A 72,089-nucleotide genomic window follows, 5' to 3' on the forward strand; every position below is an offset into this window, starting at 1 on the left:
TGTATTCACCACCATCCTAATATGGCTGGCGGTGTCTGATAGACACTGCCAGCCATGTTAGAGCTTTTCCGCCGCGGTCGGAAGGCGACCGCGGCGGAAAAGCTGCGGACGGAATTCCAGACCCACCAGCCATCCTAATTTGGCGGTTGGTCTTTGGAGGCTCCGCAGCGGTTTTTCCGCATCCTCCGGGCCGGCGGTGGCTTCCGCCGGCCCAGAGGATGCGGAAAAACCGCAATCATAATCGGCCCCTTAATGCAGAGTGGCAGGATCAACCAATAGCTTTTATCAGCAGAAGGTTGACCCCAGAGAGAAATGTTCGTCAGCTATCAAGAGTGAGACCTTTGATGTGGTCTGGGCCCTGAAGAAGTTGAGGCCATACTTGTTTGGCACTCACTTCATTGTTCAGACAGACCATAAGCTCCTCATATGGCTTGAAGGGTGAAAACCCCAAACTTTTGCGGTGGTCCATTTCCCTACAATTTGGACTATAGAGTGGAACATAGACCTGGGAGTAACCATGCCAATGCAGAAGGACTTTCCAGATATTTCCACTGAGAAAATGAAGACTCAACTGGGCAAGGTTAGTCTCATCTCCTTACATTGGGGGGGGGGGGGGGGGGTAGGAAAGTAGGATCTGCTTTTATGGTTGCCCCTACTTTGTGCCTGGTGCTAAGCTGTATTTGACTAGTTTAACTGGAATCCTGATAATCAGGACCCCAGTATATCTGCTTTCTCCCTTAAATTGTTTTGTTCAGTACTTAGGTACACCCCTTATTGGACACTGGGGTACCCTTATAAGTCCCTAGTATATGGTACCCATGTACCTAGGGCATAGGCACCCCAGAGGTCACCCATGGGTTGCAGCATGTATTATGCCACCCATGAGAGACCATTCAAAATGGAACTACAGGCCTGGCCATTGCTGCCTGTGTAAGCTGGTGCTAGCACCACTTACTAAAGCTAGAGGTTTACTATATCTAGGGTCACTACACTTAAAACCTATAAGTCACCCCTATTGCCTTTGCAATCCTGAAGGCAGGGTGCTTGGTTCTAAGTGAGAGGGTGCCCCGTATGAGCAGGACACCCCTGCAGCCTACAGAGTCCATTTTCCTGGGTTGTCAGTGAAGCAGCCATATATACCATATAGCGGGGTATCGCTTAATTACATGATGACCATCTCAAAACTGGCTGCAACAAATCATATCATGTTTGGTATCAAACATGTTGGAATCATACCCTCACACCATAAACGGTGTGGGAGGTATGATTCTAAGCACTGAAAGAGCCCTCCGTTAGGCTCTCCATGTCCCCGCTACCAGACTTCCAGACCCGGACAGAACAAAATGGTTGCTGCCGACCAGAGACATGATTCTGCCCTCCTGCTGCTGAGGCAGGCTCGAGCAGGGGAAGGCAGAACAATAGGAATCCTGTCACAGGAAGGTGTGACCACCTCCCAGACAGGATTTAGTGTATGGGGCAGGGTGGGTGCGCTTGCCAGCGCCATTCAGTCTGCATGTGAGGTACATTTGGTGTTGCCATGCATAGTCCAGTTCAAACCAGTCCTGGGAGCCATTGGCTCCCGCTCTGGCGTGAATCTGGACAAAGGACATGGGAGTAACCTCCCCAGTGTCAAGACCCTCCCCTAGGAGGGCTCCCTGAATCTTCCAAACCTTTTCCCTACGTACTTAAGGAATTACCTGGGCGTAGGTCCCTAGATTTGTCGTGGGATAAGATTCAGATCAGACACCACTTCTACTTCTGCCGTCTGGGCACTCTGGAGTTCGCTGGACTTCGTCTGGCCCTGACTTTATCTCCCTTCCAGTCTTCTGCATCATCTGTGCCTGTACATCATACCGGAACCTTCCAAGGCCTGTGAAGCATCAAAGACATTTGAAGGAATCTCACTTGGAGTGAAGGAGTCACTCCACATCGCCAGGCACTGCAACTAAGTCAACCGGTCTGAGGCTCCTGAACTCCTACGGACTCCAAACGGCTCTGCAACACAGGTGGTGGTTATCCACAGCTCCTGAGTCCTGCCCTGCCCTCTCACAAAGTTTGAGGCCAGTATCCCTCGTGGGGGTTGCAATAATGTACCCCTGTGCACTGCATCAACTTGCAGTTGCAAAGGCTTGTTGACTTCTCTCCAAGAAGATCTTCGGGCTCCAAGTACCCCCAACCTCGGGCATCTCCTGTGACCAGAATCTTCAGCCACATGTGCATTGTGGCCTGCTTCGTTTGATGAGCTGGTTGGGGTCCTCTCGCGACTCCAGTGCCTCCGGCATGTGTGTCCATTTGAGGGTCACCTTTGCTTCTCTTCAGCTCCACTGATTGCTCGAGGCCTGCCCTGACTCCCCTGCCTTTGGTGAGTCCCCTGGTCCTTGCTGGTCCCAACATTGCACCTTCTTCCACTTTTGCGTAGGTTGTACTTACCAAGGGTTGTTTATGCTCCCCCAAACACCGACCCATCTGCAATCGACATCCGATGTGGGACAGCTCATGTACGGCTCCTGGACTTCATCCGCGTTGCCTGGTCCTCACAGCTGCAGAGTCAAGGTCCTTGTCAACTCTCCTGCAACACCCGACATCGGAGGCCATTCGTCTTCCAAGTCTCCTGGTCCCTCCTGAGTGACATAGACTCTGTCCCCTCTGGTGCAGGTACTTCTAGTCTAGAATCCACCTTCAGATTCCACTGGACGCTTTCTCCTCTTCCAGCAGCAACACTTTCCTGAAGTCCTCCATTAGAAACAATAGCAGTTTCCGACAACACTTCACACGTATGCACTTGGCTTTTCTAGTGTAGGTAACATGGGTACAAGGATATCCGGAGTTGGGGTGGCTCTCCAACCTTCTGTTGTCCACTGGGTTTTTCAGGGTTCACTGAGACGGGTCCTTAATCTTTAAAAATCCAACCGCAATTTACACGTAGACTTGTACGGAGCACCCGGTTGTGTTCCCACACTGCACAGGCTCCATGTGGGGTCCCTATCTACTTACCTTGGGTGGTTCTGTGGGTCCCCAGCACTTCCACGTCCTCTCGACACTGTCTTGATCTGAGTCATGGTTCTTATACCACTTTCTCATTATATGGTTTGCTCCCCCCTGGGGTCCACTGTGTATTACGTGCTATGTACTGTGTTTCTTTGCTCAAGTATTGTGTGCATTGTGTTTATCTCTGTGTTGGAGCTATTTGAACATACTAGAGAGTATTATGTAATAAATACATATTGTTATATATACTTGATGTGGTTCTTATCACGTAATCTATAATAAGATTACATTTTGGTATAACAAGCTGCTTTACACTCCTTCTGGACTAAGCCTGAAGGCTGCTCTCCACAGCTACCACTTAGAGAGCTTTCTAAGGTTGTTTAAGACTTCTTAAATCACATAAGGATTGCCTGGACTGGTGCAAGGTGTCCACTTACTTAAGTATACATTATATACCAGGCCAGCTTCTCTCATGGTGCTGGTAGTTTTTCTTTCGAGTCCAAAGTGTCTCCTTTGGTTGTGGAATGATTTGCCAGCTTGTCTGTAAATTCATGAGTAATAGCATGAGCTCCTTCTAGGCAATTTGGATTATGAAATTTGGTGAGAATTTTATAGAATTCTTAAAAGAAAAGAAGCAAATAAGGTGCCCTTCACCACTAACTTTAGCAACACATTTCCTTTCAAGATATCTAGCGTTAAACATGTACAAAATATGATAAAAGCCTCTTCATATTTCATAAAAGTGTATTTTATTAACATGCAAAGGCCTTTCACCTTAGTGCATCGAGTTATATCTGTGCATAATTTTTTTTTTCACATGTGTTCATTTTAAAAAATGAACGTAGAAAGGTTCCTGCCTCCTCCCACTCTCACAATGCCAATAGTGAACTAAGAAGTGAGTCAGTAAGTCATCAGGATCACACAAACTCCTCTGAATGGCATGGGTTGTTATTATACATGGAAAATATTATAGTTTATTAAATCAGACACAGGAGAAGGTTTTGTAGTACGCACATCCACATCTCAAGTATTTCAAGGTGCTCTTATATGTGAGAATGAAGAAAAAGGAGGCACGTGAAATAAAACAATTGCCTAGGATCACAAAATTTGGTCAAGTGGGGAAGCTGGGATTGATCCCAGGTTTTCTGGTTTTACATTGTGCAATTTTATGTTGTTCCAATTCAGTAATCAAGTTGCTTCTTTTTACACTTGACTCTCTCAAGGTAGTGATACCAAGCAAAGAAGGCTTACCTCAAGATGCGGTAGAGGGACAGCCAATCAGATACTAAATAACACCGTATTGTCAAACCTGTGACTCTTCTAGGGGCTTAATTTAGAGGTCAGTATGGAATGAAACCCTTAAAATAACTCAATGGCTCACTGACCACACCATGTACATGCTTTGCTTCCCCTAAGTCCACCTTACCCCGTTCCTCGCAAAGACCCTCTCCCACCCTGCTGGCATCAATGCGGCCCTCGGGCACACCACAGACCATACTTTGTGGCCTTTAGGAAAATGTTTGCTAGTACTTATGTGCTAGGAGCTGTGCAGTCAGAGAGTCCTGGCAGGTAGGGAGAGGTCATGGCATCATGGGGTGGGTGAGAAATTTAATCTAACTGCGTGCAGAACCAGTTTCCCACCTCTGTCTGAAGCAGGTAAAGCACCAACACTTCCTGGAGGTGTCCATTCGTTCACAGAGCTCCCCGTGGGAACCTCCTGGCCGGGCTAACAAGGGACCCAGTGACCAGCAGGTGGAGGCGAGCGCCAGGTCTGAAGACAGAGGACAGGGAGAGGGAAGGAGTCGAGAGAGAGGTTGGTACCTTACTCCTCACCTAGAATATCAGTACTACAATTCCTACAGCTCTGCCGGTGCACCTCTATCCCGAGTTACAGCTCCCCCTGTTATTCTAACACTAGGGCAGCACAGCCAGACACCTCTGCTACAGCGCCGGAGTCCTGGGCTTGCTTCCCCTGAAACTGTATGCCAGGAGTTTGACTTATGCTTGTTTGTGTATGAGGAGCCAGTGGTGCTCCTTCAGGTGTAGTGTGATGTGAGTGCAGCTTGGGAGGTTGAGAGTGATTCTGGCTGCCAAGTTCTGAACAGTCTACAGCCTTTTGTGAGTTTTTTGGTGATCCTGGCACAGTGGATGTTCCCGTAGTATAGCTTGCTTGTGACCAGGGCGTGTATGACTGTTTTCCTGGTGCTGTTTGGGAGCCATTTGAAAATCCTCCTCATCATCTTCGGTGTTGATTCGGGCGGTCATGTTGAGTTTGTTGTTGATGAGGATCCCAAAGTTCTGGGAGAGAGTGCTGGGGGGGGGAAACATCACTTACAACGCAACTTTTACCACGCAATGCTTTTACATCGCAGCTTTTACAACGCAAACCATTACAACACATTGCGCTGGGGGGCTCTCTAGGATAGGGAATATATTTAATTTACTATCCAACACCTTCCCTACTATCCACGGGGACTGGAGTTGGAATAGTAAATTAAATAATTCACTATCCAGCGCCCCAAAGCACTATGCCTTGTAATGGTATGCGTTGTAAAACTCGCGTTGTAAAAGCATGCGTTGTAATGTCGTACATCCGCTGGGGGGTCATTGTTGGTCCCAGCTCTGTAGTCCCAAGGCAGAATGCTCTCCACGTAGATTACAATTTGGGTCTTGTGAGTATTCAGCTTTAGGCAGTCGGTCTTCATCCAGTGAGCGGTTTCAGTCACGCAGGCATTGAACTTGATCCGAGTCCTGGGAGTCTTGTCCGTGAGGGACAGAATGAGTTGGGTTTTGCTGGCGTAGGAGAGGATTGATGTCATGAGATCGGATTATGCTGTTTAGAGGGATTATGTATGCATTGAAGAAAGTCGATCTGAGGAACGATCCTTGTGTAATTGTGCATTTCCATAGATGTAAACCCCCTTGGTGTGCACGGCTTTGTATGTTCCCAAACACCAGAAGAATAGACAGAGCACCTTTTGTTCCGGCTAGGCTTGCCCTACACGAACACCAAACAAACATTAGTGTGACCCTATAGAGCTGTAACAAGGTATCAGAACGCGAACCTATCGCACTCGCTGCCATTCCTGTAATAAGATTCCTGCGCATAATTACAGTTACGTTGATGCACCTGAATCCTAACCTGCAATTCGGGAACCGGGGAAAATAAAGCTCCCTCCACCCTCCTTCAAGCAGCAGGTGTGTGAGGTTAATTAGCTACTGCTGTGAACGAATGCGTTCATGCACCTAGCCTTAAGGCCTCATGGATATATATCTCACTGCTAGGGGTGGGCGTAACTCGCATAATTCAGTGTAGTGTAATCACGTGGAATTACCAGATAATTATAGGAGATTACTCTTAATTACGCAAGAAGACTAATTCTGCAATTAGCGCTATTTCTTAAAGGAAAAAAGCCTCCTTCACATCCAAAATGTGCACGAGAATGCATTTAGTGCAAAAAAATATCACTAAATGCAACAGAACATGAATAGCGAGTGTGAGCGGCTGCTCGCGCTTCCTAAATGTTCTCTCCTGGTAGGCCTTTGACCCCTAAATAACTCATAATGAAGTGAGCAGGAGTATTTGTGTAATTGTTACTAATTCAGAATCAAAGAGTACCCTAGAATAATCAAAAGTACTCCGATTACTCTGGCGTAGTCGAAATTCCACCCAGGCCACTTTCTGCTGGAGTCATAGGTGGGGGGTACTTGGCAGGGAGGTGTGAGGGTGGCATGAGGGATGGAGCAGGAGGAGGGCGGGTGACCGGTGAGATGCTGCCCTCATCTGACCACTAATTCTTTTCTTCAACTGCAGGAAACCACTGTGGGGGAGAGGGTATCTACTGACCTATCCCATCAATATCCCCCACCTTCCTACACACCACACAGCAGCAGAGCAGGAGGGGTGTGGGGGGGGTGAGTACATAAAACAGGCTAAGTAAAACTGGAGGGAGAGGGAAAGGAGAAAACTGGTGAGAGAACGTAGAAGAAGAGATGGCTTAAAAACAAGAACTGAGTAGTCCTGGGTGGAATTTTAATTACGGCAGAGCAATTGGAGTATTACTAGGGGTGGGCGGAATTTGCGTAGTTGCGCTACGCAAAGCTCAGCGAAACGGTAAAAATCTCCGCGAGCACGCAAAAGTTCAGCGGACACGCGGAATTGCTTGTTCCGCCCGTTCGCAATTTTTGTTTCCTGTTCGCGAACACTGTGTGCATGCTTGGGGAGAAATATCTTGCGAACACGCTTTTTGAAAGCGCGAACAAGCAAAAAATTCCGCAAAGTCGCAGATCGCGGAATTTTTGGCAATTCCGCATTCTCCACGGAACGCAAAATTACCCAAATTCCACAGGTGGAACGGAATTTACCGCCCAGGCCTAGTAATTACACATTACTCTCGTGATTTGAAATAGCAAAAATGATGCAATTACTCCAGCTTGAGTAAATAAGAGTAATTTGGGTCAAAGGTCCTACCACAGGAGCACAGGAACAACAAACAAAGAGCGGCTGCTGACTACTTCTGTTCATGTCCTATAGCATTTAGCGATATTTTCTCAGGCATCCTCGCGCCCATTTTGGATGCGCGGAAGGAAGCATTTTGTTCTAAGAAAACAGCACCAAATGCTAGATTACACTTCTCACACAATTACGCAAAATTATGAATAATAGTGGTGATTACGCTAGAGAAAATTATGCCAGTAACACAAACCTCTAGAAATCATCAGGATGTGGTGCTGAGCGTGAGGAAGAGGAGGAATGGGGGAGAGAGAGAACTGAGACCGAAGGGGAGTGAAACAAAAGAGCGAGGAAGAGAGTGATGAGTGAATGTGAACAGTAAAAAAAAGAGAGAGCGAATGGAAGAGATAAATCAGAAACAAGGAGAGGGGTGGCATATTGAGCGAATTAGAGAGATAACTAGAGAGAAAGATAAAAAAAAGGGAAAGTAACACAGAGCGGTGAATGAGCGGCAAGAAGACAGGGCAGAGGGACAGAAGCAGAAAGAGGTAGCCATAGATAAAAGAAATTAAGAGAGATACAAGACAGAGAGAGAGATAAATACGAGAGGCAAGGAGAGAGGAGAGAGAGAGGTAGAGATAGTGATAAAGAGATACAAGACAGACAGAGATATAAATAAGAGGGAAGAGAGGTAGAGATAGTGATAAAGAGATACAATACATACAGAGAGAGATATAAATAAGAGGTGAGAGAGGTAGCGATAGTGATACAGAGAGATACAAGACAGGCAGTGAGAGATATAAATAAGAGGTGAGAGAATATGTGATATAACAACGCAATCAAAATGATTGCGGTATGTTAAATCGCAGTTTTTACAACGCAAGTCGTTACAACGACTTGCGCTGGAGGGCGCTGGACTTAGAAGTAGTAAGATTTACTATTCCAACACCAGTCTGCGTACAGTAGGGAAGGTGTTGGAATAGTTAATCTCACTAGTCCTTAGGTTATAGGGCCATCCAGCGCAACAATTTGCGTTGTAACGGCTGCGTTGGAACTGCATCACGGTTACTCACCGGAATGTAAAGGATGTTTCCCAGAGATAGTGATAAAGATATACAAGACAGAGACAGATATAAATACGAGAGGCAAGGGGAGACGAGAAAGGTAGAGATAGTGCTAAAGAGAGATACAAGACAAACAGAGAGAGGTAGAGATGGTGATAAAGAGAGATACAAGACTGACAGAGAGATATAAATAAGAGAGGCGAGTGAGGTAGAGATATTGATAAATTGTAATTGTATTGTATTGTGTTGTAATTTCATTTATATAGCGCTTACTTCCCCTGATGAAGCCTCGAAGAGCTTTTTCGGCGAGTAGCACGCTACTCCAGTACCCATAGAGGATTAGTTTTGAATTAGTATAGTGAAACATGCAAGTACATTTTAAGTGGTGGATAGGTTAGTCAGTTATTTGGATTTGGAATGATAGAGGAGGAAAAAGGTTTGTATTTATATAGCCCTTGTTGATGCATGCTATTTGGGAAGCCCATAAAGGATGAGTGGTGAATTAATATGGCGAAATATGAAGTAATTTCAGTGGTGGATATTAGTCAGTTATTTGAAGGGGTGGGCGGACATCTCCGTTCCGCCCATGGAATGTGCGGAGATTTGCCCCTTCCGCCTTGCGCAAAGAAGGCGGAGAAACGAGGTAAATCTCCGCACATTCGGGGGCGGAACGGAAGTTTGCCGCCCGCCTCCTGCCCACCATATTAAATGATAATTAAAAGCCTAAAATTTAATTTAAATAAAACTGACCTTATTGCGGGCGCGTCCTTGCCCATCGCGGCTTCATCTGGGAATTGCGCATGCGCAGGAGCCTGCGCATGTGCATTCCTCGCCAGGAATGCGCATGCACCGGCTCCCGCGCCTGCGCACTTCCAAGAAGAAGGCGTGATTGGCCCGCAATAAGGTAAGTTTTATCTAAATTTAATTTTAGGCTTTTAATTATCATTTAATACGGCGGGAGGCGGGTGGCATCAGACAGGCATCAGGCGGGCATCGAATAACGGAAATTTGCAGAGAGGCACGGTGATTGGTTCAATCCCCGTGCCTCTCCGCGAAAGTCCCTTACGCGACTTCCACCCACCCCTAGTTATTTGAAGTGAGAAGGATAGCGGAGGGAAAAAAGGGGAAGAAAGGTTTGCATTCATATAGCACTTGTTACCCCTGATGGGTGTTGAAGTGCTATTCTGGCGAGTAGCAGGCCACTCCGGAACCCATAAAGGATTAGTGTTGAAAATTTGTATAATAAAATATGAAGTAATTTGAGTAGTTGATATGTTATTCAGTTATTTGGGTAGAGAAGGGTAGGTGGCGGGATAGAAGAGGGCAAGAGGTTTGTGTTTATATAGCGCTGGCTACCCCTGATGGGGTTTTGAAGCGCAAGTAGCAAGCTACTCTGGAACCCATCAGGATTAGTGTTGAATTAGTATGGTGAAACATGAGAGTAATTTTAGTGGTGGATATGTTAGTCAGTTATTTGGATTGAGAAGGGTTGGGGAGGGGTAGAAAAGGAAAAAGGTTTGCATTTATATAGCGCTTGTAACCCTGATGGGGTGTTGAGGCGCTTTATTGGCGAGAAGCACGCTACTCTGGAACCCAATAAAGGATTAGTGGTGAATTAATATAGTTGAATATGGAATTTGAGAAGTGAACATGTTAGTCTGTTAATTTTGATTGAAAAGTATAGTGAGACGATATCCATGCACGTGAAACAATCCAAAGTAGAAATATGTGTGTACCTTGGTAATTACAAAGCCATACATTTAATGTCAGTACTTGGCGTTCTTTTACTTTTCCCTTTCTTATGCATTACAGCAATGGCCATTACAAATTCTAGCATGGTACTAAACAGCACTTCCTTGCATATTAGCAATGGACTCAGAATTTGCTTTTCGAGGAAATTAATCCCAATTCAGAATGGATACATTTTCTAGGATGAGTGACAAAATGTATCTACATACTCCACGACTGCAAACCACAAACTCCATCAGAAAGTATAAGTATATAGTTTACTGAACTGTAAAAACCAGGAAGATATCTTTAACCTGATGAACTGGGAAATCCTACCGACAACACTCAGCCACTCATGAAGTGTCTTACATTGTTCACCAGAACAGCACACTAATCATATTCCAACACACCCTCCCACTAGATCACAAAGAGGTTTCAAGCAGGTAACATTCATATTCAGTGGAATACACAGTAGGGTTGTCTGCTGTCCCCACTGTTGTTAGCCTCATATATGGGGCAAAGAATCCCCTGCTATACATTATAAGGATATTGCAAGTCTCTGAGGATTCCCATGTTGATACAGAAAAATGCTAACAATTAAGGCTTTGTAAAGGTGTGGAGCTCCTCGGTGACTTGCAATATCCTTATCGTGTATGTCAGTGGATAGTTTAAGGGTTGTAAAACATGGACACACCATCACCTTTCCCACAAACCACTTAGGGCCTGATTTCGAGTCTGGCGGTAGGAAGACTGCCAGACCCATGGTGACGGTCCACCATATGCCTCATTATGACTTTCAAAGTCGTTGTAGCGGAGGACCACCGGTTTCGCCAGGGAACACTCATTTCCTGGTGAAGCTGTGCCACAATGTAAGATGCTCAGCCTGACTGGCACAGTCCTTCTTAGCACATACAAGTTCTGCCATCGTCCGCCATTTCATGGCAGGAGCCCAGCCATTAAAAGGCTGGCTGTGGAGGAAGAAAGGGGCCCCACAGGGCCCCTATAGCCCACCGACCATGGGTATTCATTATGAGGGGCACAACATATGCCCCCCTGTCTGTATTCTCCCAAAGTTCCAGCACAGTATGGATGTCACCGTCCATGCCGTGCTGGAACTTTTTTGCAGGTCCCATTGTGGTGCCTGTTTTCAGGCACCACCATGAGAAAGGTGAAGGACCATCCGCTGTACATGAGTTCATCTTGTAATACGGTGGGCGGTCCTTGCGGGTTTAGCACAGCTGTGCATGCAGAGAGCCGGTGCAACTGCGCCAAATTCATAATCAGCCCCTTAACTCCTTGGTGTGTAACTCTTTCACATGAGAGAGAGCATGTTTGCAAACATGAAGAATAAAAAAAGAATCTCTAGTGTAAAGTTAAAACACATCAAACAAGTTGTTAGATATTTGTTGCAGATAGATATTAATCAGCATAATACAAATCAGTTTAAAAAAAACTGTGTGGTAGCTTGGAATGTGTAAAAGCATGCAGAAATATGTTTACTGTTCTATAATTACCTAAGCATTGTAAAAAATAAACATGCTGCCATATTTATCTATTTCTGCTTGTCAATGTACAGATAAAATACCGCAGCAGAAGAAAGAAAAGCAACATTTTCATTCTTTAAACAGCTGGTTTAATTATGCTCCTTGACCTGACCTACTTTTCTCCTTGTCTGCCTGCTCTGCCAGCAGGCACTGTGACTTCAAAAACTCAACTTTAATAAGTTATTTCAGTTGAGTTCTGTAACCATTTCTTTATAATCGTTGACTGTGTGCATCACAAGTTTTCAATGATTTATTTTCAATCAAAAAATCACAAATATTATTAAACAGTTGAATGCAATATGTAGGGTCATATGGATATTTGTTATACAGCAAGTCCATATTGAGTTTCCATGAGTGTTTCCAAAAATAGACCTTGCATTATTGAGAACAACCAGTCAACCTATTCCCAAAGACTCTATGCCTAGAGTACATGTTGTTTTTCAAATCTAAATTGGAAAGATTAATGTGGGGGTAAAGGTTGACATTTGCTCTCCTAGTGCATCAAAATCATGAAACCATATTCAGGACAAAAGAAATTGAATAGGACCCTAATGTCTGGACAAAAACCACAAGTTTCATGGACATAAGTTGTGAGCGCAGATCCCAGATTTGTTTTAGATGGACCCCATCAGAGGCTCCTATACCCAGAACAGGCACAGGCAAGGGCTAACAATGATCGGTGGCACAAATCACTAACAAAAGAGCCTTTGCGAGGGCACTGCTAATACAACAGAACGGGAGATTAAACCTGGAATTTCAGGGGAGCCCTTGGTCTATCCTTAAAGCAGCCATCTGAGGTTGTTTTCCACCATTATTTTATTTTATTGTGCCTCGAGGATGCATATTTTTGAGTGCCTGTTAGAGCACCTTCTTGGCACCAGTGGTAAATTTACAGAGCCTGGTCCCTCCTTCTGCACCTCTGTTCCTTCTTTTTGCCCTTCTTTGGTTTCTTTCTACAGCTCTCTTGCTTCTTTCTGTACCCCCTTGCCTCTTTCTCTATCCCTCTTCCCTCTCTCTTCACCCCTGTTGCCTCCTTCTGCACTACTCTTGATTCTTTCTGCACCGCTTTGCATCTTTCTGCAACACTTGTGCTTCTTTCTGCACCCTTTTCCCTCTTTCTTCACCTCTCCTGCCTCTTTCTGCACCTCTGTTCCTTCTTTCTGCTCTTCTTTTATTTCTTTCTGCACCCATCTTGCCACTTTCTCCACCCCGTTCCCCCTTTTTGCATCTCTGTTGCTTCTTTCTGCACTTCTCTTGCCTCTTTCTCCACCCCTCATCCCTCTTTCTGCACCTCTCTCGCCTGATTCTGCCCGACTCTTCACTTCTTTTCTTTCTTTCTTCACATCTCTTCCTTCTTTTTGCACTTTTCTCATTTTTTTCTGCACCCCTCGTGCCTCTTTCTGCACTCCTTGTGCCTCTTTCTGCGCCCCTCTTCTCTCCCTCTGCACTCCTCTTGCTTCTTTCTGCACATATGTTGCTTCTTTCTGCTCTTCGTTTGTTTCTTTCTGCACCTTTCTTGCTTCTTTCTGCACCTCTCTTGCCTCTTTCTTAATACCTCTTCACTCTTTCTGTACTTCTGTTGCTTCTTTCTCTCTTCTCTCTTTCTGCACCTCTCTTGCCTCTTTCTTCACCTCTGGTCCTTCTTTCTGCTCTTCTTTTATTTCTTTCTGCACATCTCTTGCTTCTTCCTGCACCCCTCTTGCCACTTTTTCCACCCATGTTCCCCCTTTTTGCATCTCTGTTGCTTCTTCCTGCACTTCTCTAGCCTCTTTCTCCACCCCATTGCTCTTTCTGCACCTCTCTTGCTTGTTTCTGCCCGACTCTACACTTCTTTTGTTTCTTTCTGCTCATCTTTGCTTCTTTCTGCAACTCTCTTCTTTCTGCACCCCTCTTGTCTCTTTCTCCAACCACTTTCCGCATATTTTTGAGGGCTGGTTAGAGCACCTGTTTGGCACCAGTGGTAAATTTACAGAACCTGGCCCCTCTTTCTGTACCCCTGTTGCCTCTTTATGCACCTCTGTATCTTCTTTCTGCCCTTCTTTTGTTTCTTTGTACAGCTCTCTTGCTTCTTTCTGACCCCCTTGCCTCTTTCTCTACCCCTCTTCCCTCTTTCTTCACCCCTGTTGCCTCCTTCTGCACTATTCTTGCTTCTTTCTGTACCGCTTTGCATCTTGCTGCACCACTTGTGCTTCTTTCTGCACCCTTTTTCCCTCTTTCGGCACCTCTCTTGCCTCTCTCTGCACCTCTGTTCCTTCTTTCTGCTCTTCTTTTATTTCTTTCTGCACCCCTCTTGCCACTTTCTCCACCCCGTTCCCCCTTTTTGCATCTCTGTTGCTTCTTTCTGCACTTCTCTTGCCTCTTTCTCCACCCCTCATCCCTCTTTCTGCACCTCTCTCGTCTGTTTCTGCCAGACTCTTCACTTCTTTTCTTTCTTTCTGCACATCTCTTCCTTCTTTTTGCACTTTCTCACTTCTTTCTGCACCCCTCGTGCCTCTTTCTGCATCTCTCTTGCCTTTTTCTTAATACCTCTTCCCTCTTTCTGTACTTCTGTTGCTTTTTTCTGCACCTCTCTTCTCTCTTTCTCCACCCCTCTTCCCTCCTTTTGCACCTCTGTTGCTTCTTTCTGCACCCTTTTTTGCATCCCTCTTGCCTCTTTCTGCTGTTCTCTTGCCATTTTCTGCACCTCTCTTGCCTCTTTCTGGGCCTCACTTGCCTCTTTCTGCACTTCTCTTGCTTCTTTCCACACCTCTGTTGCATCTTTCAACAATTCTCTTGCCTCTTTCTACACTTCTTTTGATTGTTTCTGCACCTCTCTTGCGTCTTTCTGCACCTCTGTGCCACTTTCTACACATCACTTGCTGCTTTATGCACTCCCTCTTGCCTTTTTCTGCATCCCCTTTTTGCTTTCAGTACCTCTCTTGTCTCTTTCTGCATCCCTGTTCCCTCTTTCTACACTTTTCCTGCCTCTTTCTATACCTTTCCTGCCTGTTTCTGTACCTCTCTTGCCTCTTTTTCTACCTCTGTTGGCTCTTTCTGCACTTCTATTGCTATTTCTACACACTGCATGCCTCTTTCAGTACCTCTGTTGCTTCTTTCTGCATTTCTCTTAATTCTTTCTGCACCCCTCCTGCCTCTTTCTGTTCCCCTCTTGCTTCTTTTTGCACTTCTGTTGGTTCTTTCTGCACTGCTCTTGCTTCTTTCTGCACCTCACTTGCCTCTTTCTGCACTTCTTGTGCTTCTTTTGACACCTCTGTTGCTTCTTTCAGCAATTCTCTTGCCTGTTTCTGTACTTCTCTTCCCTCTTTCTGCACCCCTCCTGCCTCTTTCTGCACCCCTCTTATCTCTTTGTGCACCCCTCCTACCTCTTTCTGTACCCCTCTTGCCTCTTTTAGCATATATGTTAGTTCATTCTGCACTGCACTTGCTTCTTCCTGCACCCCTCTTGCCTCTTTTTGCACCCTCCTTTCTCTTTCGGCATCTCTCTTGCCTGCTTCTGCATCTCCGTTCCCTTTTTCTGCACCACCTTTCCTGCCTGTGTCTGTACCTCTCTTGCCTCTTTCTGTACCTATGTTGGTTCTTTCTGCAGTTCTCTTGCTCTTTCTACACCCTTCGTGTCTCTTTCAGAACCTCTGTTACTTCTTTCTGCACTTCTCTTCATTCTTTCTGCACCCCTCCTGCCTCTTTCTGTACCTCTCTTGCCTCTTTGTGCACCTCTCCTACTTTTTTCTGCACCCCTCTTGCTTCTTTGTTCACCTCTGTTTGTTCTTTCTGCGTTGCTCTTGCTTCTTCCTGCACCCTTCTTGCCTCTCTCTGCCCCCTCCTTTCTCTTTCTGCACCTCTCTTGCCTGCTTCTGTATCTCTGTTCCCTCTTTCTGCACCTTTCCTGCCTGTTTCTGCACCTCTCTTTCCTTTGAGCTATGAGAGAGACCATATATGCATTGTGTGGATGCCTCCTAAGGAGATTTAGAAACCTCAGGGAGAGTGATCAGTATGCAGGCATCATTCCGTGGAGAACAATACCAATGGTTTTTACGGAAAAACACATTGCGTTGTACTTATGTATGTTGTTTGTCATTGCAAGAAATCTGTGTGCCTGTACAAAGAAAGTGGCACGGTCATTATAACTTGGATGAATATATCCTCATAGCTTCACTTACTTTATAGGGGTAATGAAGTCAATGGGATTGCTAGTTCTGAGGAAGGCTGAGTGACCCTGTGAGGGTGATAGTTAATGGCCGAAACACGTCAACAATATGAGCAGTAAGGAGGAATAAAGAGGCACTAAATACCCTCTGGGTAATCCCCGTTTGAAACCTTGTAATCCTATCTGGAAGTCCATGAATAAATATAGTTTAGGCCATCCCTAAGTTTGTTTTATCTTCTTCATTCACTGTCTTTTTGTTTTGCTGGGAGGATCTCGATATATTTGTTTGTACTGTCTTCCCCAATCCCTTTGCTCCATCCCAGGCATTGGGCTGCACAAGGATGATGAAGAATGTCACTATTAGTGAGTGAGGACATTTTAAAGAACCCTTGCATTGTTCCTCTGTGTTGCCTCTGTCATTACAGAACACTCACATTTCCTCCTTTTCCTCTTTTCGTGAGTAAAAATATCTGCGATTATACCAAAAGCTGCACTCTAAGCACATTCAGTCTTTGTCCTCATTCAATTTTTACCCTCTTACCTACCGCAGGTCAAAATGAATGTGGTCCAAGTCAACCAGCCTGTCGCCATGACATCCACGCAGGTCACAGTAATTCGTGGCAACACTTGGAGCAGTGGCATCTGTGATTGCTGCGAGGACTGCAGTGTCTGTAAGTTATACCACTATGTGGCTGCGGGATGATGGCCTTTCTTTCACCAACCTGGGGTCCTCTCTCCCAGGCCTACCTTGTTCCCTGCCACCAAATGAGCCTCAAATTCTTGGAAGTCAGCAGTGTCTATTGGCCTGATTTAGATCGTGGCGGACGGATCTCGCATCCACGGAAATATGAATACAATTATATCCTATGGGATTTATGTTTCGACGCACCAGATATCCATCACCGCTGTGACAAAGTAACCCGTCTGCCAAGATATAAATCAGGCCCTATGTTCCATGACGCCTGGAGAGCAGAGTTGTTATGAGTAGGTGTCAAGTAATGAAATTTAGGACAGGGGTGCACAGGACAGTCGGGATCACTCTACTTCTACCCTTAAAGTCTGGATGCTGGCCATAGAGCTCAGGAGCTCAGAGTGTAGTCACTACACATATTAGCACTAGTGACCAGAGAGGGATGCTGTCACGCTGTAGTATATGTACAAAACAGTATCCCAACTGGTATAATTTTGAGGACATGAATACAACATTATCCAGGAAGGAACAAGGAGACTCAAGGTGATTTGTACATGTGCTCAAGGCATCGTTTTACTAAACATATTTTTCGGGATAGCCAAGTATAATTCACAGTTAATAACAGCACTGCAATTTCAAATTAAAGGATAAACAACCCAAAGTTGTACAAGGTGCACGAGTGAAACAGGTGAATACCACTACGGCGACACAAGTGACAGAGTGATCAGCGTGGGCGGCGCAAGGTGTTAGTGCATAAATATATACAGTGAGTTTTAAAAAGCACAGAGTGGTTTGTGGATAATTTCGAAGGAACATTTTTCATTTAACATTCTTGATAAAAACCACTGTGTGAAGGGCACCTAGGGTCTTGCTGATAAGTCGACGGCGTTTCGATCCGTAGCAATTAGGATCATCATCAGGACTGGGGGGGTTGGTCGCAGTGCTAGTCTGGCGTAGTCGCCGAGAAAGCGGATCGTGAGGGGAAGGAATATGTTGATCCGTGCGTGATCGGGGAGGGCGAGAGGGATAAATCGAATGAGGGGCCCAATGAGGTCAAGTAAATTCCATAGGTCTGTCACATGACGTAAACAGAGAATATAGTGCCCGGTCAGTCGATCCGAGCAGAAGTTGCTGAGGAGCGATACTTTGAGTATAGGTGCCCCTTAGGCCTCCAATCCGGTCAGGCGTAGTTTCAGAGAAGGCGGGTAGTCCAGGGAAAAGTAAACCGATCCAAGCGTGATCGGGGGGGGGGGGCGAGGGGAATCAATCTATCCTCGGGGATAATGAATCCAATTATATCCTATGGGATTTATGTTTCGATGCACCAGATATCCATCACCGCTGTGACAGAGTAACCCGGCTGCCGAGATATAAATCAGGCCCTATGTTCCTTGACGCCTGGAGAGCAGAGTTGTTATGAGTAGGTGTCAAGGAATGAAATGTAGGACAGGGGTGCAAAGGACAGTCGGGATCACTCTCCTTCCACCCTTGAAGTCTGGATGCAGGCCTTAGAGCTCAGGAGCTCAGAGTGTAGTCACGAGACATACTAGAACTAGTGACCAGAGAGGGATGCTGTCATGCTGTGGTAAACACCACTGGAGAGGCGCTTCATCTGGGTAGCCCAAGTGGCTTCTGTTACTTGTTAAATCAAGAGACAGTGGCATCTGCTGCCCACCATATTGTTTACATTACGGTGCCCACCATTAAACAGTATCATCATGATTCATAGACACATATACAGACACACATTAGCTCCTGTGGGCGTAGGTTCATTGGACCCAAATGTTTCTTCAAATACTGCCGCCGACACTGAAGAAGGTTGTGAAACCAAATACCAAAGTTACGTTTCTTGATTCTCCCTCATGCGTCATTAATCCATCCCCCAGTAATCTCTGCCTCTCAAACTCACTCCTGCAAGTTCATTTTGCTCCTACTTTCTCCTTTTGTCACTTTTTTCCATCTTTCTCCTTTTTTCTCACGTTTGTGGTATTTCTGTCTCTTGTTCTTGGTCACATTCTGTAGAGGAAAAATAAGTGTTGCCCCAAATATAAGTGCCAGAGGGCGCCAGCTTCAACCACCGGCTCAAATTAAGCCCGAACCATGGGATCCTTCACCAAAGAGAAGTGTCAGGATTGTGATTCCTCTGCTGAGTAGTAGACACAATGGGATCACTCAGTGTTTTACAGTGGCATGAATGTGATTCACCTACTCACTAATAGTCGCAGCATCCTTTACTAGATAACAGTGTTTCAATGGTGACGGCCCTATTCACTAATGGTGATAGTGTTGTGATTGTTCACTAATTATGGTAGCAGGATTTTGATTGTTCCTACTCACTAATGAGAACAGTGGATATATGGTGAACTTTACAATAGTCTCACTATTGTGAATCTCCTGCACGCGAATGGTGACAGCGGTGGGACCTTCCACTAGTTCATGTTATCAAATTTGCAATTTCTACATCATCTTATAGTAACAGACAGATTCTTGTTCAACAAGCATTAGGGTTATTTTACTCATGAAATAGGGGATGTAACGGAAATTTTCTTTAATTAATGGTGGCATTAGTATGAATCCCTCAATCGCTGATGGTAGCTGTGCGAGATCCTTCCCTTGCTACTCGTGGAAAGATTGTGCTACCCCAGGTACTTAGATCTCCCTTTCACCCCTGGGATTAGAGTGACATCATTGGTAGCAAAGTTGTGCCTCTAACTCTGCAATGGCCCTCACTGCTGGATCTCTGCTGCTGGTGCCCATGTCAGTAATCCGACAGGAAGTGATGATTAAGGCCGGTCTTCAGAGTGATAGGGAACCTCAAGGGCCAGCATTTCAGGCCTCGCCCCAAACTCCTAATGAAAAGACTGAGGTTAGGCTGAGTCTTGAAATAGTGGTAGAATAATTTGCTCAGAGGCATAACGGGTGACCCCCACATTGTTCACCTCAAAGGGTGGCCCCCTGAGTTGGCCAGATGCAATGAAATAAAACACTCAGAAGCAGCAAGTCAGTTAGGGAATGGGTAATGGGGACCCCCTCACCTTACCTTGCAGGGGGGCCCTGAGGTTTTGTTATGCCGCTGCATTTGCTTAGCCTCAGTATAGGGTGAAAAAAATTAAGAGACACTGTCCTCTTGTGTACTTGAGTATGGAGTCGGATAGAGTCCAGAGCCCTTCTGCTGGTATTATAAAAGGTGAGCAAATTCCAAAGTGGTGGAAAGTTTAACCATTTTCTTATTTTCAATGTGAAAGTTCAGTTGGCTATTCAGAATTCTTAAAGGCCTTTAAAGCGTAGGCCAAGGGGCACCGGGAAATCACCCCAGACTCCAGGAATTGAGGGCCAGATCAGAGGACGCTTTCAAGCTGTCCCAGCAGCAGAGGAGCCTAGCTCTAGCAAAGTGGGAGCTGACTCCCACAGACCTGGTCTATGCAGGTTGCACCATCAATGGTTCCCAACTGGGGTTCACCCTTGTCACGCTCATGAAGCGGATCCATACGCAATGGTGCCCGGGTTAAGCCAGCTCGTTCTCGTCTACTGCGCAACTAGGGAACTGAATCTGGTGACAAAGCCACTCACAGAGTGGGAGGCTCTGCTGAACTGCACATTAGAGTCTATGGGGTTGGACTTGATAGAGCAGTAGACAGAGACAAAGGGTCTGATGATGGGCCATATCTGCTGTTAATATCTGTGCACCTACTCTGTGTCTAGGGTGGGAAATGGAAAAGCTAGAAGCCTTGAATCTCCAAGAGCACACAGTAAGAACCCTCTGAGACAGCCATCAAACTCCCCATTGCATCCATGTCTCGCTTCCTGCATAGAATGTCTTGCTGCTCCCATGAATGCCTGAGAATGCTGTCTGAAGACCATCCGACACATGGTTCGCTTGAGGAAATACACCCAGGAGCTTTTTCAAGGCAATTAACTTATCATGACTTTTCAAGGGTTTAGAGTTGAGATCAGAAATGAATAGAAAATAAGTGAGTGAGTTAGGGCTCCATGTCTTCCCTTAAAAGCCCCCATTAAAGACTCTGCAGGCTTTTAGTGATGTTACTGGGCATCAATTTGGGGGTTTCTACATTTCTGATGCCTGTTTTCCATCAAAATAGAACACAGACAGGAAATCAGCAGCAATGCAGGCATGCCTCTCGCACAGAACTGGTTTGGGGCAGAAAGAAACAGTCCAAGCTTCTCTCACAATCAGCAGTAGGACAGGTTGCAGCCTCACACAGAACAGGCAGGGCAAAGGTGGCAGCTTTGCAAGCTTCAACCTCACGCTGAACAGGTAGAACCCACGCCGCAGCGGAGCAGGTTTCACCCTCATACCGAACAGGCAGAACGCAGGCAGCAGCATGGCCACCCTCACACAGAAGTTAATGTAAAGGCATTAGTAGCAGGGCGAATTTCGCCCTCACACAGAACAGTAAGTGCACAGGCAGCAGCAGGGCAGTTTCACCCTCACACAAAACAATTAGTGCACAGGCAACAGCAAGGCAGGCTTCACCCTCACACAAAATTGCTAGTATACAGGCAACAACAGTGCAGGTTTCAATCTCACAAACAGCAGTTAGTGCACAGGCAGAAGCAGGACAGGTTCCACCCTCACACAGAACAGCCAGGCGTAGGACAGGTTTCACCCTCACAGAGAACAGGCAGCAGCAGGGCAGGTTCCACCCTCACACAGAACAGCCAGTGCACGGGCAGCCGCAGGGCAGGTTCCACCCTCACATAGGACAGGCAACAGTAGGGCAGGTTCAACCCTCACACAGAACAGGCAGCAGTAGGGCAGGTTTGACCCTCACACAGAACAGGCAGCACTAGGGCAGGTTTCACTCTCACACAGAACAGGCAGAAGGAGAGGTTTCACCCTCACACAGAACAGACAGCAGGGGGACAGGTTTCACCCTCTGTCAGAACAACCAGTGCCCAGGCAGGAGCAGGGTAACATCTCATGCAGCTGTATCATGTAAATTGAGCACTGGAAGTGCTGATGTGGGATGTAATGTGCACCACAGTTTGAGGCTGACTTGTGTCAGGTGTTGTGGAGCTGCAGCTGCACTATTAGAGAGTGGTAAGTGGCTGTCACAGGAACACTAAAGGAACATGCCTCATTAGCTAGAGATGTAGCAGCATCTATTCCCATTGCTGAAGTAACTGTGGTATCACTCTGGGCCCCTGCCTTGGACTGAAGACTGGAGCTCTATAGGTTTAGTGATTATTCCCTCTTCCCTGAGATATTCCTCAGCACCTTTCACCCCTGGGATCCTTCTCTGTCCCTCCCTTTTTCACTGGTATCCATCTGTGCTCCTCCTACATCTGGATATCCCGCGGCACCACCCCCTTAGAGTGAAGACTACACTTCAGAGAAATGAATGACTGTTCCACCCTCACACTGGGTATCCTTCTACAGTTCTGCCTTCTCCCCTCTGGCCATCCATGCACTTCCTCCACCAGGGATATCCCTCTGTGCCTTTCCCTTCCCCCTGGTGTCCCTCTGTGACCCTCCTCCACCAGGGATATCCATCTGTGCCTTTCCCTTCCCCCTGGTGTCCCTCTGTGACCCTCCTCCACCAGGGATATCCCTCTGTGCCTTTCCCTTCCCCCTGGTGTCCCTCTGTGACCCTCCTCCACCAGGGATATCCATCTGTGCCTTTCCCTTCCCCCTGGTGTCCCTCTGTGACCCTCCTCCACCAGGGATATCCCTCTGTGCCTTTCCCTTCCCCCTGGTGTCCCTCTGTGACCCTCCTCCACCAGGGATATCCCTCTGTGCCTTTCCCTCCCCCCTAGTATCCCTTTGTGTTTTTCCCTCCCCCCATGGTATCCCGCTGTGGCCCTCCTCCATATAGGATATCCAGCCACGCCCCTCCCCTAAACTGAATACCTCAGTCCTGATGACGTCATGATTATTCCCTCTTTCCCCACAGGCTGCTGCGCCTTCTGGTGCTGCCCATGTTTCCAGTGCCAGACTGTCAGTGGATTTGGAGAGTGCCTGTGTCTGCCGCTCATTGACCTATTATGCATTGCCTGCACTGGCTACTTGACTGGCGTCTACACTTGCGCCTGCGTACCCATCTCCATGGCGATGCGTACCGGGATCCGTCAGAGATACAAAATCCAGGTAAGCGGGGGGGGGGGGCTGAATGGATCACGCTATGTCTGCATTGATTAGTGTGGAGGGATGGAGGACCTAGCCAGTGACGTAACAAAACCTCAGGGGCTCCGTGTAAGGAATGGTGAGGGGACCCCCTGCTATAACTGTACCCTTATAGTAGCCACTTACTCTGTAGACATGTTTCACCTCTCTCATCCGCATCCAAGGGGCATCAGCAGGAGTTTCAGTGGCAGGAGAACATACAAAACACCCAACTATGTGGGGACAATATTCTCTGCACCAGCCCAGATGGCAAACCAGTTCTATTCATGTTTATTATAAAAAGAATAAGTATTATTTTTATTTCCAACATTGGAGTTTAGAAACTCACTGTATGTGACCGTCATCAACATTTGAATTAATGCGCCTCTAAAAGAAAGGGTTTATTGGGGAGATGTTTGTAAGGGATATGCAAATGACATCTGTCCACCAAAAAGTGAAGACTGGGGGGCATTTATGGATTGCCAGAGTAAGCTGCTCCCCCATAAACTGAAGGAACATCCAATGAGCAAATCTAGTGGTCCACTGCCCTTTTAGGCCCTCATTCTGCGTGGTCCAGTGTACCACTTAGTAACTCAACTTCTCTGGGTTACTGATCACAAAATTTGGAGGACCCCAAAATCATCACCTCTCTCACTGCTTGCTGTATTTTCATTTTCACTTTTGTGAGGTGGCTATATGCATTTTAGCCTGTACATAAAGAGTTACTTGTTGTTTTACCAAAGGTATGTGAGGTTTCTGTTTTATTAATAGGGATGAGACGGAACGGGAGCAGAGTTCACGTAGTGGTGCTCGGCCAAATTCGCCCACCCTTACTTCTCATCATGTCTATGTCAGTATATCACGTAAATTCTCACTTTGTATTTTCTTCTAAACTCTACCTCGCCATCCACATAGGGACAACCAATGTACAAAGTACACGTCCCTTCAACAGACAAAAAGGCGTCTCACCTGTCACAGAATAGGGCATTGTTCTGTAATTCGATAAGATTTCTTTCAATTGTCTTCTCCAAGAGATATTGTTTGATATCGCCATTGCACACTTTCATCCAACATGCGATTGAAGCGCTCAATTAAACCATTTCTCCTTGGGTGATAAACTGGGGTCCAGCTCTGTTTGATGCCCCCTTTCTTGTAAAAACACGTAAACTCATCTGACACAACATGCAGAACGTTGTCCATATGAATTTCCGCAGGACATCTGTCTCTGCAGAAAATATCTTCACAAAACGCAATTATGTTCAATGTCTTCACCTCTCACACAAACGCCACCTCGGACCATTTAGAATAGTAGTCCTTAAATAATATGGCAAATCTCTTGTTCAATCCTGAACAGTTATATGGACCACAAATGTCCATGGCTACTTTTTCCCATGCCTGCCTGGGAAATTCTACAGGATTTATTGTTGTTTCTTGTAAAATATGTGATCTATTGCGGCACATAAATAAAACACAACCTCTAACACAACTTTCAATTTGCTTGTCCATCCCTGGCCACCAGAAATCCACTCTGACCTTACTCCACATTGCTGACATTCCACCATGCCCGTCATGCATCGGACTCAACAACCTACAACTAAGCCCTTCCGGTACCACAACTTTATCTCCTCTTCTCACAGTCCTATTTACCTCAGAGAGTTCTTCCCAGACATTGTTATACAAATTTAAATCCTTATCTCATTTCTAACCAAACATTTTGGGTAACACGTTCTTCACCTTTGTCAGCATAGGATCAGCAGCCTCAATGGTCTGACATAATTTAGATATTTCTACAAATGTCCACTCATTTTCTTCTAGAACATTCCCATTATCCAGAGGCAATCTGGACAGCAGTCTCTTATGCTTCTCACCTCCAGAACCTGCTTCACTGAGAAGTCATACCTTTGCAAACAATGTAACCACTTTGCAATGTGTGGAGTAGCTTTTGCCGCACCAGCAGTGGAGAACAGATCAACTAAGCTTTCTCACACTCATCCATCCATGAATATTCAACACCCTTTTTCATCAATTTAGGCAAAATATGCACTCTCTCAGCAAAATGATGTACAAATTTGGCATAATATTCTGCCAAACCCAGAAATGACCTGAGCTGGTCCGGGGGTCTCTATAGCCTCCACTAAATTATGTTTGGATTTGACCCCATTGTTAATTAAATTATGGCCCAGATATTCTACTTCCGTCTGACCAAACTTATATTTTTCCAAACAAGTGGTAACACGAGCTTTCTCCAATCTGCTTAACACATCCCAGATCATCTCATTATGCTGAACATAGTCTTTACCCAACACCAAAACATCGTCCTGAAATACCAAGACATTAGCCATGCCCCCCACAATGCTCTGCCTGACCCTCTGGAATACTGCAAATGCCAGACCAAAAGGCATGCAAACAAACTGGAACACCCCCTCTGGCCTGATGAATGATGTTAAATGCCTGGATCCTGTATGGAATCACATATGGTGGTAGGCATTTGATAAATCCAAAGTGATAAAATACCTACCTTCAGACACACCAACCAACATTTCATTGATACGAGGTAGAGGTTGGCGATCCACCCTTATGCATTTGTTAATATCTCAAGTCCACACTCATGTGGATACTGCCATTGGGTTTTTTAGTGATAACAAAGGGACTAAGCCACTCTGAAGCCTCAATTGGTTCTATGACACCATTTTCACACAATCTTCGCAATTCTTCCTTCAGTGCACCCCTCAAACCCAATGGCACATTCCGCACATTGTGCACTTTAGGCTTAGCATTTTCCTTTAAAATAATTTTATGTTCGAATGTTCTTAGACATCCTAGTTCCTCACTAAACAATTTGGGAAATTGATTACCCACACTCCATTATTTTAGATCAACAAGACCTGTCACGGATGATTGAGATCCAGTACCATGCCCAACGCCCGTTGTTCCTTTAACCCCAAAAGTAACCTCTCTTTCTCGACCACATACACCTTGCCACTTGCATGTCTGTTTTACATTCTAAATTTGTAATTTGCAATTCAGAAACATTCACCCTTTCCTTGGTAGACTGTATATGGTTGCCCATCTTCCCCAATCACCATTAGTACCTCTATTTCTCTTTGATCACTGTAATCAGAATCTTCTTATTGAGACCTCATTTCTGTGTCTCTTACCACAGTTCCAGATTTTATTACACTCCGAGAATCACTCATCCTGCATACTCTTGCAAAATGTCCCAACTTGTTACTCTTGAAACATTTGCTTTTGATAGCCAGGCAATAAATAGACTCTGCTGTATGTCTTTAACTACTACATCTGAAATATTTTCATGTTTTGCTGCCGCCACAACATCACATATTTTTTCTGCATCAGAATTTCATTTGGACACACTTCCCCCCAATTCTTTCACATAACCGGAGTTGTTCTCCATGTGTTTGGTCACTTCAATCGTCTTGTCCAATGTAGGATCTTTCAGGTCAAGTAACTTTTCTTCAATATTCAAATTGCTTAACTTATTTATCATTTGGTCTCTTATGATTTCATCCCTAAGATCCCTGAATTTGCATGTGACCTCTAATCTTCATAATCTGGTGACATATTGACCAATTAACTCTCCAGATTGTTGACAGCGCAGAATAAAATTGTGTCTCTCAATAACAATACTCCGTTTTTTCCATAGTTCTCTTCTAATGCCTAAAAAGCCTCCTCATACACATTCTCTTCCTCATTGTCTGATCCATCTACATCCCTGCTAACGGGTGTTGGTAACAATTTTAATACTTTCCTACCTTCCACAACTAAACAGTTTTTCAGAATGGCCAATACATCTCCCCAATTGCCTCCGGGTAAGTTAAAAATGTTTCTTTCCAATCATCCCAATCCATGGAAGATAGACCAGGATCTTGATGAAATATGGTGGAGGAGGAATAGTTTGTGATGCCATTGCAGAGTACAGAGCTATTAACAGTACAGAACACTCTAAAGCACTGTACCGTAGACTAAAATTAATTGACTAATGCTACAACAAATGAACAAATAGCAAATCAGTAATACTTGCATAGCGTGCCCATCGCTGATGAAGATCAGAGTGCTGGTCACTGCTCCTTTTGCATAAACGATTATGACAGGCAATAGTGGAAAAAGTTGATTTTCTAACAGTGATTTGTCACCGTACGCCCTCCAGCAGACAAGCAATGATAGGGTTAATGAGGCATGCTTGTCGCTGCAAAACGATGCAGCCCAACATCAGGCCTAGTCGTGTACTGCTGTTGCTGGGATTCCTCAGCGCTTCTTCAAGCGAGCACCAAAATTGCGGCACGCACAGCGTCTAGATGCACTGTACACCACTGTTGCCAGGATAGCACAATGCACCCTAAAATGTAACAGCGACGTTCTTTCTCCACGAAATACACTGTGACATCTACTTTCCAACTCGTGGAGTTTCTCAACGCGCTCAACATCACTATTTTCGTGTTTTTAATACAAAGCACACCTTAGCGCTTTCATTTCACTCTTGCGCACAGCTGATTCTAATAGCTGTTCGCGCATTTCCTCGCTCTTTGCCAGCAGCCGCCATCACCACCGGCGTGCGCGCTGACTCCGCCCCCTTTCGAGGCCACGCCCCCTGCCTCCTGTACTTAAACCCGCTGATCACTAGCGGTGCCCGGTGAACCCTTGACCCAGTCCTGAGGCGGAAAGCCGGGAGCTGGAGGTACTCATTTTTAAAAAAAAACTGTGGTTAAATTGTATTCTTGTTTTGTGTCACTATTTTCGTGTTTTTAATACAAAGCACACCTTAGCGCTTTCATTTCACTCTTGCGCACAGCTGATTCTAATAGCTGTTCGCGCATTTCCTCGCTCTTTGCCAGCAGCCGCCATCACCACCGGCGTGCGCGCTGACTCCTCCCCCTTTCGAGGCCACGCCCCCCTGCCTCCACTTAAAAATGTGCATGCATGGGACGCGCAGCGGACGAGCGCAGCGGGAGCGCCGTTTGCGCGCCGAAGGCGTGCTTAAGGCAAGCCCGTCTGCGCCCGTCCGCGCCAAGACCGCGCCAGGCGCAGGAAACCCTGCCCTAATCCCCCCACATGTCAGGTATACTCCTATCGACCTCCTCCGACTCCGAGGTACTCCCTGCTGCTCCTACAAACTTGACCTTTCAAAGGTAGTCGGTTCTGCCAGCTGCCCCAAATGCTGCTGGACACCTACCATCGACCTCGGCCAGCCAATTCCCCCCAAGAACCAGCTACCATTCTTCAAAGGTGGCCTGATAAATGCCCGGTCTATGTGCAAACACAGCCAAGATATTCATGACCTCATCATAGACCATGACCTTGACTGTCTCATGATCACTGAAACTTGGCTCACAGAAGATAGCAACCCTGACATAGCTGTAGCTCTCCCCCAGGGTTACTCCTTCTACAGACAGGACAGACTGAAAGGAAGAGGAGGAGGTGCTGCTATTATTCTGAAGAATACTTTCAACTGCCACACCTTCTGCCTTGACCCACTTACCGACTCAGAGGGAATGGGATTTTCCATCAAACTCAGCCAATCCCTCTCCCTCTCAGGTGGCCTGATTTACCGCCCTCCTGGCAACGCCTCTAAATTTCTCGTCTCCCTCAACGATGCTCTGGGACACTTCTTACTTCGTTACCCACATTTCACCCTTCTGGGTGACTTTAATCTGCATCTTGAGTCCTCTTCCGATCTTCAAACGAGAAATTTTCTCCAAACACTTGAAATTTTCCAACTACAACAAAGTGTCACGTTGCCTACCCACTCACAAGGTCACACCTTAGATGGTGTTTGCACTAATTTCCCTTCTCTCACCATCCTGCCCCCCCTGCCCCAGATATGGACTGATCATAGCCTGATCCCATTCCACATCTCCAGCAGCTGCCCTCTATCTATCAATAAATTCAATTCTCATCGTGGTCACTCTGCCAACTGGAAAGCCGTCCAAAAAAATCTCATTATTAATCCCATTTCCCAAGCCCACTCCCCCTCTCTATCCGGAAACATCGAAAGAGATGCCGACCTCTTCCATAACTGGCTCTCACAAGAAATTATTAAACGGAGCCCCACTAATCGTCATGACAGAATCCAGAAAAAAACTAAAAACAACGCTCCCTGGTTCACACCTGACTTAGCCTCCGCACATCTAATCTGCAGGAAAGCCGAGCGTAAATGGCGTCGAACCTATGACAACGACGACCGCCGCGAATATATCCTCCAGAGGAAAAACTATCTCTCCACCATCAAATCGGCCAAGAGGACGTTCTACGTAAAAGCCATCAAAGAGGCCAGCCAAAAACAAAAAACACTATTCACGATAGTAAAGACCTTCACCCATCCCAAAACTCTCCAACCTGAAATCCCCCATCCCAAGAGCTATGCGACAAGATCTCTGAATACTTTGACGAAAAAATTACCTCCATCCAAAAGGACTTCCCCCCTCCTCAAACGCCCTATGGACTTCCCAATCCCGATCAACCTTGCTCGACAGCTTCACCCCGGTCACCCTGGCCCAAACTAGAGATGCCATTCTCTCTTGCAAATCTGGCTCCCCTTCCGACCCCTGCCCCCCCAAGATTCTCCATCAAATCATTGATGAGATAAACCCTATCGTCAATGACATTATCAACCTGTCTCTCAGTTCTGGATCTGTTCCTCGCTTATGGAAAAAGGGTGTTGTCAAACCGCTTATGAAAAAAGCTAATAAATCCCCAGTGGACTTGACCAATCTTCGTCCTATCAGCCTTCTCCCCGCTCTGGGAAAAATAACAGAACAGTTAGTCCATAAAGAACTTAAATCCTTTCTGGAAACTCACAACTTACTTCACCCTCAACAATCCGGGTTTCGGCCCAAACATTCAACCAAAACTGCCTTAATTGAACTGACCGACACCATCAAAACGCTGCAAGATCAAAGGAAGAAGGCCATTCTGATCCTTCTTGACCTCACGGCAGCATTCAACACCATATCCCATTCCATTCTGATTAACAGATTAATGGACATTGGAATCTCCGACTCAGCCCTATCATGGATCAGATCTTTTCTCAGCGACAGGTCCCAAATTGTTGCCCTGGGCCCCTTTCAATCTAAAGAGAAAACAGTCTCCTCCGGAGTGCCCCAAGGGTCCATCCTTAGTCCTCTCTTTTTTAATATTTACCTCATCCCTCTCCTTACCCTGATTGAATCATTCGGCATAACTGTCACCTCGTACGCCGATGATACGCAGTTGATCATCCCCCTAGACGACAACTCCAACAATGCAGAGCTCAATCTTAAACATTGCCTAACTGCTGTATTCCAATGGATGGACTCCAACCATCTCCGTTGTAACTCAAATAAAACAGAGATCCTCCCCATCGGAAAGAACGCCTCTTTCTGTCCTGCTCTCTGGTGGCCCGATAATTCTGCTGCCCCCCCCCCCCCCCAGACCGTCTCTACCGCTAGAAACCTCGGGGTACTTTTCGACTCTGATCTTTCATTTGACCATCATGCCACGACCGTGGCCGGCAGATGCTTCGGCATAATCAAATCCCTCAGAAAGTTTTTTGACTTTCTTCCCCTAGATTCCAGAAAAACGGTAACAGTAGCCCTCATTCTTTCGCGCGTGGACTACTGCAACGGCCTCCTGGCAGGGACCAAGAAGTCCACCCTCTCCAAACTCCAAAGTGTTCTACACATTGCTGCCCGTCTCGTCTTAAAATTACCTCGCAAATCCTCAATCTCTGCAGCCCTAAAGACCTTACATTGGCTTCCCCTGCACAAGAGAATACTTTTCAAGATTCTCATCGTTGCCTTTCGGGCCTTTAACAAAACAGGCCCTGTCTACCTCACTAGACGCTTCCCACACTACAACCCTAGTCGTTCCCTCCGCTCTGCCCAAGAAAATTTCATGGCCTCTACCAGGTTTAACTTGAAGTCTAAAGGAGGTAAAACCCTAAGCTCCCTGGCTATCAAAGCCTGGAACAGCATGCCCAGACACCTAAGACATCAGACTCTTGAGAAACCTTTTAGAAAACTTCTCAAAACATGGATTTTTAATCTCCCCGACGAGTGGTCAAGAGCTTCCATTTAGCCTCCCCCCTACCACCCTGTGACCTGGCCTCAAGGACTACTCAGCGCCATGATGCTCCTTTCGGAGCGAACACCGCGCTTTATAAATACCCCTCCAAATATCCAAATATCCAAATATCCAAAAACGCACAGAAACAAAGCACGCACTAAGACTCCAAGTAAGTGCTTGTGCCTCTGCAGGTCCATGCTGCTCAACTTAGATCTTACATTGTCACTCCTTGCAGTCCTCACCTACACCTTCACTTGAATGTAAAAAGACAGCACTGTCTCTCACCGTCTTTTGAATGTAAACATTTTTAAAATTTTCCCTCCGTCCAGTTGCCAAACCTGTATTACATCCACAGCTCACCAATTTCCCTAACTCGTTGTGCATGTTGCTTCTCAGCAATATTCATTATATTCTTAGCTCCAGGGGCCGCAAATATAAAAAAATCTGCTTCAGCAAAAATTCTCCTTCTTGTACACCTGCGAAAATTTCCTCCAGGTGTCCTATCTGCTGGATTCCATTCTCATCGCTATTTTTGAGAATTAAAGTGTTGTGTAGTTCCTACTAATTCGTAGGATCTGTGCATTGTTTGGGCAACATAAACTAAGGGCTTGATGTCAAGACTTATTCTGGACAGACCAGCAGGACATGTTTGCCTAGACCCGCTGGCTCAGAGTGCCACGGTTATCCTCCCCCACTACCCTACCAGTGTTCGAACAGTTTCTGGCAACCACTGAACATGGCAACCCTGATTCCTTAGAAATCGTGGAAACAGTGCAGAATCTTTCGCTCAGTCACTCGTGCTCCCTTGTTCTCAGAGGGATATACAGAGAATACACAGTGGGACGTTTTCAATAATATTTATTGAATCAACGTTATCGTGATGTGCGCGCTAGATGAGTGGTGTTATGGATATGTAGATAGTGCTGTGGCCCCGTGGATGGAGATAGGATGACTTTTGTACCTAGTTCGTAAAGGGGCAGAGTACATGATGTTCAAGGCATTGTGATAATGTTGTGTGAAGCTGGATGTATAAACAAAGTAGTTTCAGAGAAACAAATCCAACATTGTCGTGCATGCAAATGTGTGCAAATGTTCACCTCTGAAATACTATTTTGTAGGACTATGTAAGGAGTAAGCTGCCTCGCTACATGGGCCTAACCCAGGAATATAACAACAGGACACACAGGATGTTGTAAATCTTGATTATTTGTATCCAGAAACGCTTCCTGGGAAGCTCTGAGATCCAGCGCCACCGTGTCTCTCAACGTCTTGAATCTGGTTCGATTCCAGAAATAGAAGCCACTTGTTGCATTGGAGCACAGCGACAGGTGCCAGGACACATGGACATGACCTAACAATAACAGAATATAACATTGGCGCTAGGCTATTCCTGGTTCAGGCTCTTCCTGGCTCTAGGCTCTTCCTAGCGTTAGGCTCTTCCTAGATTGGGCCCTTCTTGGCGCTAGGCTCTCCATGGCACTAGGCTCTTCCTAGTGCTAGACTCTTCCTGGCCCAGGCTCTTCCTGGTGCTAGGCTCTCCCTTGCCCAGGGACTTTACATTTTCCCTTCAAATCTATGCATTTTGTAGGGAGCTTTAAGTTGGGCCAGTATTTTAATGAGAGAGGGTCCTTCTTAAAACTTTGCTACCAGGGCCCAGAAGGAGACTGCAGTCTCCTTGGTAGCCACTAGCAGTCACTACAGCATTTTTCACCTGAGGAGAACTAAATTAAGTGTATTTATATAATGTATTCCTAGCCTTTGCATGGTTTTGTACAGCTTTTGGAACCTGGTCACAATGTATGGCTCTGGGAGACTTGTTGACTGGAGACAGAGTGAGCTGTTGGTATTGTATTTGGTTGTGTTTCATATTGTTCAGAGGTGGTTCATGCTGCATAGTGGTGGTATGGTTGGAACAGACTGGTGTATTGTTCAGTGACAGATTGTATTGGGGAACTGCCAAAGGGCAGTACTTCTCGTTTTGCTCTTCCGGGGTATGAGGTTGTTCCTTGCTCAGCTTCAGATGTCTTGTTCCATGACATCTCTGCTCATACTGTGGCTTTTATGCTATGACATGTGTATTTGGGTGTGGTAAGCATACGTTGTTTACGATGGTTGAGCTGGCAAACAGTGAGCCAACTAAATGGCTTGGAACCAAGCTGTTCCCATAATGCTGCAAAAAGTTGGGTCTAAAGTGTACTGTTGGTGTAGTGTAATATGTCAGTACAACATGTTTAGATGAATGCCTAACTAAAATTGGGCATGATGTACAAAACCATTTTGCAAGTCTCTAAGCCTGCGATTCACAAAATGACTACGGGGCATATTATCAAGAACAGCGTTAAAATTATTGCCGCTTTAGCGACAGCAATCTGCTGCTAAAGCGGTGATAATGGGCTTGATAATATGCCCTTGTGAATTCCCATAGAAGCCCATGTTCTGGTGTGAGCCTGGGCTTCTATGGGAATCTACAAGGGCAAAATATCAAGCCCCTTATCACCGCTTTAGCAGCAGTTTCCTGCCGATAAAGCAGCTATAATTTTAACGCCATTCTTGATAATGTGCCCCTACGTTTGCAATTGCAGAATGACTTTTTGTTATGCACTAAACCCATTTTCTGATACAGTAACATGTTACTGAATCACATATCACTATTTTAAAAGGGGCCTTTTTAAGGTGTCTCTTCCAATTAGATATTCATTATGGTATGTATCAATGTTTTGTTACTGAAATCTGTTCCCAAAACATGGACATTTTACCTACACCTCACCCCAAGAAGGTATTATCCCATTTGCAAATGGGATCCAAGTTAAAACGTTTATTGGGGAGTAGGCAGTGGCCCATGGGACCACTCAAAACTCTCAAAAAAGCAAACAAAAAACTTTTCCTTTGAAATGCGGCCCTGTTTCCTTGAAGGAAATTGGACCACATTCAAAAAGAAAAAAGGTGACTTTAGTTAAAATGTGAACACGAACAGGTGTTCTGCTAACCCCAGAAGGCCACCATCCCGGTGATATCATCCAATCGTAGTGAGTCACAACTAATGACACATCTTATGAATATTGATGAGGTAGGTTGGATTGCGACACTCTATCGTTCAGAATTAGTACATAGGTCGACTCACATATTTCCTTTCCATTTGCAAAAATTTGGAGCACAATTTATGACCACTTTTGCAGAAGGAAATTTCATATATTGGGTCTTATGAATCTACAAGGTGCAGTGCTGATATCCAGTGACCCCTAGTGGTCAATCAAAGTACTGCAAAGCTGAAACTAGCAAGCACTATACATTCTGCCTCACACTCAAGGGTCTGTTCACTATCTCTCAAGGCTTTACTTTTCCTGAAAAGACATTATGCGAGAACAGGTTCACTGTAAATGACATTTTCTATATTTAATTCTTCACACTAATTTCAAGTTTGCAGCTGTTTTTTATACTTCTGGCATGAAAAGCAGGTGCTAAAAGTGCTTTATGATTATATTACATTGAAGTGAAAGAGTAAAATGAATAGGGGCTTCTCTCTGTTCAAGGGCCCATGGGCAGCATTAATGCAATAATTATATAAAAGTAACGTGTTTCTCTATCTTCTATCCCACACCGCCCCCTTCAGGGCTCCATCTGGGATGACTGGTGCAAGCTGTGCTGGTGCTACTGCTGCTCCTGGTGCCAGGTGGCGCGAGAGATCAAGAAGAGGAAGCAGCCCTTCAGCATCGTCACCGCCCAGACCACCACCATTCAAACGCCCCAGACCACCACCATTCAGATGACCTAGCCCTACTCCGATGGCACGGCTCAGGCCTTGCAACTGCCTGAGTAATGCGGGCGTTAAGGCGGGACCCGATTGCTACAGGGTGGGCCCTGCTATTCACTCCAACACACCCCCGCCACTCTATACCTGCTGACCTCTTTCCTCAAAGGTGGCATCAGGGCAGGTGGACCCGACATTTTATGTATGGGATGAATGCTGTCCAAGATGAGAGCACATCATGCTTACCAATTATTTGAATTTTATTTAAATATACATAGCAAAATATACATGTTTGACAACAGGTTTGAAAAATTGCAAGAAAAGAAAATTTATAGGATGGTGCATTCTTATCTGTTGTTAATGCTCTGCATGCACAGTGGTTTTAAAGCCCATAGTTCAAGGGAAGCATGTCATACCCATTACCTAGTTACATAATTCACATTGTTCCCATGAATTATGGATCTAAAGCAGTGGGAATCCTCAAAACAAGTTATATCATTTTTATGTGTACTATATATAAGAGTTGAAGTACTCCTTAATGTACAATATAAATATTCTGTAAATCACTGATGCATTGCATGACCATCTAGAGGAAAGAGACAGAAGGCAGGGCTCCTTTATATGGTCATGGAGATCCGAGGTGACTTATAATATCCTTATAATCGATGATGGGGGACTTTATTCCTTATAATACATGGTGACACCATCAATCTTCACACAAACTGCTTAAATCCTCACCTCTTTTCTCTTTCATATGAAACATGTGGGATGTTTGCAGACATGAAGAATCTGCAAAATGTAACAGGCAGATATTTGTTGCAAAAAATATCTTAGAATTAGGTTCATCAGAGTCTCTATTTTCTGTAGTACCTGTAGCGTGCAAAAATAATCATATTGCCATAAATATCTGCTTTCTAATGATAACTGTTCATTTAGAGAAACAAGATGAAAAAACAAGTTTTGTTTTCTATGTAAAAACAGCAACTAAACTCCATGATGTGCCTTTCCTCTTAGCTGCTGACTCTGGCAGCAGTCAATGTGACATCAGAACTCAACTGTAATAACTTATTACAGTTGAGCAGCTATGTCATTTCTTTTGTCAGCAGTCACCTGTAATAAAGGCATCCAAGACAAGTGTTTATACAAGGGTTGATTACAAGCTCCCATGTATGAATCGCCACATATACAGTGGTGGCAGCTGGAGCAAAGACATTTGGCCCTGCCCAGAGCACCTAAACTGTCCTCTTCTACCCGTGGCTGCGGCGGTGAGTTTCAAGAGGCTGGAGCCCTCTTCTTTTGCTGCGGCTGTAGGGTGTCCAGTGAATTGGCTTGCCGGGCCCCGTCCACCGCTCAATCATCCGCCATATTCCCTGGCTACAGCCCTAGTACCAGGACAAAGATGGCGGCCTCTCTTTGATTGCAAGGGCCACCCTGATTACACCCGCGGCCACAATGATGAGTTCCTTTGAGGTAGATGCCCCCGCTGAAGGGGTCACTGTGGGTGCACCTCAGACTGGCCGGCTCCCACTACTCCAGTATCTCACCCACAGCACCGAACCAATGACTACCTTTCCTCCATTTACAAACTCCCCTACACCGGCTATGAAACTTTCATGCCCTACAGCACTAAGCTACCCCCCTTCCCATAGTTGGCACCCAGCACAGGAGCAGCCCCAGGCTTCAGCATGCTGCCTTCACCCACCACCACTCTGTCTTCTACCCCTATGCCCATCACTTGCTCAGGGATCCCTCCAGGCCCTATATCACCGCCTGTGAGTGGAAACAGCACCCTGAAGGCCTGGCTGAACGAGCACCACAAAAACTCCAGCAATGGCGAGAAGATCTTGCTCTGTAAATCCGTAATACATATTATTCCAACCCTAATTGCTTAAACTTTTCTTAAAACATAATCCTGAGTGAATTTGCAACTTGTAATTTGTAAATCTAACCACTAGTATCTGGAGTAGACACATGTACTTACTACCATTCTTATGTGAGTTTAGAGTTTCTGTTTAGTATCTTTTATGTAATTCATGTACTCTGAAGTCCTTATGTGATGTAACTGGCTGTATTGTAAAGCACTCTGACACCTTCGGGTAATGATTGCGCTATATAAAAAGATATAAATAAATCAATATGACAAAATGGTTAATGGTTAACCAGTGTATTACAGTTCAATCATGGTAATTTGACATTATAGCAAAAAGTATTACATCATCAGAACCACTTTTAGCATTATAGCTCCATAATGCAGTCCTACAATTATGATTAAAAATTATTGTTGGCCAAATTAAAAGCTAAAATTTATTTTTGTAAGTATGCATGCGGCTTGCTGAAGTAATGATAACACTTGACATGAGTGTTCCATTCCACTCTTTATTGGAGCATCCACCAATGAGCTAAACTGGCACCCAACTGAATTAGAACCAGGCCTGGGCGTAGTACGTGGAGTTTAGCTACGCGGAACTCCACAAAGTGACAAAAAACCTCTGCAGAGTTCTGCAAGTGGTGGAGTGCAGTGCGAACTGCCGTTCGCACTGGTCTTCCTGCCGCTAAGGTAGAAAATCTACCCAAGCGGCAGGTCGCGCTTGCAAACTTACCGCTCACGTGCACAATCGGGGAAAAAACCCTGCTGCACTACGTGGAGCGGAGTTTTCTGCACTGTGCGAGCTCTGCGAAGCGCGGAGTGCAGAAAACTACACGTACAGAGCAGAGGTTACCGCCCAGGCCTAATCTGAACCCCTCAGCCAAAAACATGGAATGTCATAAAGGATAAAGATCAACCATTAAATACATACAATAACAATAATCAGGTAAGTTATACCTGCAGTGAAGGAACTTGGTAAGGAGCAGGGAATATAAAATACTTAGGGCCTCATTATGATGTTGGTCGGAAACGCTCCGAACGGCATTCGGTTTGTCTGAAACTGACTCGGAAACATCTCCGGCCAATCAATTACAATGTTAGGTAACCATACAGACTTTCTGGCTCGATCCGATCAGCATTCGGAGAAACTGCGTCAGTCGGAGTCAACTCGTACAGCTCTATGAACCACGTTTCCGACACATTACGATGTCAGATTCGGACAGCCTTTCCAACTCGGTTTCTCCGACATGGATCGGCTGTCAGAAATCAGCTTTGGGGGACCGTAGCAGACCCCCCTTCACCCAGAGGCCTCCAGTGGGGGCCCATGAAGGTACCCTTTGGTCCCCTCTTTGCAACCTAGATGCCTAGGCGCCCCAGGGTTTTAGCTGTGCTATATAAATAAATACAATTTTTTTAAAACATGCACAGTGGCAGGCACCAAGTTGACAATTTTCCTTACATCTGAAAATTTAGAACATCTTTTTTGAACATGCCCAGGTAGTTTGATCTTATCTTCATTTCCAACATTTAGGGGCTCATTACGATGTTGGGCGGAAAGCCTTCTCCTGACTGTCTGAATCTTTGCGACTGTTTCTGACCGCCCAATTACGATGTTCGCGGTTGGAACGTAAACCAGATGATCATTCCTAATTGTTCCGAGCGACTCGCGGAGTATTTGTGTTGCTCGGAACCACATCGTACACCACTATGGAAAGCGTTTCCGCCGTCGGGATTACGATGTTGATATCCAACAGCCTTTCTATGCTGGCCTGTCCGACACAGAAAGGCTGTCGGAAAGTGACTTTGGAGGCCCCTGGCCGGACCCTTTGGCCCTTGCAGCCTACGGTTGATGGCCGAGGGGTATCCAAAGGGCCCCCCTGTAAAACCCTGCACTGTGTGGCAGGCACCGCTGGGTGCCTCCGTCAGGGTGCAGGGTTTTCCGCACACACCCCATTTCCCCATAGGAGCCTGTGTTACGGCCAGTTGTTGGGCGGAACATGAGCTCCCATAGGAAACAATGGGAATCCGACCGAACAGTGTTCGGTCGCATAATAATTCGGTGGTCGGATCCGCCGACCACAAGACGGTCGGTTCCAATTCTGAGTGGTGTCAGGCGGAGGCTTTCCGCCCAACATCATAATGAGCCCCTTAATGTTCGCTGATGTTTTCTTTTTTTAAACTCATGTTTTAAACCTTTAGCTTCTTTCATTTCCACATTGGTCTTGACAGTGTTATACATTTGTTTAAGATTACAAGTATCCACCTTGGGAAATAACCAACCAGAATTAAGTTGTTGTCTGGGACTTCTCCCTTTCCATAACATAAAAGGTAAAAACTTGGTACTGCAATGAGGAGAACAGTGATATGACCACAAAAGATCATCAATATGTTGCTTAACGTCAATTCTGGACCTGAGAGCCAACTGGATACCTTCTACTAATGTTCTGTCAAAGCTTTCCACTAAACCATTCATATTTGGAGAGTATAAAGCTGTCTCAAAATGACGAATGCATACACTCTTAAAATAGTCACTCATGGCAGTAGAGGTAAATTGAGTACCATTGTATGATACAAGTACATCCTCTCTCCTAAAGACTTCCTGCAAAAAATCAATAACATCTAAAGTATTAGGTTCAGAAATCCACTTCAATTCCACCCATTTTGAAAAATAATCAATAAGAACCAAAATATAGGTTTTTCCAAACTCATTTCCTTCATAAGGTCCTAAAAGATCCATAGCTAATTTGGTACAAGGTATGTTTGGTAAAGTGGTTTGAACATGATCAATTTGTTGAGTCTTCAAGACTTTAGTCAGACTTAATACATAAAGGCCAGTTTTCCACAAACCTAACAATGTCATTGTCCATGTATGTCCACCCAAAAAACTCTCTGACCTCTTTAATAGTGTAAGACTGACCCATGTGACCTAAATGAGGAAATTAAATGACTTTGTTCCTGATGCCTCTGGGTGGAACAAAACTCCCTCCTTTTACACTAACATCCTTTTCAACCAATAAGTCATCCCTAACCTTCCAGAAAACTTGAAATTCTTTTGACACATATTTTTCAAACCTTTTTATAAATAAATAACCCTTAATAATCCAAAATGTGTCATCTTTTGACATGGATAACAACCATTCTTCTTTAGGTAACACGTCACCCACTGAAAGTACTACATCTTCAAGAGATGCTACAAAACGTTCTTCTTGTGTTAGTAAACTAGAAGGTGATAAAACATCTCCTGATAAATGAGAAAGACAATCAGTTTGAACATTGTGTGTCCATGGTATGTATGTCACAGTGAAATTATATTCATAGAGTTTTGATAAAATTCTAACCAACATGGATGATGCTTTACTCATACCATGTTTTGACAGTAAAGAAATGAGTGTTTGATGGTTTTTCTTAAGATGGAAATGTTTTCCCCATAAATAAATTTTGAAATGTTCCACTGACCATGAATATCCCAATGCCTCAGTCGTAGTAAGTAGTGTGGAAGCAAATGTGATGGCGCGTTCAACACCATCCTTAATTTGACTGAGAACTGCTCTAAGACCAGTAGAACTGGCATCCACAGTAACCACATTGGTAGCATCAGGAGAAAAAGAACACAACGGTTTAGAGATGATAATCGCTTCCTTAAAACCATTAAACGCTAAGGAATGTTCTTCCAACCACTCAAACTTGATTCCTTTTTTAGGTAAAGATCTTAAAGGAAGAACAACATCAGAACAATGTTGTTCAAATCTAGCACAGTATTTGCAAAACCCCCAAAAAGATTTGAGTTGATCCTTACTTTTGTGAATTTTTATAATCTGAGTAGAATTTAACAAATATTTCTTAGGCTAAATGCCTGATTTTGAAATCGTGTGACCTAAGTATTCTGCTTCATGGGTGAAAAATGTACATTTACCAAGATGAATAGTCATACTTTTTTCTTCCAAGATAGTTAAAATCCTACTAAGGGGCATATTATCGACGACAAGCGATAAATATCGCTAAACGCATCTAGTGCGTTTCTCAATATCGCCGTGTATCGCAGGATCACATCGCCATGTTAGTGGCGTATTTGCAACAATTTGCCAACAGGCGATGTGAAATCCGGCGATATACGGCGATTTCCATCAATATCGCATGAAAATGTTGTAAATAGGGAGAAGTTGATGTAACCTTATACTCCACCTCCCATTATGCACATAGCTAAGTCGTGAATTTTGCAGACGTTATTTTTCGGCGGTATCCGCGGTTAGCTGCAGTTTTGATATCGCTCCTCAAGACAAGGGCTGCTGTTGTGGTGGCGCCCTCTTCCGTGTGTATTTTCATGGGAACGCCTACTTTGCCTCTGAGAACGCCTAATTTGCATCTCATTGGAGATGCGAGGCCAGGTGTTGGGAATCCAGCTGCTAACATGCGCTAATGCATATTAGCACCACCTAGTAAATAGGGCAATATAATTTTTGCCGCTTTTTTGGCTTTTAAAGCCAAAAATGCGGCAAAATGGCCCTTGATAATATGCCCCTCAGTATGTTAGAATGTATATCCTCTGTTTTAGAATACACCAAAATGTCATTGTGGAATGCAACAACTCCATCGATATCTCTAAAAAGGCTAAACATCAATTTCTGAACAACTGGTGCAGCAGACACTAATTCAAAAGACATACTGACATATTTAAATGCCCTATCAGGTGTAGTAAATGTGACAACATGTCTTGATTCAGGTGTTAACACAGCCTGATGATAGGCTGCTTTAAGTTCAATTGTAGTAAACACATTAGAACCATCCAATTTTGCTAACAATGAATTCACTCTTGGCAAAGGATGGCAATCCAACAAAATGTGTTTGTTTACTGACCTCAAATTCAAACAGAGCTTAAGTTCTCCATTTTTCTTTTACCAAAACAATTGGAAAAACCCACTCTGATGAATTAACAGGTTCAACTATTCCTTCTTTGCATTTGTCTTTCTAACAATTGAGGCAACTCCACTCAAACTGATAATGGAACATGTCTCAATTTATGTTTAACGGGTATAGCATTCTTTCTTAATTCAATATTATGTGAAAAACCTTTATCCTTATCAAGTTCTTTGCTGAAAAGACTCTTACGTGCTCATAAAATGTTTTATAGTTTGGTATTTTTATTGATAACACTCTGCACAAACTCTGTGTCTTCAGCAGTGTGATATCAAACTTCCCTTGGTATCTCCATGCCAAAACCAGCAAGCCATCCACAGCAACATACACTTTCCAAATAATTGTTATATTTCTGAAAGAAATGTTATATACAAAGCATCCCTTTATAGTAATTTCTTTGCCTCCAAATCAAAACACTCTAACATCAGTGGCTTCAATATTTTTATCTTGCCAATTCTTGTAGAAAACAGAACCTGATATAATCGTATAAGGAGATCCGGAATCCTTCATAACTCATACTGCTCTGGCATCAATAATGATCTCACACATAGGTGGTTTATAAGGTTCCACATCGAATTGATCATGGAAACGGGGTCATTGACTTGCAGAGGAGTGGTGCAAACATCATTCTTCTGATCAGGTTCTACTATACAACACAGCTTCTTGTTCACACTCTGGCTCCCTACCGCCTCCAGGAACACTTGAAACTATTTTAGCCTTACTTAAACAACCATTTCCTAAATGTCTTTATTTTCTACATTTAAAACATTCTTTACCCTTGGCTGGACACTGCTTAAATTGAGCAGATGCTAGATTTACTAAAAGGTGTAAAAGGGTTCAACATTTTAGTATTGGCAGATGCAAATTTACTATTATCTTTAATGGATAACGCCGCTAACCCAACAGTTGTGCTGTCAACATAAATCGTTTTGAAAGAACTAATAGAACAATCAACACTTTAGCAATGTCTATTGGTTCTTGTAATGTAGGATTACATTGATGCAAAAGCTGTACTTGAATCTTTTTGCTGGAGCAACAAATAACCAATTGACCTCTAATATAAGTGCCCACTTCAGCACCAAATGCAAAGTCTGAAGCAAGAATCCTCGAAGAAGAAACATAAGCATTCGCAGACTCCTCCAGTAATTGATTGCAAGTATAGAAATTAAACCTTTCCAAAACTATGGGGCCGATTAGGATGGCAGACGGAAAGCGCCCGGACCGCCAGTCTCGCGGGAAATGACCGTCCGACCGCACCGACCGCACCATTGGGAAACCGGCGGTGCTATTAGGATTCCCCTCCAGCAAAACCCGACCGCGGCGGCCGGATGTCTCCAAAGACCGCCGACAGAACCATAGAAAAACCAACCGCCGCGGGCGGAGTGGTCGCGGTAACAGGCCCAACCGCCGACAGTGCAGCGGAGTCCGTCCGTGGGCTGGCTGTGGTGTTGTGTGGGCGGCGTGTGCCTGATGCGGGGGGTGATTGTGCTGAGGTGGGACTGATGTGGGAGCACTTGTGTGTGTTTCTGTCCCCACCAGGGTGTCTGATGTGGACAGGTACCAGTGTTCATACATGCTGTGGCGTGGTATGTGTGTATTGCATGCTTGCATACCTGCGGCGGCGTCCACGACGGTGCATGACTTGCTGGTAGTGAAGTAGGAACAGGGCCGGGAAGGCGTGTAGGGCTGGGTCCATGGCGCTCGGGTCCGTGCGGTGGGTCTCGTGGCAATGCTTTCCCTCTCCGTTGTGGTGCTTCCGCCGTCTATGAGATGGAGGTGTTTCCGCTGCGGTGTTCTGGTTTGTTTGCAACATCGTAGTATTGCGGATGGTCGGGACATCATTCCGCACTTAGTGAGCCTGGATTGGCTCCGCCCACCGTGGTGTCTGGTGTGTTCCCGCGGCAGTTCACGTTTTTACGCGGCGGATGGTAAATGTGCCCTGTTCCCCTTCCTTATATGGCGGATGGAAGGCCCGCTGCTGGCGGACGATGAGGTGCATTTTCCGCTGCCTCCAGCCCAGCGGTCATGCATCCGTCTGCCATCCTAATCGGCCCCTGAATGTGGTACTTCACTGAATCTTTTTTTTATTCAGTCTAATGCCTCAGAATACCAGTCATAATTACCCGCCTCTACTCCATGTGGTGGTGCTATAACAGGTAAGTGTTCGAAAATGTCTTCAGCATCAGTGCCCATTAAATTTAGAAGTAAAGCTTTTTTTGGGGTGGAAATATTCCTCCATTAATTGCCAAATGATAATTGTTAACATGTCTAAGCCTTATGTTCTATTTCATGCTGGGTTGATTGAGCCCATTGAAAAGTGCTGGTGGAGGATTTGCATAATTATTATAATAGGTTGATAGAAAATGCGGAAAAAAAAGAAATATATATATATATATATAAATATCAAACCTGAGAGAAAATCCAAGAAAAAGCTGTTTAATGCTGCTGAAAGATGAAATCTTCCTGTGTGACAAACAGTATAAGCAGCAAATCTTCCCATGTGACACAAACAGTGTAAGCAGCAAAGATGTGATAGCCTTTAAAATACTCGAAAATTTCCACAAAATATGGCCGCCACAGCGTGCAAACATAGGCACATACAGTGAAACCCGATCAGCTGCTTGGGTGTGCGCATGCGATTATATGAGCCAGAGAGGGAAACACTGAAAGACGGAGCAGGAACGCGAATGTGTGCAGCGTTCTAAAAGGTAAGCGCTCGCGCAAAGTCACTGGTTTGACACAAGGTGAAATCTGACAAAAAACTGGTCAAAATACATGGAGATGGCCGAAAGACCATAACAAACGGCATGCATGCACCGGAATAAACGCCTGAGCAGCCTCACTCGCGCCGTACCACTTGATCATAAATGGTCCAATCAACAGTCTTGCACGTTTCTCAACCCAAGCCACTTGCCTCATATACCGGAAACTGAAACTATGCCGATTATGCATACATAAGTAAACACGGCACTTCTTGCCAGTAAGTAGAGTTCAGCCTCTCAATAAAGAATGTGTAAATCGATGAGACGGCAGCCAAATTCCTTAGCAAACAGATGTGGATGCTCCTTCCCGGTTCTTTACAAATCGTCGCCAAAATGAAGTAATGATAACACTTAGACATAAGTGGTCAATTTCAGTCTGTATTGGAGCATCCACCAATGAGCTAGACTGGTACACAATTGGATCAGAACCACCAGCCTAGAAAATGGAATGTCATCCAGGATAAAGCTCAAGCAATGAATACATACAATAACAACAATCAGGTTAGTTATACCTGCAGTGAAGAAACTTGGTTAGGAATATGGAATATAAAATACCTTGGGGCTCATTATAATGGCGGGCGGACATCAGTCTACCCGCCATCATAACGGTGATGGGACCACCCGCCAGACATGCGGTGGTCCCACCAGCCCAATTAGGATGTGCGAGTCACACTGGCGGGCGCATCCTGGCCTTTTCACAATGCAGATGGTGCTGCTGGCTGCAGCACTGTCCGCAATGTCAAAGTGTCACAATGTGCATTTGATGGAGCGAGATTCAGAAATGTTTTCATTTCAACTCGTGAAGTCACACTTCCGTAATAAAAATTAATCAGGCTAACAATTTGTGCTGTGTGTGTATTAATTCAACTTAGTTTAAATTTACATTCACGAATACATACACAAGGGTTTCTAACATGTGTGCTCATAAATGTGCTCTATGTTGCTTTCTCATGTACGTGGAAAATAATTAATTTTATCTATCGTTGTGTCATGACTAATTGCAGCTGTTTTAAATAATGGCATGTCCTTTTTTTGCTTTCTTGTCTATGTGGTGTCATTTTACTCTTTACAGGTGCATAAAGAATCCTGTTGGATTAAATGAAGAATGGTAGATATAAATGCTGCTTTAATTATACGCTTCAGCTAGGTAATTTAGACTAATGGGTTAATCATTAGATATGGAGGGTGGCAACAGAACAAATTTTATTTCTCACATTAATTATTTTCTTGTGTTTGTTTATATAATAGTTCACTTACAATGGCTTGGGCCTAAGTACATTCACGTCTGCTAAAATTCTGCTCGGAGCAAAAGAGAGTCCATGACAGATGAATTCCTGCTGCCTGAAACATTTTGTTGAAATGAGCTGACTGTCCCTTAGTCAAACAAGGCCAAGGCCAGGAACCGGCAGAGGGACATGCGACAAATTTCATATCCGAGGAAGCAAATAACTTTGCTTGGTTAAATGTTGCAAACTGGAGGAAGCCTCGTTGTTCGAAAACTAGAGACAATGGACTCTAAGAAAGTGACGGAACTGATGTTCTAAAAAGTGGAATGACACGATGGCGTCACTTTTTAGCCAATGGGACTCCGATTTCAGCAGAAAAGTTATACTTTTGCTTAGATTAGCTTAGTGCAGAAAGGTATAAAAACTCTTCCCCGTGGAAGAGGAGGGTTGCTTCTTGCTGACCTTTGATGAGGGCGTTATGCTGAAGAACTTTCCTTGGAGCACGTAAGGGCCTTCAAAGATTTTACTCTTTTATTCTTTATGATAGTTAGTTATATTAGGGACTTAGGTTTTGAAAAACGCTAAACTGAAAATGTACATTTGCAATAATATTCTGATTTACATAAAACTGTTATAACTATTTGCAATGATTCTAATAAAAATGCTTTAATAAAATTTCCAATGCAAATTCCAACTAAGTAGCTAATAAAAATCTTACTTTGGAAAACAAGCTGGTCTTGTTATTTCATGAGTTTAGGTTACCATTAGCAAGATTTTATCGCCACAGTGGCTTAATTAATTCGTAGGGTTTTGTAAAATATAATGAATTCATTTACCGCGGTTGTATATAAATGTATATAATTTGTGAATAGGTTAATTAGGTCACATGATTCAGTTGGTCAAAATATATCATGTTAGTTCATGGGCCTTGTGATTGATTTATGTTTAATGGTGAATATAGTGAAGTTGGGTAGTGTAGTTTATGATATATTTCCTATAGGCCGCTGGATCAATTACCTGGTAGCAGACTTGATGGTTGCTATGGTAAACAAAACATACATGGTAGTTACATAGGATCGATGTCTAACATATGTTGAGTTTGTTCTCGTGTTATATGTAAGGATTTTTCCAGCAGCGTGAAAAATCCTAGTTGTACCGGTACAGCATAGTGTGATGAGAAGGTAGTCACACAGTACATTTGATCTGTTTCTGAGTTGTGATATCGCCGTATATCACAAGTGTTGTGGCCGTACAACACATGTTAGGTATAGGTGTGTTAGTTAGAGTATATGTATAGTGAGAATTACCTATGAAATTGAAGCTTTAAGTATAGGGACAAAGAGCCCGTTCTAAAACTTACTGTGAGAAAGTAATAGAATATATTCAAACTTGAGTGAAGGGTAAAATAACGTCGTTTATTTTACTAACGATTCATGTTATCTGTGTTGGGTTAGAGTCCTGCCAAGATTTCATGTGTATATGGTTAGGGATACTTTCCGTTTGAAAGTGCGTAATTGATTCTGTAATTTTCGTTCGGGTCAAACTTTGAATTTCTACTTTAAGTGCATTCAGAGGGAAACACGTTTGTTATTTACCTGTTTGAAGGGTAAAGTAAAGGTTTGCTTTATCGGCGAATGTATATTCTGTGAGAATAGCGCCATCTATTCCACGAAAAAGAATTCTTGTATAACTGAAATTTCTATCACTTTATTTAGAGAAACAGACAGATGAGTCTTCCTTTGTCGTTGTTAATTAATTTTCATTGAAAAGCGTTCTTAAAATGGCGCTGTGAAAAGTTTTTGTGAAGGAGGAGTGAGTTCTAAGAGTGAGACGTGAGAAACCGCAGCAGCTGTGTACGTCATACGGTCCGCGCAGTGATTGGATATCATACGTCACAAGCTGTACTCTGATTGGCTCACGTGACTTAGTCGAGCTGAGCACTGATTGGCTTTTATGAAAAACTCCATTCTTATTGGTCGAGCAAAGTAGTGACGTAGCTCGAACCTGATTGGCTTGTTGGTGTGTTTCGCGCACGGATTGGTTGGTGTTACGGAACAACCAGGAAACCTTTACGATCATTTCCAATTAAGTGGATTTGATTTAAAAATGAGTTATTATTACAAAAATGTTGAGAAAAAGCTCATAATGTTTCAGAAATTGAAAAAGTTTATTTCAACTGATAAGAAAATTGAAACGTGAGGTGGTAAAATACTTCATAAATACAAAACACCTGCAGCGTATATGGAAGGTGAATACGGTTATCATACTGTTCTGTGGTTTGATGTATAGAAACATTACACTAAAGATGACGGCGTATTGGTTTGGCCGGACGATGGTTCATTTAATATGAAAATTTTAAGGAATTTAAGAGAAAAGATGTCAGCTTTTATACCTAAGCCTAGACCAACACAATTTGAAGCATTAGTTGAATGGGAGGATGAGATGTTTCAACTTCAGAAAGAAGCAAGTGGGATAAAAAGACCTCCAAAAATACCAAGTTACAGAAGAGAAACGCATGAAGATAGAATGCGTATGTGGAGACAGGGAGACATGTGCGATGGTCTTTATTTAATTAGGGAAATGGTTTTAGGGTCTCCAGATAAAAAGAGAACTGAAAAGAAAAATAATGTTACTGTAGAAAGTGAATCAGAAGATGCATTTTTAGAAGAAATTTTTACCACGAATAAAAAGCAAACTCCACTTAGACAGCCTTGTTCATGGTCTACTCCGATGGTTTCTACAGGAACCACACCAAGTGCACCTCCATTAAATGAATCTCCTAAATTATACCCAAATAATTCTGAATCTTTTGAAACTCCAGAAATATTTGAAACCAGAACTAATTCTAGTGTTTATAATGAAAGCAGAAATTTTTCAGAAACTCCAATGGAAAGGGAAGCCCCTAGAAATTTAACGAGATCTACCAGAAATGAGGAAGTTGTAAATACTTCAGAATATTTAGGATCAAAAGAAAAATTAATTCAACTAATAACTAAAAGTATGGAAGCAGTAACAGTTCCAGTAACGATTGGTCCTGTTCAGCCTATTTTTGATCAAAAAGAATTAAAACAGCCAGGTTTGACAATTCCTTTAAATACTGAAATTCAAAAGGTAGCAAAAAATTTTTATTCAGATTTGTCTGAAATTCATCGTGAGAAAACAAGAATGCCTGATTTAACTTTTAATCAAGGTTCTTTTAACCAATCACCAATGGGTGCGGAATCAGAAGCTGAGACTCCTGAGAAAAGAGAATCAAATTCAAAACTTGATGTTGCAAAATTAAAAGCTGATTTGGAAGAATTAATAATTGGCACAATTGGTCCTGACAGTTTAAAATTTTATCGTGATGATGAACTCCTGTTCATCTGTAAGAGCATTCATTTGAAAACAAAGAATAAATATGATCAGTTACAAGAACTGGCAGTTGAACTGGAAATCGATTTGAGCAGACAGAAAATGTTAGGAAAACACTACAGATTAGACTTTACTGAGAGGGACATTGAGAATTTTAATAGAATGGGAAGAATACTGCATATAAAGGAATTGATTGTTTACATCAAAAAGTTAGGTGACTTGAGTAAGTGGAGAGTGAAGTGGACTAAAAAGAAAGAAGATGAAAGGTTGGACAAACTAGATAAACTGTCTAAACAGTTTCCTATGAGAGAAATTGCAGGTGGAGGATATGTCCATGTCCCATGGTCAAGACAATATATTTTGCTTTTCACAAATGACTTTCCTCGGCTAAGAGAAAAGCCTGTGGAATGGTATCGACAGGTAGATAGATTCATCAAAGTTTCAAAAGTTCTGTGGATTGATCTGGATGGATTCTTTGACATTGTTGTCCCATCAGATCTTTGGACAGAATGTAAAATTGCTGTGACTTGGCCAAAAGAGGAACCGGAGCGAATTAAAGAAACAGGTGCTCCAGCCCCAATAGTCATGGATTTATATGAAAAAGTGATTTACTGGCTGAAAAATAAAATTGCCCCAAAAGAAGTCGATTGGGTAAAAATAGACAGGACAAATCAGGAACCAAAAGAATCAGTTCATTCATTTTATGAAAGATTATTACTGGTTTTCAAACAGTATAGTGGTTATGAAAAATTAGACGAAAAGGATATGAGTCATTTTATCTACAGATTTGTTTATGGTCTTAGACCAAAAATTGGAGAAATGATCAGGAATAATATTGTCGGATGGCAATCAAATTCAGTTGATGATATATTGAGAAAAGCTAAATACTGTAGTGATGAATAAGAAGTGAAACAGAAAAAGTTAAAGGAACAAGCTATGTGGGCGCAAGTGAAGGTGGCAGAACAACAGATTGCAAGTCTTGAAAATAAAAATGTAAATTTTACACAAAATCAGGGTCAGAGTCAAGGAAAATTTAAAATTAATTTTAACAAATCGAAGAATAATGCTAGAATGGAAGAATTAAAACAGAAATTACCTTGTTTTAACTGCGGCGAATTCGGTCATTGGAAGAGTGAGTGTAAAAACCCACCCAGAAATTTTAAAAATACATCATTAAATCCACAGATGCAAAACGATGTTGATCTGCAGCAACAGCTACAGCTACAGCGACAACTGAATGACCTGAGTCTTCAGCGACAGCTACAGCAACAGTTAACACAACAGCAAAATCAGATTCCACAGCCTCCATTTCCAAATTGTGGGGGAGGTCAAAAATATAATCCAGGTGTGGGATTCGAAGGATGTGATCAGGTAATAAGAACTCAAAGATCTAATTTGCAAAATACAACAGGACAATTTTTGTTGTCAGAAAAACAAGGAAGTGATTCTGATGACTGCTTCGGACGGTGCCCGAGAGAGGGGGAAGAGTGTGTAATTGGAGCCACTCTTGAGGTTGACCAGACTGGTCCATTTGTAAATGGAAAAGTAAATGATGTAGAAATCACTTTTCTGGTGGACACTGGTGCTACCCGTTCTACTGTTAGATCAGTAGAAATTGAAAACCTGCCTCTCTCTGGGGATACCATCCAAGTAGTCGGAGTAAGTAATCAGCAGATTAAAACTGATCTAACAGATCCTGTTAAGGTAGAAATTGGCAATTTTAAAGACGAACACAGGTTTGTAGTTTGTAACAGTAGTCCAGTAAATTTATTGGGAAGAGATATATTATGCAAAATGAATTGCAAAATATATTGTTCACCTGATGGAATTGAATTACAAACCATGGAAGAAGATGGGTTATATCGATTGACAATGTTATTAGTTGAAGCAAGTGAAATAAAATTGTTTTCTACTTTTGAAAAAGAAAATTTACCAGAGGAATTAAAAGAGACTGTCAAAACTGAAATTTGGGATTTGACTGGAAATGAAATGGGTCTAATGAAACATATCGATCCAGTCAAAATTATAGTGAAACAGGGAATAGAATTTCCAAATATTCCTCAGTATAAAATGAAAACTGAAACAATTGAGGGTGTCATTCCTGTGATTGAGAAATTCATTAAACAAGGTGTATTAAAAGAAATTGAGAGCAGCCCTTGTAACTCACCGATTATGGGGATCAAAAAGTCAAATGGAACGTACAGGATAGTTCAGGATTTGAGAAAAGTTAACCAAATTGTTGTTCCATGTTGTCCAGTTGTTCCAAATCCTGCAGTCATTCTTTACCAAATTCCGCATGATGCAGAATGGTACACAGTCATTGATCTTTGCAATGCATTCTTTACTGTTCCATTACATCCAGAGAGCCAAGAAATGTTTGCTTTCAGATTCCAAAATAGAACCCTCGCGTGGTGTAGAATTCCTCAAGGGTATACAGAAAGTCCTTCTATCTTTAATGAGTTGTTAAAGAAATCCTTGGAAGATCTTAATCTACCTGGTAGGTCAACATTGGTGCAGTACATTGACGATTTGTTAATAGCTGCAAAAACAAGAGACAATTGTGTGATAGATACAATTACACTTTTAAATCATTTGGCTGATGAGGGACATAAAGTCTCCCCTGCAAAATTGCAGTTTTGTAAACAGGAAGTAAAATACATTGGACATAGAATTGCAAAGGGAATGAGACAGGTGACAATTGAGAGAATAAAAATGATTCAGGGAATGCAACCTCCAAAAACACAGAATCAAGTCAGAATGTTTTTGGGAATGGTTGGTTATTGTCGTCAATGGATTAGTGGATTTTCAGTAATTGCAAAGCCTCTACAAAGATTGACAAAATCAGATATAAAAGATCCAATTATTGTAACTGAAATTGAATTGGAAGCTTTTGAAAAGTTAAAAAGAAGTCTATGTGAAGCTCCTGCTCTGGGCATGCCTGATTATGAGAAGGATTTCGAACTTTACTGCAGTGAAAGGGAAGAGTGTGCTTTGTCTGTGTTGATACAGAGACATGGAAACATGAGAAAGCCTATTGCTTATTTCTCAGCAGTTCTTGACCCAGTTGCAAAAGCCTTACCAGGTTGCTTAAAAGCAGTTGCAGCAACTAGTATTAGTCTTGAACAGAGTGAGGGAATCATAATGGGATTTCCTGTAAAAGTCTTTGTTCCTCATTCAGTTGAAATTCTCCTTACAAGGAGCAAAACGCAACATTTGACAAGTAATAGATTGACCAAATATGAAAAGATAATTCTAGGATCAGATAATGTATCAATTGCAAGGTGTGTGAATTTAAATCCTTCCACACTGTTACCAGATACTGAAATTAGTGATGAAAATAATGTGGATCATGAATGCTTGGATGTTATGGAATACTGTACCAAGCCAAGACAGGACATTAAAGATGTACCATTGCCTGAATCAGATTATGTCTACTTTGTAGATGGCTCCTGTCTAAGATCAGAGGGAGGTGTTTTGAAAGCAGCATATTCAGTCTGCACGGTGGCAGATGTTGAAGAAGCATCATGTCTTGAAGGAATTCGTTCAGCACAAGTAGCTGAATTATTTGCTTTAATTCGTGCTTGTGAACTGGCAAAAGATCTGAGAGTCACCATAATTACTAATAGTCAGTATGGATACGGAGTTGTGCATGATTATGGACAACTTTGGTCTCAGAGAGGCTACATGACATCAGCAGGTTCACCAATTAAAAATGCAGAATTCATTAAAAGATTAATTGATGGCATACAGTTGCCTAAAGAAATAGCTGTAGTAAAGTGTGCAGCTCACAGAAATGGTGAGGATTTTATCACCAAAGGCAATGCTTATGCAGATGAAATTGCAAAGTATTGTGCAAGGAATAATTATGCACCTAATCGGGAGAAAAACAAAGAATTTGATTCAAGTTCACTAATGCTAACATCAATTGTTGAGACATGGCAAGAAATCAGAGACTTACAAAAATGGAGCTTCAAATGGAGATTCAATGATTAGGCTTTTTAAAGAAACTTGGTTTAATACCAAGTTCAGGACAATTGCAGAGTCTCTCTGCCAAAGGTGTTTGATCTGTCAACAAATGAACCCAAACAGGAAATGCCCAAGCACAATAGACTGCAATATGTTTTGGTGATTGGTTGTCTGTTTTCAAGATGGGTAGAAGCTTTCCCCACACGACACAATGATTCAATTACTGTAGCAAAATTGCTTCTACGTGAAATTATCCCTAGGTACGGATTTCCTGTGACAATAGAGAGTGATAGAGAGGCAGAAAAGGAATTGCCAATCAGAGAGAATCTTGATCTCCTGGAGAAAAAGGCCAAAAGACTACAAGCGATAAAAAACCTGAAAGCTGCCGCTAATATAACTGGTCACTCAACAGGTTCCCAACCTAGAATTTCAAATATATTTAGCCCAGCTATCAAAGAAAGACAACAGAGTAGCATCCCAGATGAAACAGATGAAACTGTATTAATTACAATGGATCAACAAGGATTGCAAAAAAAGGCCTTTACTACGGCAGCTGAAGATGTAACCCCAGTAGAGCGTCAAGAATATGAAAATATGAGTGAAGAAAGCAGATCAGTCTCTAACATAGACGCAGTCTCATATCAAAACTCATCGGCGAAAGGGAGCATTTCAATAGATACCTCGAATATAAACCCAGTGATGGAAGGGCGCGCTCCAACAGAAGTCTCCGATGACTCTGAGTCAGAGATCTATGAGACAGGAATATCAATCTCCAGCGAATCTCGCAAATCCAGCGAAGAGAGCGATCCTGGCGAGGATCTCAGACAGGAGGAACAAGATAAAAATGTACCTTCACTAACAGATATTGGATCTAAAAATGCTCTTACACATGAGAATACACCAACAAAAAAATGGGGAAAAAAAGAAGTAAACATAAAAAACGCTCAAAAATAATTCACGATGAGACAACAGATCCAGGGAGCAACCCAGAACATACAATAGTGAGAACCAAACTCTCACGTAAAAGCCCTCATCGCAAATTAAACGCCGAAACTGAAAGAAATAAGAATATCTCCGACATCCCGGATGATGACGAGCAGAGGAAGTATAGAGAGCCCACACTCAGTGAAGTCCTCGAATCAATAAAGACTTTTCACCATGACGTAAAGAAGGATAGCCAAAGAAATCATGTCGCTATTCAAAAATTGGAAGGTGCTATCAATAAAGTAGGCAACACATGCCTGGAAATCTCTGATAGAATGTGTTCTGTAGAACTGCGTGCAGAAAACTTGGAATCAGACGTCGGCAAACTACAACTTCAAGCAAAGGAACACGAGGGAATAATTAAGGATCTAATGATAAAGGTGGAAGACCAAGAAAATAGAGCAAGGAGGAATAATCTTCGATTTCTTGGGATTCCAGAAGGTTCAGAAGGGAGTGATCCAAGAAGTTTCATGATTAATCTACTAAAATCTTCTTTTCCGGAACTCAATTCCTGGGAAATAGATAGAGAAGTATGCCGAGCACACCGCTTTCCACTAACACTACCAAAACGATCAGAGAAATCTCCACAATATCCCAGAGCACTTTTAGTCAATTTTGGAAATTTTCTGGTACGTGACACTATATATGACTTGGCCAGGCCAACGGCCCAAAGAGAATATAGGGGCTTTAAGTTCTTTGTAAGACCAGACTTCGCACATGCAACAGTAGAAAGACGTTGGCGAATGCGACAACTTTTTGCCCCTTTTGAAAAACTAGGAGCAACGGTCTATCTGCAAAACCCGGCTCGCTTAAACATAACTTACAAAGGCTCAACGAGGAGCTTCACAAGTGAAATCAAGGCGGAGGCCTATTTTAAGGAGATCGAAGCAATAACGAAACAAAAAAAACGGTAACAGAACAGAAGAGGGAATCTAGCACAGACAAACTATTACTACTTGTTAAACGGTTGAAATTTCTTTTACTTTTTATGTTCAAATAGTATCAGGTCAGGGGGCAAGTCCAGGCGCTGAGAACACACGGCCACCAACAGCTGGGTGAGTCTAAACCCAGGTTGCCTCAAAGGGTGGCAGGAGGGGGGTGTCCAAGAGGGTGGGGCAGGGAGGGTGGGAAGGGGGGTTGGGTGACGGGCGAGGAGGGAGAAACTAAAAAATTGAAGAGAGTTCGTACTTGTACGTGTACTGGTACTGGTATTGGTAAAGTGATTTCGAATGAAAGAGTAAATCTGAAACCAAGGATACGTTCCTATTATGTATACTGTCTATATATTATTTATATGGACAGGTTGATGTTCTGGCAATATATAAAAACTAGATATGTCTAAGCTAAGGATTGGATCTCTTAATATAGGAGGATTAAACGATTGGAAAAAGAGGGGGAAGTTTGAACAATATCTAAATATGTTAAACTTAGATTTAATATGTATACAAGAGACCCACCTACCATGGAGGAAAAAACATTGGTTGAACTTTAACGGCTATGAATTGCTGTCATGTACATCCCAGACTTCTATGATAAGAGGTGTGGCCATAATTGGGACAGTGGGGTTAGGGGGGGCCAAAAGGTGTAAGGCGGATTCACTAGGAAGATGGGCAATTTGTGAAATGAATTTAGGTATCACTATCTGCTCGGTATATGGATCTAACACAGACGAGTCAGAAGTCTTTAGTCACATTGAAAATGAGCTAACCGACTGGCATACCCCCATAGTATTATGTGGGGATTTCAACATTTCGGCTAATTTCACGGATGGTAGCCCATACATAGGTAGGAAGCCAAGGGTGTTTAGAGCAATAACCTCAATGATGCAGTCACATGGCTTAGAAGATGCCTGGGGAAAGCTATCGATTGGAGATCCAGGGTTTACTTATTTTTCACATCCCTTTAATAAATATTCAAAATTGGATTATTTTATGATCTCGACCACCCTGCTGAAGAGTGTCCAAATAAATAAGCTTCCTAAAATCATGTCAGACCATAATCCCTTGGTCCTAAATATGGTCATCAATAAACCATATAAGGCTCCTAGACCGTGGACATTTAATAAAAAACTATTAGCAGATATGGACTACATCGCTCATATGAAAACATGGTCCCAGGCGTTTTTTGATGCTAATAGGTATAGTGCATCAAGGGGAGGGGTATGGGATAGCTTCAAGGCAGGATTAAGAGGAGAGACCATAAGCTATACTACCAACATATGGCATAAGTTTAACAGGGAAAGGGAAGCATTGATGGGTAAGTTGAGCGAGGCAGAGACACAACACAGACAAGACATAACTGTAGGCGCTCAATCTGTCGAGAGTCTACATAGAGTTAACTCCCTAAAAGCAGAAATTCAGAAACAACTAGCAAGAAAGGCGGCAGCAAATTATCAGGCACAGAGATCACGCCTTTATGAAACTGGTGAGCAAGCAGGTAGAGCCCTGGCCCTGCGTATCAGACAGGTGGCAAGTAAGAACATAGTGACACAAATTGAATATCAGGGCCAAATATACGATAAATCAGGTGAAATTCTGGAGGTGTTTAGGAAATTCTATCAAGATTTATATCAGGAGGAAGCAGGCGTAGAGGCCCAAAATATTAGATGGCTAGACATGGGTAGTAAGTTAAAACCGGTCCAGATCGAATCCCTGGAACAAGATATCACATTGTCAGAGGTATTGGAAGCTCTGCAAGACCTGGCAAGCGGTAAGGCAGCGGGCCCAGATGCTATACCGGTAGAGCTATACAAAAGTCTAACGGAGGAAACAACGCCAATGCTTTTAGATCTATTTAATGGCGTTATGAATACCGGAATAATACCGGAGTCTTGGAAAGAAACTAATATAGTGATCTTTCACAAAAAAGGAAAACCAAAGACCAACCCGGGCTCCTACAGACCAATATCATTGATCAACAGTGATAACAAGCTATATGCAAAAATTATGGCCACTCGCATGGGGAGGATTATTGCGTCCTTGGTTTCCCCCTGGCAGCATGGGTTTATCCCAGGAAGGGGCACCACAGATCATATCAGGAGAGCTATCACCATATTTGACATCGGTGCTGCTAAGGGGGAGGGGGTTGCAATGATCCTCCTCGACACGGAGAAGGCATTTGACCGCGTCAGATGGAGTTTTCTATGGAAGGTTCTGGAGGCAAGGGGATTTGGTCCTAGATTCTGTCAAGCCATACAGGCTATGTATTCATCACCTACGGCAAGAATCCAATCAATGGGGGAAAGATCAGATAGGATTAACATAACAAGGGGTACGAGACAGGGTTGCCCATGCTCTCCAATCCTGTTCGCGCTCTACATAGATCCTTTAATCACACAATTAATGAACAGTGCGGTTATCAAACCAGTAATATCAAATGGTTTTAAGACCAAACTTCTCGCATATGCCGATGACTTAGCAGTCATCACAAAAGACCCAGGGCTAGCTATGAGGGAGGTAGTTAAAATAACCGGTCAGTTTGGAGAAGTGTCGGGTTACCGATTAAATGTGGACAAAACACAAATATTATGCTCTAAAAAATAGCCAAGTTGGATGGCAGATACTTAGAATCTGTAGTCTACTTGGGGATAATAATAAATGCAGAACCAGGAAGAATAATAGAAGATAACTATACATCGCTTATCCATTCGATGGAAACAGAATTAAAAAGAATGGATTCATTACAGCTATCATTGATTGGAAGGGCCAGCGTCATAAAAATGACAATGTTTCCCAAGGTGCTGTATAAATTAAGGTCAATCCCATTTAAAATCGACGAGAAGATTATAAAAAAGATTGAGGCTATATTCATGAAATTTTTGTGGCAATATGGTAAAATAAGGCGATCAAATAGATATATGTCATTACCACAAGATAGAGGAGGGTTGGGATTGCCAGATATCAAGAGCTATCATTTCGCATGTCTCCTCACAGACATGGGTATCCTACTTCATTCGGGGGGCCCAACCCGTAAGCAGGCGGTGATACCATCAATTTTTCAGCTATTGGTGGGAAGCGAAGCTGTAGGGCTCCTATTAAGGAGAACTCAGAGGAGTTACTACAAGGAAATTTGATTTAAAACGCTTGAAGACGTATGGTATATATGGAAAAATGTTAAAAAAATCCTAGATATACCCACTATCCATCAGAGAACACCGATCTGGAACTCAACATTTTTTCCAAACCTTAGCAGGGATGGTGCGTGGCGCCATTGGGAGAGTCAGGGCATTGTGGAGTTGGGACAAATAATGATTAGAGATCACTGTAGAACACTTGAAGAACTTACGCAACACTGTTCCCTACATGGTTATCAAGAGTTTAAATACCTACAGATTGTTAATAGGATTAAATCAATTAGGCCACGTATCACTCTGCTTGGGAGATTTGAATTAATTGAGTACCTAAAGTCGGGGGGCCATAGAATTAAGGACATATATAAAATATTCAATGATGCATCGATGGATGATATGGGAAAAATGGAAACCGCCTGGTCCAAAAAATTGGGGGATTCCGAAGTAGACCTTGACAAGGCATTAGCTATGGATAAGAGGTTTCTGCGCTCTTCGAACCTCAGGGCCCAACACTATAAAACTCTATTCAATTTATACTATACTCCTGATAAATTATTCTCTTGGGGGAAAGCGGCAGATAGCAACTGCCCCAGATGTGGAAATGGTCCAGCTGACCTTATACATATGTTCCATGGGTGTGAAAAACTAAAGAGTATCAAAATTGAAATAGTGCGGTTTTTAGAGGGGTTACTCGACGTTAAAATCAATCTATCCCCTACACTGATAATAATGGGATGTGATGTAAAATTAAATATGCGTATTGAGGCTGAAGCTTTAGTTTTCATTTCTGTAGCAGTTCTTAGGATCTTAATTAGTGCAGCATGGAAAGACACAGAAGCTCCTACATTCCAAATGTGGATGTGCAGAATGCTGGGTATACATAACATTGAGGAAGCACTATATGATTTAAAGGGAGCTAAGGTAAGGGATATGGGTAAGCTACTTTGGGCCCCAGTAGCCATTTGGAGGACAGCAAAACTGCAAACGAATGATTGACTGGCATTGTAGCTATCTAACCTGTCTATGGCTTATTGTTTAATGTTTACCATTTATTGTTTATTATTCTCTCTGTCCTTTTACTTGATCGTATAATTCTTCGTATTTATTTCTGTATTTTTGTATTTATGTATGCATTTATGAATATGTATTTACTGGTATGAACTCTCAATAAAAAAAAAAAAAAAAAAAAAAGAGAGTGATAGAGGAGGACATTTTGATAACAGATTGTTGAAATTGATCTGTGAAGCCTTACACATTGAGCAGAAGTTACACTGTGCATACAGACCAGAGGCATCTGGCGTTGTAGAGCAAATTAATGGAACAATTAAAAATAGAATTGGAAAAATGTGTCTAGAAATAGGCATAAAATGGACAGATGCTCTTCCACTTGTTTTGATGACTTTGAGAAGTACACCAGATAAAAAGACAGGTCTAAGTCCTCATGATATTATCATGGGTAGAATAATGAGACAAGCATTTATACCAGTAGGAAAACTGTTGAGCATTAATGACAGTGCAATTTTGGAGTATTGTAAAAAGCTGTCTGACGTCGTGACTTCTGTGTCTAATCAGGTGGGAACTGAAATACAGTCAAAAGACAAAGTGCAAACACATGATCTGAGACCTGGAGATTGGGTCAGAACAAAAGTTCACCGAAGAAGAAACTGTCTGGTTCCGAGGTGGCAGAAACCAAGGCAGGTAACGACAAATGCAGTAAAGTGTAGGGGAATTAAAAGGTGGATTCATCCAAGCCATACTATTCCGATACCTATACCTGAAAACTCTGATGAAGAGAGTGATACAACAGCTGATTCAGATTCTGAAGAAGAAGCTGAAGAAAATCCAGATTCTGAAGATCGACAGAGACGTCGATATCTGGAAAAATCTTTAGTAAATGGAAAGGATTTGGAGATTATTGAAATTGATTCTGAAAATGATGAAGATCTGTTAGAAAAAGAATCTACACAAGAATCTAATCAAGATAAAGAAAAAGAAGTTGAGAAGAAAGAAAAATCGAATCAAGTTCAGAAGAAAGACCAGGAGAGTATCGAAAGGCAGAAAATAAGCTCTGAAGGCAGGAACAAGAAATCTGGAACTGGGAAGTTGAAGGTAATTGATGAAGTGGAGGAAGACAAATTGCCAAGTACCAGTGATGGAAAGAAAAGTATAGTTCCTAACGGAGTGAAGTTGCCAATTAGAAAAGATCCTGAGTCAAGAATTGAAATTTCTGACAGTGATTCTGGAGAAAGTGATGAAGATTGTCAAAGGGAAAGTGTGAGAAAGAGATCTTGGAAAACAGAAACTAATATGACTGAACAAAAAAGAAAAATTTTGAGAAGAGGTGAAACCTGGCCAAGTGAAAACGGAAGTTTGAGAGTCAGGCTAATAAAAAGATCAAAGGAGCAGGTGAATGAGATTACTAGTCAAGAGGATCCTGAAAAGAAAGCAGAAAAAGGAAAGAAAATAGAAGTTATCTCTAGAAAAACAAAAAGGGTTTTGAGACCAAACCAAAAATATAAGTCTCCTGAATGGGCTTGTATAATAATTCCGCCTGTGATTGAGATAAATAGCAGTAGTCAGGAAGAAATTGAAGACAATAGTGACAATGATTAAAGTACAAATCTGTTAGAGTTTAGGTTTTTGTTTTTGGCATAAGGCTGAAGAAATTGTGTTAGGTGACACAAGGTCGAAGAAATTGTGTTTAGTTGGAAAATAACTTGTGACGCAAGGTCGAAGAAAAGTTGTTAGAGAGTTTTTTTTTTTAAATTGAAAAAGGGGGATGTTTTAAAAATTTAGGTTTTTATTAGATATAATTTTAAATTTTTGTTTTCTTTTTCTAAGATAAGACTAACTAAAATGCCTCTTGTTTGGAAGTGTAGTACTTCAAAATTTTCCATTCTTAAAAATTGATGTAAGATGACTCTGATATGTATGCTCATATTAATTCTGCTCTGGTTAGTGTTAGCTGTCATTTTTCCTTTCGGGATCGATAAGGAAATGTACAAAGTCAATATAACAAGCCAAGCTTCAGTTAGTCAAGAAAAACATAGTGCAACAAACAAAGCTAACAAAGTTATTGATCACAGACCAGAGGCTCATCAAGATAGGTCTGTTAGTGATTTTTCTAGCAATACATTTTCGATACTTTTGGGAGAATATGTTAAGGTTATGAGTGTCAAAGATTGCTATATCTGTGTAAAGTTACCTGCTTCTGTTTCTGAGGGAGTGACATACAATATGCTTCCTCTTACTTATTAGCAAACAAAACAAGATGCCAGTACTGTGCGATTTTTTCAATTTTTAGTTAAAGAGCTACTAATTGCTCTCCCGACAATGACCACTCTTTCAGTCCAACCAGTTTATAAACACAGTTCTTTAGTTTTTATTTATTTTGAGCTGTTTTTTGGGGATTTATTTAGAACAAATATGTATTTTGCAGTGTTTATTCTGCAATATTTTTCGACTACATCAATGTACTTAATACAGAAGAGGAACAGTAAATTCAACGCAAAACATGATAAATCAATTGATTGAACAGGAATTTTTAACAATTAACACAACACATAGACGCTGGACAACATTAAACACTCATAGATATCTAAAGGAGGTTGGGGCGGTGGGGGTTGGTGGTATTTCTCTCAAACTGTTTGTAATGGCACAGTAGATTTCAACTTAATTGAATTTACAATTTGACTTGTTTAAACTCAAATCATAATTAAATCTAGCTGGATAATTGCTTTCATTAACCACAGTATAAAACAATCCAAGTTAGGCCACCTAACCACAAGCGCCTCGATAGGTCGACGCGTTTCGAATCCTACAGCTTTACTTAGGATTCTCTTCAGGACCAAAACAAAATCAATCTGTGGGAAAAAATATAAAAAGCAGACTGTCAGTGGACAGAGAGACTCTCAACTCACATTCAGCATCCAAGACACACTCAATAGGTTACCTGTCAGTGAGTTGGTTGGGGTACGATGATAAGCTGCAAAGTCAAAGAACATTTGTAATCAAAAACTCTGTTTGGTGTTGGGTGGCCAACACATCATATAATGCAAATCCAATGTACTCACTATAGTGTGATAACATCAAACACCTCGTGAGGGCTTCCAAACTGGCGAGGGATCCATTCCTTATATTATTTAACCTCGATTCAGGTTCTGATCTTTAAGTTTGATCTAGAAAGTAGAGAGAAAACAAACCACTCTCAGTGCATAATTCGGAACTGCCCTAGCGGTGCTGCGGGCGGCAGCATTGTTGCACCGCATTGTGACTTAATAGATGAATTTTCGCTCTGCCCGACGAGCCTGACTTCCTAGCTGAACGGGGATCTGTTTACCGGAAAAGCGGCTCCAGCACGAGTTGCAGAGGCCGCTACCCTGAATTCTGGGGGGTTTTTTAATTACCTTAGGTCGTTCGTTTCGTTCCTCCACTGGGTCGCGGTCGGTAATACACGCGATGGTGAATTTCACAGAGTGTTGGTGTTTTGAAGTCGGACTGATTTCCGGGTTCCTGCTCTATTGTATTACCGACCGCGACCCAGTGGAGGAACGAAACGAACGACCTAAGGTAATTAAAAAACCCCCCAGAATTCAGGGTAGCGGCCTCTGCAACTCGTGCTGGAGCCGCTTTTCCGGTAAACAGATCCCCGTTCAGCTAGGAAGTCAGGCTCGTCGGGCAGAGCGAAAATTCATCTATTAAGTCACAATGCGGTGCAACAATGCTGCCGCCCGCAGCACCGCTAGGGCAGTTCCGAATTATGCACTGAGAGTGGTTTGTTTTCTCTCTACTTTCTAGATCAAACTTAAAGATCAGAACCTGAATCGAGGTTAAATAATATAAGGAATGGATCCCTCGCCAGTTTGGAAGCCCTCACGAGGTGTTTGATGTTATCACACTATAGTGAGTACATTGGATTTGCATTATATGATGTGTTGGCCACCCAACACCAAACAGAGTTTTTGATTACAAATGTTCTTTGACTTTGCAGCTTATCATCGTACCCCAACCAACTCACTGACAGGTAACCTATTGAGTGTGTCTTGGATGCTGAATGTGAGTTGAGAGTCTCTCTGTCCACTGACAGTCTGCTTTTTATATTTTTTCCCACAGATTGATTTTGTTTTGGTCCTGAAGAGAATCCTAAGTAAAGCTGTAGGATTCGAAACGCGTCGACCTATCGAGGCGCTTGTGGTTAGGTGGCCTAACTTGGATTGTTTTATACTGTGGTTAATGAAAGCAATTATCCAGCTAGATTTAATTATGATTTGAGTTTAAACAAGTCAAATTGTAAATTCAATTAAGTTGAAATCTACTGTGCCATTACAAACAGTTTGAGAGAAATACCACCAACCCCCACCGCCCCAACCTCCTTTAGATATCTATGAGTGTTTAATGTTGTCCAGCGTCTATGTGTTGTGTTAATTGTTAAAAATTCCTGTTCAATCAATTGATTTATCATGTTTTGCGTTGAATTTACTGTTCCTCTTCTGTATTAAGTACATTGATGTAGTCGAAAAATATTGCAGAATAAACACTGCAAAATACATATTTGTTCTAAATAAATCCCCAAAAAACAGCTCAAAATAAATAAAAACTAAAGAACTGTGTTTATAAACTGGTTGGACTGAAAGAGTGGTCATTGTCGGGAGAGCAATTAGTAGCTCTTTAACTAAAAATTGAAAAAATCGCACAGTACTGGCATCTTGTTTTGTTTGCTACTAAAATTGGCGCAGCCTTACTGTGCCACACGCCAGACCCGGTCTGTTTCATTATTCCTCTTACTTATGGCATAACTTGTAGTGTGATAGCTAGCTTATTTTATCAGACTGGTCGCTTGGAGTATTATTATTCTAATTATGATGACGTTTTTGCTAATCTGAAAATTGAGAATGCTTTAAATAAACATAAACAAGCCAAACAGATGAGGGATTTATTTTTAGTTACTAATGAACTCACCTATGAGTATGCTTACAGAAATAATCTAACTTGCAAATTGAGAACAGAAAGACTTTCCTGAACTTAGTTGAAGAGAGAAGGGCAATCTATAAGAGGAATGAAAAGGTCAAACAGACTAAATCAAAATTTTGGCAGAAAGAGGATGAGAAGCTTAATGGCAAATCTTTTGACAATGTAGCAATTCACATAGATAAACCAATTAGTGGTAAGCTTTGCATTAGAAGAGATAATACTCTTTTTGATAATTATTTTGTAGGTGCTAGCAATTGTGAAGACACTTATCAAATCATGGGAGTTTGGGGATTCAAAGGTGGTAAAGATCCAATTTTTCCTGGAATCTATTTTATCTGTGGAGATAAAGCTTATTATAATCTTCCGGACCATTGGTACGGGACATGTTATGTTGGACTTGTTTTTCCCAAAATATTTCATGTTGACAGAAATGCAGAAGGTTCGTTTGAAATCAGTAATCATGAAATAGGTTTAAGAGAGAAAGTTTCTCAGAAATTTTGGGAGACATTTTTGAAGCAGTGATACCCTTAGTAGGTATAACCCTAAATGCAGGAAGAATTAGAAAACTATCCACAATTGTTGATAGATTATCAACTGACACAGCAGGTGGTTTCCAATTAGTGGATACCGAGGTCATTGCGGTTAGGTCAATAGTGATACAGAATCGCCTTGCCTTAGATATACTCCTAGCAAAAGAGGGAGGAGCCGGTGGTATTTTACATGTCCAGCACTGCTGTACATATATCCCAGATGAAAGCAAGAATATTGAAATGTACATTAGGAACATGACAGAAATTCATTCAGAAATAGTTCCCTTAGAAGAAGATGACTTTACAGAACGTCTTTCAAAAAGATTTCAAGCTATCAAAACCTGGTTTCAAGAAATTGGTAGTTCAGTTCTTGGCAAGATTCTAACACCTTTGTTTGTTATAATTTTTGTAATAGTTTTGACTAAGATAAGTTGCATGTTACACAAGAGAAAGAAGGATATGAAGGAAAAGAAAAGAATTTACAAAATCAGAAAGGAACAAGAAAGGGAGATTGAGTTAGAAGAATTACATAGAGCTCAATATGATAGTCTTAAAGATTTTGCCGAAACAAAACTTTAGAAATACTAACACAGTGATATTGAATCATATTCTTTTAGGTAAAATTTGTTAAATTTTGGGTGTGGTGTGGTGATTTGTTAATCACCAGATGAGGGAGTTGATGGAGCGAGATTCAGAAATGTTTTCATTTCAACTCGTGAAGTCACACTTCCATAATAAAAATTAATCAGGCTAACAATTTGTGCTGTGTGTGTATTAATTCAACTTAGTTTAAATTTACATTCACGAATACATACACAAGGGTTTCTAACATGTGTGCTCATAAATGTGCTCTATGTTGCTTTCTCATGTACGTGGAAAATAATAAATTAATTTAGTCTATCGTTGTGTCATGACTAATTGCAGCTGTTTTAAATAATGGCATGTGCTTATTTTGCTTTCTTGTCTATGTGGTGTCATTTTACTCTTTACAGGTGCATAAAGAATCCTGTTGGATTAAATGAAGAATGGTAGATATAAATGCTGCTTTAATTATATGCTTCAGCTAGGTAATTTAGACTAATGGGTTAATCATTAGATATGGAGGGTGGCAACAGAACGAATTTTATTTCTCACATTAATTATTTTCTTGTGTTTGTTTATATAATAGTTCACTTACAATGGCTTGGGCCTAAGTACATTCACGTCTGCTAAAATTCTGCTCGGAGCAAAAGAGAGTCCATGACAGATGAATTCCTGCTGCCTGAAACATTTTGTTGAAATGAGCTGACTGTTCCTTAGTCAAACAAGGCCAAGGCCAGGAACCGGCAGAGGGACATGCGACAAATTTCATATCCGCGGAAGCAAATAACTTTGCTTGGTTAAATGTTGCAAACTGGAGGAAGCCTCGTTGTTCGAAAACTAGAGACAATGGACTCTAAGAAAGTGACGGAACTGATGTTCTAAAAAGTGGAATGACACGATGGCGTCACTTTTTAGCCAATGGGACTCCGATTTCAGCAGAAAAGTTATACTTTTGCTTAGATTAGCTTAGTGCAGAAAGGTATAACAAATCTTCCCAGTGGAAGAGGAGGGTTGCTTCTTGCTGACCTTTGATGAGGGCGTTATGCTGAAGAACTTTCCTTGGAGCACGCAAGGGCCTTCAAAGATTTTACTCTTTTATTCTTTATGATAGTTAGTTATATTAGGGACTTAGGTTTTGAAAAACGCTAAACGGAAAATTTACATTTGCAATAATATTTTGATTTACATAAATCTGTCATAACTATTTGCAATGATTCTAATAAAAATGCTTTAATAAAATTTCTAATGCAAATTCCAAATAAGTAGCTAATAAAAATCTTACTTTGGAAAACAAGCTGGTCTTGTTATTTCATGAGTTTAGGTTACCATTAGCAAGATTTTATCGCCACAGTGGCTTAATTAATTCGTAGGGTTTTGTTAAATATAATGAATTCATTTACCGCGGTTGTATATAAATGTATATAATTTGTGAATAGGTTAATTAGGTCACATGATTCAGTTGGTCAAAATATATCATGTTAGTTCATGGGCCTTGTGATTGATTTATGTTTAATGGTGAATATAGTGAAGTTGGGTAGTGTAGTTTATGATATATTTCCTATAGGCCGCTGGATCACATTTCCATGCACTACGTGGCAGGCACCACGTGGTGCCTGCCACCTTGTGCATGGAAATGTAGAGGGGTACCATGGGTACCCCCCAGTGCACCCTCCTACCCCCACATAGGGGGCCCACAACGGGCTCCCAGAGCCACTCTCCGCCTGTCTTTTTGCGGCGGGATTTCTGTCGCAAAAAGACAGGCGGAAGGGCTCATCATAATCACTAAGGCGGTGCCTGCATGGGACCGCTGCAATGATGCCCTGGTTTCGGGTCCCACAAGGCGGGCAGAAAAGGACCGCCTTGTGGGACCATGGCAAAAAGGACTTTCTGTCTGTCTGGAACCTATGTGATTTCCCACCGCCATCATAATTTGGTGGTGGGTGAATCACATTATGATGGCGGGAGGATCGCCACCACCGGCCTGGCGGTGGAGATCCTCCCACCATCATAATGAGCTCCTTAGATGGAATAAAGAATGCTCATAATAAACTAGCTAACATTAGCTACCACACTTACAGGACGTACTGTGATAGCCTTACCTGCAGTTCAAAAGAAAAGAGATATCGTGGAACCCCAGGAATCCCTCGTGGTCCAGTCTGCCATGGACATTCTGGTCGATATCACCCTCTGCAGTGATTGTTAATCAGTGTTAATTGCCCACCCCAGGGGCCTGAGCTGAAGCCAAAGGCGTTTAGTGAGGGAGATGGAAATTAACTACTTGAGAGGTTACAGCATGAGAGCAATATGGTGCCTGTGACTTCACTAAATATGGCGGACAATTATGCCGGCTCTATGCCTTGGCTTCAAACTCTCAGCCAATAAAGAATGAAGGTAAACACTGCACGTAGTGCCAACATTCCAAGCATTCTCATTGGCTCAATTTCCTCTTTACTTAGAGGTTAATAACTAGTTTTGTTGCTTTTGGAAGTCTGTTTCTCAGTCATTCAACGGTTCATCCGTATTGGTGAGCACTGTGCCTCAAGACAATCCAAGTTATTCTGTAGCAGGCATTGCAAGCATTCAGGTAATTCCCAGTCTCATGGTGACCAATAGGGTGGTTGAGTATCAGATCTCAGTGGCTTCAAAAGGTACAAACACTTTCCCATAGCATTTATAGTCATCCAAACTCTGAACCAGTCCCTTAGTCTGCTGGGACTGTATTTCTCAGCGGTCGCCATGTCAAACATCTGAAGGAGGCAGGTTTCAAGAAAATACAACCAAGAGCTTCCTTGGCATCATAGTAAATAATGACACATGATCTTTGACTCCAATGATGTCACAGGAGGGGGCGTCAGCTAAATGGGAGAAATATGCATTTAAATAAGCAGAGCCCCCCCCCACCCACACTCACCAGTTGGAGGACCAGCTGCAGCCTCTTAGGTCATCATAGGATTTTTGGCAATACTCAGAGGTCTAAACAGAGCCCTGTCTGGAAGTTAGCTTCTAGCCAACCTCACCAGGTGTGAGATTCGGCCAAGCATGAAGAGGGCTCAATGTGACCTCATAATGTGTGAGCCTCACTCGCGATGAGTGACACTTGAGGCCCCTATAAGCAGGAATTGCTAAAGATTTTAGATTATGGGGTGAGGAAAACTATTCTCTTTACCCTGACAGGTGTCTTCTGAGGTCTCCAGCATCTCTGCAAATTTGAGCCCTGGGCTCCAGAGCAGGCGGACAATGAATTTGAAAAGTAACGACAAGTGGAAATGACTGGTTTTCATGAGTTCTTGTTAATATTTTTAATACTGATTATTTTACCAGTGTAAACAAACAACTCAATACCAATATTTTAAAATATTTTTAAAAAATTATTATGTATATGGAAGACAATGAGAAAGAACTCTGGGGATTTTCGGAGTTTAGGTGTATAGCGGCTCCTGTAAATGTATACTTGTAAAGCGCACTGTTACTCCATCTCGGAGTGTCCTGGCGCTGTATACCGCTGGGGAACCCGTCCTGGCTTTCCCTGTGAGATGGTCCCTCCTGGGCACCCCCAAGGTGAAGCCAGGCATCCCCGGCGCTGATAGGGCCGTTGTGGAGATTAAGCAAGCTATTGCCCAGAGTTGCAGAGTGGGACCCATGGTTAGCTTAGGCACCTAGGCGAGAATTATCGAGTCCGCAGACATTGACCCAAGACCCTGCCGCGACAGGAATTGAACCCTGGTCCCGGGCTGACCTCTGCATCAGGGTCTGCCGCTCTAACCATTGAGCCACACTTCTCCTGTATAGAGCACCCTACAACACTGTGACACTCTGACATTCTGAATATATGTTTAGATGCTCTATTAACTCCCCCCTGATGAAAGCCTATCTACCCTCCCGCCCACTCAGGTCTACGACCTCCCACCTCGCCTCAGTACCACGCATTAGGAAGGCCAGATGTGGAGGCCGCTCGCTTTCTTACAACCTGGCTAGGATCTGGAACTCCCTTCCCCGCCCTATCAGATCAGAACCTAACCTTCTCACCTTCCGTAAACTATTAAAAACTTGGCTCTTCAGCAAAATTCCAATCTAACTTTTCACTCAGCTTCTCTTACTCTAGCCTCTCCAGCCCAACTCACTCTTTTCTATAGCGCTGGGACGCCCCTGGGTAGCCAACGCGCTTTACAAATCATCAATACAATACAATAAAGAAACATTATGTTTGTAGTGCATTAATGTAATTAACTAAACAGAACACAGAATATTAAGAAATGTAGTTATATACATGTGGGACTTTCTGCTGGTACCTAAAGCAGCAGCGGTGTAAAGTCCAGGAATGCAGGATGAAGAATTGCCTTGATTAATTTCTGGATCTGATATACCATTGACTCTGACCCGGCCCTAATAGATTCTCATATTTCAATTTTTTTCAAGTCAACTCGGCTCTATTGAAGCAAAAGGATGCCGTACAATTTCAAAGTGAGGTTTGGTTAAAAACTGACTGAAAAGCAGGTTTAGTACTATCACATTAGTAGCATTTCACTTACATCTGTTTTCTCTGGAGCCAACAATATGAGTGCTGCTGGGCTGGGCAGAGGAATACAATACAGCCATGATGAATTAGTGTGGTTGGGAGGTTGAAAGTAGCCACAAGTTGACAAGGGAGGGGTCACTTTTCTGGTAAATGTGCAATCAGAACACCATGGATGAACATGAATGTGTAATGGGGAACCATTCTTTAGTCATGACCTTAAGCACAGGGCAGGAACATTCCATTCTGAACATCAGGGGAAACTTCAGCCTGGATACAATAGTTGTGCATGTGTTTGGGCAGCGACAAATCTCTTTTCTAGGTTAAAATATTGTTGTGCTAAATGAGAGTCTGCAAAGGGGATAGGAAGATGCTGCCCCTGGCCTCTATTTGTATGTAGGATAGTTGCCTTGTCAATAATTTCCTTGCCAAGGGTTAAATAATTTCATATTTAGAGATAAATACATTTCAAAGAACTTCTCACTGGTGTCCACATCTGGGATTTGAAGTCCAAGGGCTACAGTGATATCAATTATTTTCTCTGGATCACAAAATCGATTAACAGACAGATCACAATAGTGCTATACTAATATAACTTCCTGTCTCTGGATCACAAAATCAAATAACAGATTGATCACATAGCGCTTCAGTGATATAACTCCCTATCTCTGGATCACAAAATTACCACCATAGCGCTACAGTGATATCGCTTCCTGTCTCTGGATCAGACGGACAATGGAGGGACGGCAAGGGGCTTAACACAACAGACAGTGGTGAGTCGGTGGGCGTGGGCAACATGGAGGGCAGGAGTAGTACAGGAGGGAGCCAGTTGAAATGACACTCTGGTATAGGACTTAAACACAGAAAAAGATTGCACCTAAAAACAGTAAGCAGTGGAGGGGTACAAGTAATCCATCCATGCACCAGAGTAGTGACAAGCACACGAAGAGGACGGAACCTATATGGAACAAGCAAATGAGAGTGACAATGAAGCCAACCACTGGTAGGCAATGGGCGGGCCCTAAGCCAACTGTTAAATAACACTATGTCTGGCAGGAGACAGTGCATGCACTGTCTTAGGCGAGACATAACAAAGGGGTTTAAGGGACAGAAAAAGGCTCAGGACCAAAGTGAACTACTTATAGTGGATATCAAGGCTCAATCTTTTCAAGACAAATCTACTTCGTGGTTTTGTGGAGAGAAAAAAACAACAGCATTTGTTCCTACTTACAATGCAATTTTGCAAGGTACAGAAGTAGTCCTTGTCATGTTTATGTGAACATTAAGATTGAGGTAATCTTTTGAAAATGTCATCCAAGAGAAATAGATGATTTAATCACCGACTAAAAAGAATTTAAATGGGCATGTACATTTGTTTCACCCTGAAGCTACAACATATCAGATACTTATTTTAACAACCCATGACTAATGAAAAACATTAGAAAAGAAGAAGAAACTTCCGCTTGGTTCCACATCAGGGGCACCGACGGACAGAGCGGGGCCTCATACTCCCGAGCGGTTGCCGGGTGAGGTGAGGTCTTCACCCACACAAAGCTGGGAAGAAGATTTGTTTCTTTCTCTCCAGTGGACTCTAACCAAATGTTCAAGGTTCCTGGTAGATATGTCACTTTGTTTAGTACATCTATTGATTATTTTTGCACACAGTTTATTATTAATATTTTTTCACTTAATATACCATGTGTATTTGCAGTAGCTATTCTTAGTCCAAAGGTCCTGAAGAAAGCCGGGGCAATGCCCCATTGGCTGAAACATGTCGACCGTGCTACATAGCGCTACAGGGTAGTCTTACTACTCAGCGTGTTTTTAACCTTGACACATAGATTTCTGCTTTCATATTTTCAGAATCTAGGTAGTCTATTTTAACTCTCACATATTTTTTGAGCACTGCACATTATCTACACTAGCCTAGGATGAACACCTGAGCTAGATCACTGACGTCCATGTCCGCACCGGCACTGTTTGGTCAGATGCGGCCTGGTTTGATCAGCAAATCCCAAATGACGCAACTTCCACCATAAGGGTGGTCTGATGGGAATTATTCTAGCGTGTGTTTCTCAACAACATGGTGTTTTGAATCGCATTTCTCTTTTCAACAACACTTCCCATGCACTCAGCCTACTGTTTCACAGTCTGGTATAGCCATACACCATTTCCTGACCTGTTCTGTTCTGTTGTGTGATGAAGAAACAAAGTGACCAGAGAATGAAATAAAGCAAAATTGCAAATTGACCCACTGTAAATATGAAAATGGCAAGCAAAGGGCGTACTCTAGTTGTTAAGGAGGCAGACTGAATCTCAAACACGAGGATGAACAAGTCTCTGAAAAAAATACATATTTAAAACCGGACACAAATCAGCCCAGAAATACTTAGCACAACAGGAGATGCAGATTCTGACTTTGGATGGAATGATATTCCAGAATATTCCAGATATACAAACATTCACAACCTGTCGTTTAAAGTTAACGAATGAGCCAATGAGATATGAGGACTGCATTTGTGTTGCCGGTGATTTTAACATATTACAATTTATTAATATATATGAAATGTTTGCATAGATCTGTGAATTAGAGAATAAACTATGTTATGTGATAATAAAGATCTGAGTAACTGCTTGTCTTCTACATCTCTCAGTGCCACCCTGACCGGAACGTCCAGGAGTAAGGCTGGACGGATTCACTTACTACTTTTAGAGAGTCAAGTACGCATACCCCCCTGAGTAAGGTTGTACCGCTTAACTCTCCACTTTTAGAGTATACATACCCTCAAGAGTAAGGATGGACTGCT

At 42.8% G+C, this 72,089-nt stretch overlaps 1 protein-coding gene across 1 annotated transcript; it reads left to right on the top strand.

Moving 5' to 3' along the window:
• Positions 1-16,477: 16,477 nt before the first annotated feature.
• Positions 16,478-36,675, top strand: LOC144798527 (cornifelin-like). Its single transcript, XM_078669455.1, has 3 exons — positions 16,478-16,592; positions 22,528-22,721; positions 34,408-36,675. The coding sequence occupies exons 1-3, from the start codon at positions 16,478-16,480 to the stop codon at positions 34,567-34,569; spliced, it is 471 nt and encodes a 156-aa protein (XP_078525581.1). The 3' UTR covers positions 34,570-36,675.
• The last annotated feature ends 35,414 nt before the right edge of the window (positions 36,676-72,089 follow it).

Source organism: Lissotriton helveticus, chromosome 12 (assembly GCF_964261635.1).
Source record: "Lissotriton helveticus chromosome 12, aLisHel1.1, whole genome shotgun sequence".
In the NCBI taxonomy this organism is placed as follows: domain Eukaryota; kingdom Metazoa; phylum Chordata; class Amphibia; order Caudata; family Salamandridae; genus Lissotriton; species Lissotriton helveticus.

Excerpts from the sequence above, each read along its gene's own strand:
- LOC144798527 (XM_078669455.1), top strand. The coding sequence starts at position 16,478 with ATGAATGTGGTCCAAGTCAACCAGCCTGTCGCCATGACATCCACGCAG. Across the intron at positions 16,593-22,527 it reads CTGCGAGGACTGCAGTGTCT|GCTGCTGCGCCTTCTGGTGC; the intron begins GTAAGTTATACC and ends CTTTCCCCACAG. Across the intron at positions 22,722-34,407 it reads GTCAGAGATACAAAATCCAG|GGCTCCATCTGGGATGACTG; the intron begins GTAAGCGGGGGG and ends CGCCCCCTTCAG.